We start from the raw sequence: 72,089 nt of genomic DNA on the forward strand, positions 1-72,089 counted from the left end.
GTCTGCCGCCGTATCGGCTCCCATGACACAATTCATCTTGAGATATATACTGATGACAACTTTTTTAGTGTAATATTCCTTCACAAAAGAAAGCTCAATTTGCAGTGGATCAGAAACCAGCCAGTCCCTTAACCAGGTATATGATATTTGCTACTCCTTTTATTTTGTAAATCGCATGCGTCCGGAATAACATTACTACACTGCATCATGAGTTAGGAAAAAATCAAGCTTATAAATGAGAACACAAAAACTCCGACTTCCTTATTTTTCTCCTAAGAGAACCAATTCATCTTGAGTATACCACAACCTAAAATTGGCACTATCCACTATCCTTACCGTTGCAAATACTTGTGAAAAAAGATACAGCAAAATTTTGAGTATACCACACCTAAAATTGGCACTATCCAGTATCCTTACCATTGGAAATACAGAGGGTTGCCGCCGATGATGAAGTGGTGGCTATGGATCTTGTCAGAGAAGTGCTTCCTCCTCCTCCCCTCGCCGTACACCTAACCATGAGTTCTTCGCGTCCTCTGTCCTTCCTACCACCAACTGCTCTGTAGTGCAAAGCCTACAAATTACAGATTAAGCTGCAATTAGAAGCAAACCGATAGAAGTATGTCCAAACTGAAAAATAATGAAATTTACTCTATTGTAAGAAAAGTAAATCAAAACCACAGTCAATTTCACCGGTTGTGCATTTATTTGGACCATTGGTAAGACAATCAAGAGTGCACTGAATAATGCCTGTGATCTAATAAAACAATTCCAGCAACTCAATGCATTCAGCCACAAACATGGTATACAAAAATTGTTATTTTACGTACTAATTACATATAAGTAATAACCATTGAGAAAATGGAATCAAGAACCCAAAGTAAATCTTAACCAGATGTCTTCCATCTAGAAATTGCAGCTGGCCACCCACTTGTACCTCTTAATCAATGAGTATCTAGGAGGGGAATGGGGGAGGACAAATGAGAGGAAGATGACCTGCGCCGGGAAGCTCCTGTGCCGCTGTTGCCTCATTCCGCGTGGCTCCACTGTCGGGCCTTTCCTACCCACTTTCCGTCGATTGTCCGCACCGCGGCCACCGCTGCGTTGTGGACGAGATGATCAGAAAAGGAAGCAAACAAAGAGGCGGCCATAGTTGGATCCCTGGAGACGGACACACATGGACAGCGATGGTGGAGGAGAATGGGGGAGTAAATCAGCGGCGGCAACGGTGACCTTCAGGCGATGACGTGTAGAGGAGGGGAGCACGGGACAACCCATGACGACGGAGCGGGCGCACGGCGGCGACCAACCCGGCTGGATCTGCAGGGCCTTCACCGCCAACGGGGGAGCAGCGGTGTGCGGCGGCAGGGCCTATGAGAGGAGGAGGAGTGGAGAGAGGACAGAGGATTGGGTTGGTAGAGCCGAGGAGGAAGGATCAGGGGCGGCGGCGGCGGCTGGAGAACGAGGGAAAAGAGGAGGAGGAGGCGGCGGCAGCGGCAAAGAGGGAAGGCCTCGTGGCCTCGTGCAGTCTGGTGAAGACCCGGGATCAATCCCGTGTGTGTGAGCGACTTGACCAATCCCGCCGCGTTCGTTTGTCGTTTCCTATCCGACGTGGCTAGCGCGAGCGCTCGCCTTTGATGCATAGCTGAATGGTTTTAATATTCCTATTGCATGGGCCAGCCCAGGCATGGATTTCTCTGTGTGAAAAAGCTTTTTATCATTTATAGGTGGCATTTTTATTTAAAAAAACTTATAGATGGTATTGATGGATAATATTTTGCAATTTTGGGGCAATTTTGCTAATGTATAATAAAGGGGTTATTGTTTCTGAGGGTACGTCAACAAAATTATCCTGAAGTTGCCATAAATTACCCACTATGTCACTCGTAAGTCAAAAAAACATTATTTTTACAAGTCACTAAACCGGACAGGGTTCATTAGCAAGCGGTCCACGAATGTCCTACTAGCATGCAAGCAGCCCAATGGCTAGGGCGCGACCCTTCCACGAATGATCCCAGGTTAGTGCAGTTTTTTGTTTAATTTCTTTATCGAGCATATTCAAATACTTTTTAGAATATTCATATTTTTATCCTAAATCAATATCTAACATATTATATATGAATTTTTCTTAGAAAGATGTGTAGACTTCAAATATGCTATCGTCTTGCTTGTTAATTATTTTTAAAATTTGATTTTGGATGCAATCTTAATTAATACCTTTTTTATATGGGGTATCTTGAAAAGGACTTTTATATATCTTCCTACACTAGTGCATCTTGCGCATATCAGTTCGTCCATTTGTCAATGCTTGCAATCAATTGAATCGAGCATACCTGGAAAGCTTCTTGCTGCTCCAATAGCCATCAATTTTTCTATGTCTTGCACATTTGATTCTCTTAGATACTCTGCTTGTGTTTGACACCCAATTTACGTGGACCACCCCTTCACGTGAGTTCATGATATACTTCAGAACGACAAATCTAGTGATTTGGCCTGGGGCAGCGATTTTGACTTGACCAAGATTGCCAACCGAGACAGCGAGGAGGGCGATGTTTCCTAAGACAAAGGTTTGGCTAGGTATGAAGGTCATGCCGGCGTTAACCCGCTTGCTGCTCGTGATCCCCATCAAATCGCCATGACTTCTTAGCGGGACCTGTACGGACCACCAATTGTGGATTCAAATATAACAGATCTCGGATAGTGGGTCCCGGACTATGGGTCTTGATACGATGGTAACATGGCCACGGGTTTTTACCCAGGTTCGGGATCTCCTTAGAGATAAAACCCTATGTCAGACTATTGTTTATTGCTTTCAAGTGAAATACAAACTACCACTATTTAAAAAATCGATCGATATCTCTACTCCTAATTGCTCAGTCCATACGTCGTTCGTTCGTTCGTTCCCTTCCACCCATCGACCGATCGAAGGAAGTCGCCCCCACCTCGCACGCCTCCTCTCTTTTTTTCCTATTTCCATTTCGGCCTTTCGGCCCAAGACGTTCCTCTCCTCTCGCACCCCCTCGTGTGTAGGGTTTCACCAGGGAGATGTTGTGCCGCCGTCGCTCCATTCGTCATCTCCCGCTCGATTGCTCCTCCCCTCGACTAGGGTTTCTTGAGCGCAGCCTGTTGGGGAACGTAGTAATTTCAAAAATTTCCTACGCACACGCAAGATCATGGTGATGCATAGCAACGAGAGGGGAGAGTGTTGTCCACGTACCCTCGTAGACCGAAAGCGGAAGCGTTATATCAATGTGGTTGATGTAGTCGTACGTCTTCACGATCCGACCGATCCAAGCACCGAAACTACGGCACCTCCGAGTTCTAGCACACGTTCAGCTCGATGACGATCCCCGGACTCCGATCCAGCAAAGTGTCGGGGAAGAGTTCCGTCAGCACGACGGCGTGGTGACGATCTTGATGTTCTACCGTCGCAGGGCTTCGCCTAAGCACCGCTACAATATTATCGAGGATTATGGTGGCAGGGGGCACCGCACACGGCTAAGAGAACGATCACGAAGATCAACTTGTGTGTCTATGGGGTGCCCCCTGCCCCGTATATAAAGGAGTGGAGGAGGGGAGGGCCGGCCCTTTCTATGGCGCGCCCTAGGGGAGTCCTACTCCCACCGGGAGTAGGATTCCCCCTTTCCTAGTCCAACTAGGAGTCCTTCCAAGTATTAGGAGTAGGAGACAAGGAAGGGGAAGAGGGAAGAGAAGGAAGGAGGGGGCGCAGCCCCTCCCCCTAGTCCAATTCGGACTAGGCCTTGGGGGGCGCGCGGCCTGCCTCTCCCTCTCCCCTAAAGCCCAATAAGGCCCATATACTTCTTCTCCCGTATTCCCGTAACTCCCCGGTACTCCGAAAAATACCCGAACCACTCGGAACCTTTCCGATGTCCGAATATAGTCGTCCAATATATCGATCTTTACATCTCGACCATTTCGAGACTCCTCGTCATGTCCCCGATCTCATCCGGGACTCCGAACTCCAATAGCGGAACCTGGATGCTCATATTGGCTCCCACATATTCTACGAAGATCTTTATCGGTCAGACCGCATAACAACATACGTTGTTCCCTTTGTCATCGGTATGTTACTTGCCCGAGATTCGATCGTCGGTATCTCAATACCTAGTTCAATCTCGTTACCGGCAAGTCTCTTTACTCGTTCCGTAATACATCATCTCACAACTAACTCATTAGTTGCAATGCTTGCAAGGCTTATGTGATGTGCATTACCGAGAGGGCCCAGAGATACCTCTCCGACAATCGGAAGTGACAAATCCTAATCTCAAAATACGCCAACCCAACAGTTCCGTAATACATCATCTCACAACTAACTCATTAGTTGCAATGCTTGCAAGGCTTATGTGATGTGCATTACCGAGAGGGCCCAGAGATACCTCTCCGACAATCGGAGTGACAAATCCTAATCTCAAAATACGCCAACCCAACATGTACCTTTGGAGACACCTGTAGAGCACCTTTATAATCACCCAGTTACGTTGTGACGTTTGGTAGCACACAAAGTGTTCCTCCGGCAAACGGGAGTTGCATAATCTCATAGTCAGAGGAACATGTATAAGTCATGAAGAAAGAAATAGCAACATACTAAACGATCAAGTGCTAAGCTAACGGAATGAGTCATGTCAATCAGATCATTCACCTAATGATGTGATCCCGTTAATCAAATAACAACTCTTTGTCCATGGTTAGGAAACATAACCATCTTTGATTAACGAGCTAGTCAAGTAGAGGCATACTAGTGACACTCTGTTTGTCTATGTATTCACACATGTATTATGTTTCCGGTTAATACAATTATAACATGAATAATAAACATTTATCATGAAATAAGGAAATAAATAATAACTTTATTATTGCCTCTAGGGCATATTTCCTTCACAGCCGCCACACTAGCTCGATCTGTTCTTCGTCCGTGCTCCGACGCCGCCCGAGCCCCGTCACCTCCAGTTCGCACCTGATCCTCTCCATCCCTCGTTGCGTCCCAATCCACCCCTCACACTCGTACCATCCCCTCCTCTAGGACCGACGATTGTACCACAATGCATCGACTCTGCTTCTCCTGGTGATGACCTGAGGGGATGTGTTTCCAGGCGTTGGATAGCGATCGTGGCCAAGTTGCGGCAGTGCCTCAGGGTTGCTGGTGACGGGTGGGACTGCCTAAGCATGATCGATGGCTGCTCCAGAGTGCATCAACTTGGCATCTCAAGCGGCGGCGAAAAGCGAGCTACGGCGGAGCCTCGACGTTGCGTGGCGAGGAAGTGGTGCAAGGTGCGGGTCTGCAGCTCCTGGGGCATGCTTCTCCCACCACGTCGTTGCGGATTGCGCCCTGTTCCTTAGCCACGTCGCAGCCTGCTCTGATTGTGCAGCGCCGACCTCGGCCATGTCCGCCGACCGCCGTGGGCATTGTTCGCTGCCTACATGTTGTCCTGGGTCGGTTTGCCAGTTGCCACACAACCTATAATTAACTAAAGTGGTGTGTTGTTTACTCATTTTTGGATGGCAAGACGTAAGGAGTTCGGAGGGGGTCTGTCCAGACCGTAGCTCCAGCGGAAAGTGAGTACCTTCTTTAATTGCTTCCTCGTCTATGTGGTTTTCCTGTTTGTATTGTGATGCTATTCGTAAATTGAAACAATTCTACTTTCACTTGTTATTCTGCAATGTTAGTTTAAAATTTCATGTTAACAGACTTCTTATGTTTCACATTTACAGAAGCAATTTTATTGATTTTATACATGTACGTGTAACTCTTGTAAGAATGGGATTTACTATTCCCAGATATGATAAAATACCACAGGTCGGAAATTTGCAGAGGCAACTCCAGGAAGAGATGAACATGCTTCTGGTGTTGACAAGTTTGTGCTTATGGTGGAAATATGATTGGTTTTGTTTTGTTAGCAGGGATAATATATTAAGCTGTTTGAACTGTACCTGTCCGCAAGAAGAAAACTATTAGAACTGACAGGGTATAAATTCTATTAGGTTCTATGTCTATTTCCCGAATACCTATATCGCTCAGGCTACATCTACATCGATGTCAGTGGCAGGTATGATTGGTGCAATTTCAGCCCCGTTGAAAGTAATTGGTGCATAGTTTTTAGGTTCTCTTTTTTACACCAGACATATTTCTTTTCTATTTCCAGCTTTGAGTACCTCAATTGATAGTGTTTTTTTGAGCGGCTCAATTGATAGTGTTAATTAACTTAGCTAGGACAAGGTTGGTGCATTTCCATTATTTTCAGGTTGAAGCCTTTGTTGTTCACATTTTAGAATCGTAGTTAAAAATAAATAAGATACATATTATTGTATTATGATATTCTGTAGGTTTAATTAGGAATTAGTCCATTGATATCAGCCCTCAAATTAATTAACAAGATTGTAGATTTTATCATATAATGTAATTAATGATAGTGACCAATGAAACGCTTCTAACCCGAGTTCAGTTGCTTGCAGGAGAATGAGTAATCATAGGCTTCTACTTACTCGATCTGTTGTACACATGTAGAACTAGACAGTCGGGGGAGATGCTTGCTCGTACTTTAGACCGAAGGCCATTAACACTCATAATTTTCTGTCCAGATGAAGGCATGTAGTTTTTACATATACAGATACTGAGTTGTTGCTAGGTGAAGCTGGAGCTATTAATATAACCCTTGTTTATATTTAACTACTTAATATATACACTTTTCATAGGAATTTAAATTGAGAACGGTCATGGAATCATTATCTACCCCTGGAGTATCCTAGGCCTAAATAAATGATAATTTGGGAAACAAAAATGACAAATTCATTGCGCCAATGTGCATGATTGAAAGCCCAAATTTAAATAGTTTTGGTCTTTCTTGTTTCTAAGCTATGTCTAAACTTCCACTTACATTTTGTAGCATGGAAGATATATGTTTTTTTTGACATGATAAACTATTTTCCAACATTAGTGAAGGTGGGTTGTACGGGATGTTTGTTGTGAAATGTTCTACTTGTTAATTACAGAATGTATTTTGTAAATTTTGGTTGACTATGTCAGTGTCAGAGTCCAATTGACTGGGTGTGCATAACGAACCATGAGCTTTAGTTGGTTGTAACATTAGTTGACGTGGCATTGTTTTAAACTTATGTGCAGGTTATGTCTTTATACTGCATACTGCTCTCTATCACCCTTTTTTATTTGTTGTATGGCACGACTGTCAACTTGCCTACATTTTATTTTGGTATATATACACAGTTCATCAATGCTTTCGTGTTTAACTATAGTTCTCTATGTTTATGTCAACTCCATACAAGTGCATCGTCTAGCATATATGTTACTCCTTTTTTATCCTTGGACCGAACCTACATACATTACCTGATTGTGGTAATAGTACCTATTAAGACTTGCTTTCATAGTGTACAATGATATTTGTTCTGTTGAAAACAATATATTTTGCTACAAAAGGAATGTCAAATTAATTATCCTGATGTGATTGCAGGAAGTAGGGATAAATGGCTCAATTATGCAATTAACTACTGCAACTCGTTTTGTCATGTGACTACAGTTGATTGATTTCCATCAAATTGTTTCTATCTGTTAATATGGGGACAATATTAGGTTAGATGTCCAATGATAGTCCAAACATGAGGCATTGTCATCGCTAGAAAATTAAAGTGTGTATTTAAGTGGGATGGAGAGAGAGATTGTGAGCCGGATGCGGCATGGACAGAGGTGGCGAGTATGGATTGGAGAGGTAGAGAATGAATATATTGAATGAATAAGAGTGATACATAGTATTTTTTACCCTGAAGAGTGATACATGATTGTTGTTGAAAGCCCCATTGCAATGCACGGGCAACGACGGGACACTGTGAGTGTTGGTGACGGGGTGGTACGGCAACTTCAAAAGTGAAGAAGAACAAACCATGAGGGGGCGGACATCATGGTTGTGTCGACATCCAAGGTCGACATCCAAGAGGATGTCAGATTTTGTGGTTACTGCCAGAATGGAGTTCCAATCAACTAATGCTTATGTCAACACCATAAGCTTGTATATAATTGTACAAACTCTCCTATGTTGTATGTCATTATTTTCATTGCTATGGCTATTTGGGTCCTTCTGATCCCCGAACGGGACCTACGTAGATGAGATGATGTCTTGAAGTAAGTTATCATATGCACAACCATTTTTGTTCTCTTCAAAACAATGTATCATACTAAAAAAATATGGATGGTTAAATATAGCATTCTGATGTGATCGAACGAAATGTGCGTGCGTGCGTGCGTGCGATGCTGCCACTTGTAGGCAACACACTCGAGATCAAGAGAGGGGGGGATCGAGGGAGGGAGAGAGGGCAGAGAGATCTTGAAGGTACATATTGGTAGGACAAACACGTTCTGAAATATAAATGGGATTTGGTGGCAAGTCACCATTATAGATGTTCCCAATCTAATGTGTTGTAGAAATGTTATTCCATAAATATGTCTTTAGCTCTTGATATTTTAGTATGTTTGTAAATTTATACATTCACATATCAGTCCGAGAAACATTTTTAGTTGGGGAAGGAAGAAAAGGAGAGCATTTTATATAGAGGTAAAAAAGAAGTCACCAACGCAGCCAGTTGCAATGCATGGGCGTTCTACTAGGAGCAGGGGATGTTCCATGCAATGTCAGATCAACTCTTAGGCCAGAAACCAACTGTGTGCACTTGAGGTAATGCAATCCGTCAGATATGTGTATTCATGTTTGTCAGTTAGGTTACACTAGGAGCAGGGGATGTTCTTCCGTGCTGGATCAATATGCGGATCCTGCCTATGAAGTCAATTTCAGTATATTCAGGACATAGCCGGTAGCTTAGCAATTTCCACATCTGAGTTTTTTTTTAAATAAAGTTATGCACAACATGTATAGCCTACATTATCCATACACAGATATACTTACATTTCATTATACAACATGTACATGTATGCCATTTTGCAAGAATAATTCCATCTTGTGTATATGAACAACAATTTGAGAAAGGCGCCAGTGGCTGCTACGTCCGACGGCTCAAGATTGCAGGCAGAGTGCTTTGTGCATTCTCTTTTGATTTGTCATCTACCAAGCAAACAACCATCATGTTTGTTACTCGGACAACCGGTGGCCATGGGGGGCCAAAGGCAAAGGTCGTGTTCCACGGTGTCCAATTCGCACAACAAGTGCGGTTGATTTTTAATTTGATATAGATGCAAATTTCATTTTTATTTTCGTTCCATAAAAAGGTAGGTTGATTTCTGGCACTAAGATAGGAAAGCGGTTGCTTCCCTTGTCCCTTGTTGTTGGCCTGCCACCGCGATGTCTATCATTGGCTCACTTAGAACACGGCGAAATAGATTTTGTGATAAGAGTGTGGGTTGAGAGTGAGGGGATGAGGATTGTGGTTGGTCTGTTGACTTACGACTGTTTGAGAGGAATATTTTTGATACTCTTCAAAATATGGTAAATTACATTTTATTAGAGAAGGCTGTGTAGCAACTTGCAAGAGTGAGCGTTTCATTTTTTACCAAGTCGTACAAATTTTTGGCTTCAATAGAAGCGTAAATTTATTGGTTGGTTGCTTCAAGAGTTAATAGCGGAGATGGTGACGTATCAGTTGCATGCCCAATAACGGATATCATACTTTATACTCTTATTTCGTGGTAATGCATGACGTTCAACTATATGTTACAACTGCCTTCTTGGCTCGAGGGGCGTCATGGGCAGCCCACGCCTTCGCCCCCCTTGATGGCGGTGGCGCATCAACATGAATACAGGGAGAGGGGATCGGGACAGAGAGCAATGTGGCTCCAGTGGAAGTACGGTGTAAAGGATGGATGGTGCTATGACGAACGTGAGAAAAGGAGAGGGCTCTAGAAACAAATGTTCCACTAGGGCGGGTAAACCAATGGGAAGGGGAGGGTATGATATGGAAAAAAGGAGTATGCATCATGGGGTGGGGTTTTTGTGTTGGAGATAACATGACGGATAGTCTGGACACTCACTTTTCTCCCCCACATATTGGCTGGATTTGGGGGAGCCCAAGCTGTCCAAACGGTTGGATTTCGGGGAGCTAATTGGGCATCCGTTTGATGTCTGAAGAGGGAATCTCAAACATACACATTATAGCTCGTAGCAACGCACGGGCATTCTACTAGTTTAAGGTAATTGGGCGGTTAATCCCGAATTCTTAGGTCACAGATGTGATAACACCTTATCCATCACGTTAACTGGTCCAGCAGATTAACTAGTTGTCGGGTCGATTAATTGGATAGAGGGAGAGAATTTTGTGGTTTAAAATTTTGGCCCATTCCCTCCTTTACTGTGTTAGGTTTACCTGGGCCCTCCCTTCTCACTCTCCCCTCCTCTCCCGTAGTAACCCTCATTTGTGGATGCTAGGAGCAATCGTCACCGCTCCCGTCTTCGAGTAGCTGTCGGCACCATCCGCCAAAGGTGCATGCACTCCTTAAGGATTCAAGCACTGCTACTTGTGAGCTGCGTTGGTATTTCCCTAAAGAGAGAGGATGATGCAGTATAGTAAAAATAAGTATTTCCCTCAATTATGAAACCAAGGTTATCAATCAACTAGAAAAATCAAGCAACGAGTCGTTAACAGCACCTGCACACAAACAACAAATACTTGCAACCCAACACGAACAAGGGGTTGTCAATCCCTTTACGGTTATAAGCAAGATTAAATTCTATAGTTTTTGATATATAGATCACACAAAAATACAAAACAAAAGAAATAAAAGAAAATTGCATCAAAGTATTTTTTATTTTAATATATGATAAAAGATAGACCCATGGGCCTGATAACCCACAAGTATAGGGGATCGTAACAATTTTCGAGGTAGAGTATTCAATCCAAATTTATAGATTCGACACAAGGGAGCCAAAGAATATTTGCAAGTATTAGCAGCTGAGTTGTCAATTCAACCACACCTGGAGATTAATTATCTGTAGCGACGTGATCAATAGCAAAGTATATGATAGTTTTGTAGCAATAGTAACGGTAACAATAGTAGTGACAGCAGCAATAGTAACGGTAACAATAATAGCAATAGTTTTGTAGCAAGTGCAACACTAACGATAGCAGTAGTAACTTAGTAAGAACAATATAAGATAAACTCGTAGGCATTGGATCGGTAATTTGTTGAATGATATTCATCATGTAACAGTCATAACCCAGGCCGATACGGCACTAGCTCCAGTTCATAAATATAATGTAAGGCATGTATGCCGTAAAAATTCATACGTGCTTATGGAAATAACTTGCATGACATCTTTTGTCCTACCCTCCCATGACAGTGGGGTTCAATTAAAAAACTAATGGATATTAAGGCCTCCTTTTAATAGAGAACCGGAACAAAACATTAACACACGGTGAATACATGAACTCCTCAAACTACGGTCATCACGGAAGTGGTCCTGACTATTGTCACTCCGGGGTTGTTGGATCGTAACACATAGTAGGTGACTATAATTTGCAAGATCGGATCTTGATATTAACCGAACCTCATGGCGAGATCCGATCCGTTGTTGCGGCCCGATTTTTCACGACACTCCACCACCAGCAGTAGCAACCTCTCGCCCGCGCACGTGATGTACACGAAGTAGAGGGTTTGAACCTGCGGCCCAGCACGAGAAAACCAATCTCGACGAAGGTACTCACGCGCAAAACAATTTTCACGAAGAGAAATCGCAAAACAGAGGTTTTCTAAAGATCCCTCTAAAACTTGATACAGGTTTCTACGCTGAAAAACACATCGTGTCTATTTCATATAAAAATAACCTGTCTTTACAATGACCATACGCTGGCTATTTATACTAGTATAGCCGACCCTACCATGGTTTGACCAACACGCTAGGCACACCTCTAATTCAAAGGAAAAACAAACTTGTTCTACCAAAAGATAACAACCGACTTGATTTAATCTAAGGAAACAAAAATAACGATGACTTGTTTGGTTGGTGGTGAGGCTTCTCGTGTAGTCTGTAGGTGGACCCCACCCGGTTGTTTCAAAGAAAGCAAATCTTGAATCTTCATGTACGTCACGAAGTACAATTCCTGATCGGGTGACCGTACATGATGGAACCTGTATTTGGTCAGGACTCTTTCCTGTATTGTAGCTACGTAATGGACTAATTTCTCATGCATGTACGTGACCTTGCTTATCTCTGGCGCATCAATGTTGCATGCAGATTCTTTTGTTTGCTCAATCCTAGCTCTACACATTATTGGTTGCATGCATACATAACTTGGTAACATCTGGCTAGCTCGTTCCTTGACATGCATAATCTTGCTCTCAACAGTACAATGCAAATTAGCAATCTGGCTCATAGTGTAGATGATAGGCAGGTACCTTGGTATATATGGTGCATACACATCCTTAGGATAAGGCGGAATAACAGTAACGCCAGTAGTGACAGAACACACGGTCGTATCAGATCTAGAACATGAATATAATGGTGATAATATAAATGGTTCAGATCTGAAATCATGGCACCCGGGTCCAAAGTGACAAGCATTAAGCATGGTAAAGTTATAACAACATCAACCTCAGAACATAGTAGATATTAGGGATCAAGCCCTAACAAAACTAACTAGATTACATGATGAATCTATCAACTCCTCACCGACCAACGAGCTTACGAAGGAATTACTCACTCCCGGTGGGGAGCATCATGGAATTGGCGATGGAGAAGGGTTGGTGATGATGAAGGACGAAGATTCCCCTCTCCGGAGCCCCAAACGGGCTCTAGATCTGGCCTCCCAACGAAGAACAAGAGGTGACTGATACGTCCATTTTGCATCATGTTTCTTTACTGTTATTTATGATGTTTTTATGCATAATAATGCTTTTTGAAGTAATTCTAATGCATTTTCTCTCATAATTTACAAGGTACACACAAAAGAGGGGGAACTCCGGTAGCTGGAAATCTGGATCTGAAAAAGCTACGTCAAGCTACCTATTCTACACTACTCCAAACAAGCCGAAACTTCACGGAGAAATTTTATGAAATATATGATGAATATTGGAGCAAATAAGTACCAGAGAGGGCCCACCAGGTGGGCACAACCCATCTGGGTGCGCCAGGGAGCCCAGTCGCGCCCTAGTGGGTTGTGCTCACTGAGGCCCACCTCCGGTGCCCGTCTTCTGGTATATAAGTCATTTTGACATAGAAAAAATAAGGAGAGGACTTTTGGTATGGAGCACCGTCGTTTCAAGGCGGAACTTGGGCATGAGCACTTTTGCCCTCCGGCAGAGCTATTCCGCCGGGGGAACTTCCCTCCCGGAGGGGGAAATCATCGTCCTCATCATCATCCAACAACTCTCTCATCTTGGGGAGGGCAATCTTCATCAACATATTTAACAACACCATCTCATCTCAAACCCTAGTTCATCCCTTGTGTTCAATCTTGTTACCGGAACTATAGATTGGTGTTTGTGGATGACTAGTAGTGTTGATCAGATCTTCTAGTTAATTACTATATGGTTTATTTGGTGGAAGATTATATGTTCATATCCAATATGCTACTTAATACCCCTCTGATCACTAGTGCAGAACCGGGCAATAGCACCGGTTCGTAAGGCCCTTTAGTGCTGGTTAGGTAACCGGCACTAAAGTTTGGGCACTAAAGCCCCCCCCCTTTAGTACCGGTTCAGCACGAACCGGTGCTAAAGGGCAACCACGTGGCACGAGCCAGCTCCGGGGGCCGGGAGCCCTTTAGTACCGGTTGGTAACACCAACCGGTACTAAAATGTTTGGGGGGTTTTTGGTTTTATGATTTCTTTTTCATTTAATTTTGTGTTTTCCATTTTAATTCTTTTTCGTTTGCTGGTATTTTACGATACTACACATTGTACACGTTATGCATATATATATATAAATAGAATTTCTAGTAGAACCAATCATATATATATATCGTCAATGTCTCACAAACCACCATATTAATTCACACATACACACATGTATAGCTATATACAATTTCTCCTACATATGCATGTTGCCTTTGGAGCCAGTGGCATTAGCCTGATTGGTGCCTTCGGAGCACGATGACAATTGGAAGTGGTTCATGACCTGGTCGATGGGGGCGGTAGCGGGTAATAGTATTCTCCCTTCGGATTTATGACCTGGTCGAGCAAAAATCCCGCTATTTCCTCTTGAAGTGCTTCTACGCGCTCCGTTTCTAGGAGCTTGTCCCGCACCTCTTTGAACTGTTAAGAAGGAGATCAATATGCATGTGTATTAGTTGTGTGACTAGATATCGATAATGGTGTAAAAATTGTGAATAGTGTTCTGACAAGCGTACCCATTCCTGTCTTTGAGATCTGCTCCTTTCGGACGCCATCATGCGAATGTTCTCGCAAACGCAGAATGCACACAGATCAGTCCCCTGCGCCTGCTTCAGGGCCTTTATTACGAGAATGGAATTTAATTTGATCAGATAATAATTAATCAAGTATGATAATTAAAGAGATGGCAGCTAGCTAGCTAGCTAGTACTACTTAATTACTTACCTTGGGTCGAAACCATTTCAGCTGTCGTTTCCATTCGCCTTCCGTGATGCTGATGAACCTTGCCCAAGCCCTGCCTGCCGACAAAGAAAATGAATAAAGGGGTTATTAAATAGTTCATATCATGAAATGACGAACTAAATAGGCCGATATATATAGTTAATAATGATTGAAATTACCTGTTGACTATCCCAAACAAGATGTTATAGTCACTATTTGCTTTGAGTAGCGAGTCCAGTATTTCAACTGTTCCGGCATCAACTTTAATGATACACAAGATCCAGTGAAATCTGCATGCACACACGTTTGCATGTCTTAATTAAGCGGGCATATGTAAGCAAAAACATGTAGCTAGTTAGTAGGCAAAAACAGAGAATTTGTAGTACAAGAAAGTGTGACTCACTGGAAGTTGTAAGGAAGTAGTATATCTTCATTGTATTTGAGGCGCTTCAAGAACTCTAGCATGCTGTCCTCTACCTGCTTTTCATGATGCTTGTTTATTTTCCATGTGTATTCATTAACGGTGTTTGGGTCAATGAACCCAATGCCATAGCGTCCACCTTTTCTCATTTCATACATCTTCATCCTGCATAATACCACAGAAAAGAATATAGTGAGGATAATTACAGGTAATGATTGATCAAAAGGATCACTACAGCTAGCTTGAGACTTAAATTACAGAAAGAAATCACTTACAGACAATAGCAACTGACGATAGATTTGTCGAGTGCGTCTCGATTGTATAACTGAAACAGTTCAGAATAATCAACGGTCACAGGTTTCTCATGGTAGTAATGATCCTTCTTGACTTGCACCATGAGGGACTCTCGATCGGATCTCTTGGTAATGTTCATGTACCATTCATGTAATTCATACATTCTTGTTGGGAGCTTCTTGACCTCTTCTGGCTTGACCAAAGGTTGACCCCGGGCATATTTCCATTTTATTTCCTCCTCTTTAAGCACAGGCATGTCCTCGATCTCGAGGAGTTGTCCAACAGTGATTTTGAGAGTTTCAGCCTGCATTATATGCTCTTGGGTTATTACCACATCGCCCACCTCGGGAACGTAAACTGTTTGGCCACAATAATATTGGGCGCGCGTACTGTCACGTGTTGTTGGCGGCACAATAAGCGGGGGGATCGATTGCGCCGCCTGTTCTCCCAGCTGGGCAACGGTTTTCCCGCATTTTTTGACAGCTGCTTGTTGTTTGCTCGAGCTCGAGCTCGCCTCCTTCTGTAGACGTTGTCGATGTAACTTCCTGATGTGGCGCTCATAGTCTGTGTCAACAGGCTTAGGAGCTGGTGGTTGAGCCATACGAATGAAGTGGTCAACTACTTCCACAGGCACTTTCTCCCTTGGCGGCGGTGGCGGTTTCGGTCCAAAATGGGCGTCGACTTCTGCCCGCACTATGGCATTGGTTTGCTCCTCGGTCCTGTCGTAAGCCCTCACAGGAAGAGGAGTAGTGAGGTTTGGACCATATTTATATCGCTTGCCTCCGCCTGTACTTCCTGTACTATGACCTCGACTGGTACCGCTACGCACCATAGCTGTGGGGTGTCTCTTCTACGATTGTTGAGGCGGCGGAGACGGCTGACGGGGCTGAGTTGGACGAGGAGGAGTGGCCTGAAGCTGTGCCGGACTTGGAGGAGGAGTGGCCTGAGGTTGTGCCGGACTTGGAGGAGGAGTGGACGTCTGACGCTGTGTCGGACTTGGAGGAGGAGTGGCCTGACACTTTGCCGGACTTGGAGGAGGAGGAGTGGCCTCACGCGTTGGTGGACTTGGAGCAGGAGTCTGCTGACTCGGTGGCGGACTTCGACGAGGAGTCGGGTGACGCGGTGTTGGTGGCCTTCGAAAGATGCAATCCTTTCTCTAGGATGACATCATGTATGGCCTCTCCCAATGTGTGCTCGTCGTCAACTCCAGGAATGTCAAGCTGTAGCTTCGAATATGGGTCCACCACCTCATCAACCAAGACACGAGCATAGCCCGCTGGAATCCGGTTGCAATGGAAGGTTGTCTCGGGGGAATTTGAAAAAGCAACGGCGTCCGCCACCTTCATGGATATGTTCTTCATTTTGAAGTGTAGCTCGCAGTTAGTGTTCTCCGTGATGTCATCCATGGGGTATCTATCCAGCACTACGTCGCCCGGGGCGGAACCCACGCTGCTTCTCGGCATGGATGGGGCGGTGATATCCAATGCTGGATCATCCGCTAGCTGCTGCAGCTGCTGAGACCCCCTTTGCTGGCTAAGTGAGTCGATCTGCTCCTGCTGCCGCTGGAATTTAACTGCCAATTCCGCTTGACTTGCTTCTAGGCCTTGAAGGCGTTCATAGTCCCGCTTCCTCTGCTCCTCCTCCATCTTCCTCTTCTTCTCCTCCGCAATCTTCTTTCTTGCACGGGTTCTGTAGTCGGCGTTCCAGTCTGAAAACCCCTCATACCACGGAATAGCGCCCTTGCCTCGTGTTCTTCCCGGGTGTTCAGGATTTCCCAGGGCACGCGTAAGCTCGTCGTTCTCTCTGTTGGGCTGGAACACCCCCGATCGAGCCTCTTCTATTGCAACAAGTATCGCATCGTCGGCTCCGTTCAGACATGCCTTCGCCGAAACATTGCCTGTCTTCGGGTCCAACTCCCCCCCATGCGCATAGAACCAAGTCCTGCACCTGGGGGGCCAGCTCTTAGTAACCGGAGTGACACTTGCATCCTCCATCTCTTTCTCAGACTTATCCCAACTTAGGCATTGCCACCGCGTAGCCACCTGGCCCTAGCTTATAGAACTTATCCTTTTTTCGGCATTCTTCTTGTTTATTCTCGACCGTTCCTTAGCTAATTCTGAATCCTTGAATTTCACGAAATCGTCCCAATGAGCACTTTGATTCTCTAGTATCCCCTCGAATACTAGAGTCTTCCTTCCTCCCTTGACGTACTTCTCCCACGTCATTCTCTTGTGGTTCTTGAATGCAACCACCATCTTCCTAAAAGCAGCGTCCTTGACTTTCCGCACATCTGCTTCTGTGAGATTATCTGGTAGGGTGAAATGTTCCATGAGAGTATCCCAAAGCAGTTTTTTTTATTCTCGTCGACAAAAGTAACATCTGGACGTGGATTTGCTGGCTTTCTCCATTCTTGAAGGGAGATCGGGAGTTGGTCCTTCACAAGAACTCCGCACTGACGAACGAACTTGTCCGCAATCTTCTTAGGCGCTAATGGTTCGCCATTAGGTTTGAATGCCTCGATATTGTACTTTACGCCCTCCTTCAACTTTTTGTTCGAGCCTCGTTTCGTCCTTTTGCCTGAAGATTTGCTCGATCCGGATGGCTGAAAGAAGAAAGATCGATTCGTTAATATATCTTCAACTCATTTAAAACATGCGATGATCACCAGATTCCTGCTTATATAAATATATATACCTCGCCGGTGTTTGTTGTTTCAGGATCAACATGTTCTTCGTCGTAGTTCATGACTTCATCAGTTCGGTCGTCGCGATCGAATATCATATCACCCTCTCCGGTGTTGTTTAGAAATTCGGAGCCGTCAAAATCTTCTTCATTCTGATCATCATCTGGCCCGCGTATGATATCGAACATGGTCTGTTCTCTCTCTCTGTCGGTATTGTCCGCCATAGCTTTTATTTAACTATGCCAAAAGAAATATAAAACAATTTAGTATAATCTCGAATAATAGATATAATCTCGAATAGATCGTCTCGAATAATAGATATAATCTCGAATACATCGTCTCGAATAATAGATTTAATCTCGAATACATCGTCTCGAATAATATATAATATTGAATAGTACATCACTGGCTCATAGTATCCCCTCCTCTAACACAACCATGTAGCGATGGACGTGCTCGTCCTCCTCCCTGACACGACGACGTACCACCTCCGGCGGGGTCGGCTCCCTCCGCACCGAAACTGGCCCACGCGAACGCCACCAAACGAGATCAGGATCAACGACGGGACCCGGGGCCGGGTTCCTCATCAAGCAGTCTACTACAACAGCTGAATGCTTAATTAACAATTCACTTTGTTTTACATCAGTTCAAGCCATTAAGGATTTTTATCGCAATTCGGGGACAATCGAAGAGAACATTACATTGCTAGGCTATGATGAGAAGCCTATGGATTTCGACAACAGTGAAATGAAGTTCTTCAAGTGCTCGTACAAAGTTGGGCCCATCAAATTCAACAGGTTTATCAAGAGGGGTGTTACAAGTTCGAAGGATTGGGCTTCAGACTACCATTTTGTCAGAGCTTTGGCACATCCTGCTGCTATCCAAGTTGAAAATTACGTCAATTCAGAGTGTGTGATCATCTCTGAAGTGGATGGGTCCTTCAGCAAATGGTTGAACAAAAGGAAACCCATTGAACTGTTCGCTGATGGCACCATGCTGCCCATCCTCAGAAATATGACCATGTACGTTTTGCTTTACACTCTGCAACATATGCCCTCTGTTTTTTCACACAGTTTTTAACTTTCTTCTTGTTGTCCTATGTAGCCAACTTGCAAGTCTGGTGAAAAGTATTCTTGCTAAGGAAGTATCCCCGAGGTATCGTTGCAAAGGAAGAATTCTCAATGAAAGAGCTATACGTCAAGCTGCTTCCTGATAAGACACCAAAGCTACAGGTGCTGATACTTAAGGGTAAGTGTCTTCTTACAACAGAAAACCCCTATACGCATGGATGTTTGGCACCTGAGCTCTCATGAAACAGTTTACTCATGTGCACCTTGTTATGAAAAGTCGTGGATTTATGTTTGAAACAACTCTAAGATGTACACCTGAATATTTTGTGCTACGCAAAATAATTAAATCGGTGCAACCTGAACGATGGATAGTATGCTTGCTATTCAAAACATGCGCATTTTGCTCTTTTTGTTAGGACACATATGGTCATTTTGATACTAGGCTCTGTAACAAAGCTTTTCTGACATTGGCCTTTTGTAGGATGCATATAGTCATGTTTTAGCACCAAATTGTGTACAGGTACATTTTGTAGTATTGCCACAGCCCATGTTTTTTTACAGTTCCTGCACAGTTCTTATAGCGGAAAAGGTGTGGGGGAATTATTGGAGTAGATCCAAATAGGTGCAGATGTGCATTTTCCATGTGCAAGTACTATATGCACTTGCATTGGGTTTGTACAGCTAAATGCTGTCCTGTGCAGAGGAAGACAAGGATGAACATATAATAAAACTGTATACATTTGCACAAAAATTGGTAATGTGCATATAATACCCAAATATTTTGATGAGTGAATTTTTGTTACGATGCAAAAGAAAAGAAAACTCATGTGGGTGCAGGGTTTGTTCAAGTGCCCTTTTATAAAGTTATATTATACAATGATACTACAAGTACTAGCAAATTTCATTTTTGCTTTATTTTCTTGGTTTATCATAGTTGAAGACGTCAGCATTCCGGCTCATGCGGTGCGGGCTTGGGCAAGTGTAAGGAAGATTGTTACAGAGTGCTTTGAATGCCACGGTGTCACTCCAAGCAAGGGCAGTGAAGACTTCATATCATGTATTGGGATTCTGACAGAAAACACCCAAGCTCTTTTGGAGGGCCACCCGGATCAGTGGGACAATCCGAAGAAAGGCGAGTTTCTCATGGAATCCTATGCGTACTCCCAGCAAGTGTCCGGTAGGATCAACAGGTCGGGATTGACGTGGCCTCTGGAAGCAGGCGGACAAACTCCGTGGCTGCTGTCGCAGTTAATTCGTCGGAGTCAAGAGAAGAAGGTGACTTACGACAAGGACTTTCCGAATGACTATGTGAAACTATGCAGGCACAGCTACAAGCACTTCAACAAACTGCCAAACTATATTAAGGTGCGCAATTCAAATTGTATTCATGTGTCCGCGCCTCTGTATTCATTTAAACTGAAGTATTTACAATGTTAACTATACTATCCAAATGGTGAACAAAGTCCTCTTTAAGTTGAAGTAGGAGCTTGAGTGACAAGATTAAATATTAATAATTCAGTTGATTGTTGTTTTGTTGCAGCAAAGGCTTGGAGGGAATACGGATGGACTCATCCGTCAGATCGAAAAGTGGTCACCTGGTATCTGGCATATCCTCTATGTGGCACTTCACGAGCCCTATAAGTAGAAGTTGCCTTACTCACGAGGTCTTGAAACTGTTATTGTGTGAAAAAAGTCCATTTTACTACCCTGAATAAAGTGGGTGGTTCACTTTACCCCTTGATCTATTTTTCCGCTTCTTTTACCCGCAAACAAACCCAAACCGGACAAAACACCCCCCGGCTGGTTTTTCTCCACCCGCTGCTGATGTGGCACTAGTCAACGGCGGTTTTGACCTGGGTGGGGCCCCCTTGTCAGGTCTCTCTCTCTCACACACACACACACCAATCGAACGGCAGGCGGCGGTCGTCACCGGCGATTGTGAGCGGCGGGGAGCACATCCTCGCGACGGCGAGAGCCACGGCCACACCGAGCTCCCACAGCGCGAGCGCCTGCTAGGCCCCGCTGAGGCAGACGGCGCGGGAGGACGGCCCGAGGAGACCGTCGGCGAGGTGCCGCCCGAGCACCTCGGCGTGGAAATCCACCACCACGCGCCACTCGCGGCTGCGCCACGCCTCCGGCGACCCCGCGACCTGGGCGTGGGTCCTCCTCCCGACGAACGCGGTGATAGGGAGCTCGGCTCCGCACCCCCTCCCTGGTCGTGCCCCTCCGTCGCCCTCGCGTGTGCGTCACCATGCCCGCCTGCTGCCGCTCGTGCGTGCCCGTTGCTGCCGCTACTGTCACTGACCGCTGCCGTCTCTGCTCTAGCCGCTGTTGTTGACTCCTTCATGGATTTGTTCTTCATTTTGAAGTGTAGCTCGCAGTTAGTGTTCTCCGTGATGTCATCCATGGGGTATCTATCCAGCACTGCGTCGCCCGGGGCGGAACCCACGCTGCTTCTCGGCATGGATGGGGCGGTGCTATCCAATGCTGGATCATCCGCTAGCTGCTGCAGCTGCTGAGACCCCCTTTGCTGGCTAAGTGAGTCGATCTGCTCCTGCTGCCGCTGGAATTTAACTGCCAATTCCGCTTGACTTGCTTCTAGGCCTTGAAGGCGTTCATAGTCCCGCTTCCTCTGCTCCTCCTCCATCTTCCTCTTCTTCTCCTCCGCAATCTTCTTTCTTGCACGAGTTCTGTAGTCGGCGTTCCAGTCTGAAAACCCCTCATACCACGGAATAGCGCCCTTGCCTCGTGTTCTTCCCGGGTGTTCAGGATTTCCCAGGGCACGCGTAAGCTCGTCGTTCTCTCTGTTGGGCTGGAACACCCCCGATCGAGCCTCTTCTATTGCAACAAGTATCGCATCGTCGGCTCCGTTCAGACATGCCTTCGCCGAAACATTGCCTGTCTTCGGGTCCAACTCCCCCCCATGCGCATAGAACCAAGTCCTGCACCTGGGGGGCCAGCTCTTAGTAACCGGAGTGACACTTGCATCCTCCATCTCTTTCTCAGACTTATCCCACTTAGGCATTGCCACCGCGTAGCCACCTGGCCCCAGCTTATGGAACTTATCCTTTTTTTCGGCATTCTTCTTGTTTATTCTCGACCGTTCCTTAGCTAATTCTGAATCCTTGAATTTCACGAAATCTTCCCAATGAGCACTTTGATTCTCTAGTATCCCCTCGAATACTGGAGTCTTCCTTCCTCCCTTGACGTACTTCTCCCACGTCGTTCTCTTGTGGTTCTTGAATGCAACCGCCATCTTCCTAAAAGCAGCGTCCTTGACTTTCTGCACATCTGCTTCTGTGAAATGATCTGGTAGGGTGAAATGTTCCATGAGAGTATCCCAAAAGCAGTTTTTTTGATTCTCGTCGACAAAAGTAACATTTGGACGTGGCTTTGCTGGCTTTCTCCATTCTTGAAGGGAGATTGGGAGTTGGTCCTTCACAAGAACTCCGCACTGACGAACGAACTTGTCCGCAATCTTCTTAGGCGCTAATGGTTCGCCATTAGGTTTGAATGCCTCGATATTGTACTTTACGCCCTCCTTCAAATTTTTGTTCGGGCCTCGTTTCGTCCTTTTGCCTGAAGATTTGCTCGATTCGGATGGCTGAAAGAAGAAAGATCGATTCATTAATATATCTTCAACTCATTTAAAACATGCGATGATCACCAGATTCCTGCTTATATAAATATATATACCTCGCCGGTGTTTGTTGTTTCAGGATCAACATGTTCTTCGTCGTAGTTCATGACTTCATCAGTTCGGTCGTCGCGATCGAATATCATATCACCCTCTCCGGTGTTGTTTAGAAATTCGGAGCCGTCAAAATCTTCTTCATTCTGATCATCATCTGGCCCGCGTATGATATCGAACATGGTCTGTTCTCTCTCTCTGTCGGTATTGTCCGCCATAGCTTTTATTTAACTATGCCAAAAGAAATATAAAACAATTTAGTATAATCTCGAATAATAGATATAATCTCGAATAGATCGTCTCGAATAATAGATATAATCTCGAATACATCGTCTCGAATAATAGATTTAATCTCGAATACATCGTCTTGAATAATATATAATATTGAATAGTACATCACTGGCTCATAGCTGAAGTGCGGCGCGGGCGGTGGACACCCAAAGAGAAGGAACCCTCACAGGATCATAGCTGAAGTGAGATCCCTGAAGAAACTGCCAGGTATTGGAGAACCTGCCGCCCTCTAACACAACCATGTAGCGATGGACGTGCTCGTCCTCCTCCCTGACACGACGACGTACCACCTCCGGCGGGGCCGGCTCCCTCCGCACCGAAACTGGCCCACGCGAACGCCACCAAACGAGATCAGGATCGACGACGGGACCCGGGGCCGGGTTCCTCATCAAGCGGCGCGCCCCTCCAGGCAGCACCTCCCAGTGCCAGCCCGGCGGAGCCCAGTCCCGGACATGGGTCAGCTGGACATCGTCGCAGACGTGTTGACGGCGAGGATGCGGGCCGGGCATCGTCGACAACAAATACTAGCTATATGCCCGCAAAAAGTAACATTTTTTTAATGATTGGATTTTGATAACTAAAATTTCTAACATTTCTATAACATTTCTAACAATGCTATATATAACTAACATTTCTATAACATTTGTAATATTTCTATAACTAAAAAAAGAAAATTTTCTAACTTTTTTATAACTATTTCTATAACTAAAAAACAGAAAAATTTCTAACAATTCTAACTTTTTTATAACTATTTCTATAACTAAAAAACAGAAAAAAATTTAACAATTCTAACATTTCTAACTATTCTAACAATTCTAACAATTCTAACATTTCTAACTATTTCTAAAAAACAGAAAAATGTCTAACAATTTCTAAAAAACAGAAAAATCTATAACTAAAAATGTATGTGTGTGTGTGTGCGTGCTCACCGGCCGGTGAGGCGAGTGGCGACGGGGGGCGCGCGGCGACGGGGACGGCGACGGGCGCGGTGACGACGGGGCGGCGACGACGGGGACGGGGACGTACGGGCCGGGGCGGCGACGACGACGGGGACGGTGACGACGCGGCCGGGACGGGGCGGCAGTGACGACGGGGATGGGACGACAGGGCAGCGACGACGGGGACGGGGCGGCGACGGGGGCGGCGACGGGCCGGGGCGGCGACGAGGGATATGGAGACGGCGGGGGCGGCGGGCGACGGTGCAGAGGAGAAGAAGCAGAGGGAGAGATGAGAAACTGACGAAATTTTGAAGTGTTTTTTCTTATATAGAACCCACCTTTAGTACCGGTTGGAGCCACCAACCGGTACTAAAGGTCTTTTTTGGCTAGCCCAAGCGGCGGGAAGCGACCCCCTTTAGTACCGGTTGGTGGCTCCAACCGGTACTAAAGGCCCCCCCTTTAGTATCGGTTGGTGCCACGACCCGGTACTAAAGGGTGTGCGCTGCCAGGCGAGGGGCACAAAAGTTTAGTCCCACCTCGCTAGTCGAGGGGCACCTGCTTATAAGTCCCGCCGTCGCTGCTGTCTCGAGCTCCTCTCTTAAGCAGGCCTTCTGGGCCTACCTCTTCTGCGATGCCCTGTTGGGCCTACTGGGCTAGCGGGCCTGCATCCTGGCCCAACTTGAATTTGGGTTTCTAGTCATATGCAGGCCGCTGTGGCCCAGTAGGTGGGCTTTTTTTTCTTATTTTTTGCTTTATTTATTTTCGTGAATAACTTAACTTTGAAAATAGATTTTTCAGTGATTCTTTTTTCTTATGTTTAATATTAGTGTGTTTTATCATTATATTCAATTTGATAATGCTTAGGTTATTTTAAAAATGAAATGCCTTTGTAACGGATGAGTTTTCGTCCGAAACCCTGATACTTCGAAACAGATTGTCCATTTTGTACACGAAGTACATCCAGTTTTTGCGGTAACCCTCTCTACTTTTTTGCACATACTATGTGGGTGAAATTATGATACCATGCCAACTTTCAACCTTTTCTGAGTTTATTTGAAATGCTTTTCAATTTCAGGGTCATTTAGCTGAAAAAATCAGTAAATGCATGAAAGAATTTGCTTGCACATAAAATTTCTTCGCGTTTCAAATGCCAAAACACATAACTAGCTACCCTAACTATTACAGAGATTCCCTCCTGGGTGTGAAACACAGAAGAAAGTGATGATAGTTAAGCCGATCACATCGCAGATCTTTGGGTGTGAAACTTTTTCTTCGCGTGTGTCCCTTTGCGTCGTAGCCATGGAAAATCTTCATCATTTAACGGGATGCTCGGGTCAATATTCACTGTGAATGGAGCAATTTCATCAAACTTTTCATAATCTTCTGACTTGTCTGTCTTGTCATCCACTCCCACGATGTTTCTCTTCCCAGAAAGAACTATGTGCCGCTTTGGCTCATCGTACGATGCATTTGCTTCCTTATCTTTTCTTTTTCTTGGCTTGGTAGACATGTCCTTCACATAGAAAACCTGTGCCACATCATTGGCTAGGACGAATGGTTCGTCTGCATACGCAAGATTGTTGAGATCCACTGTTGTCATTCCGTACTGCGGGTCTTCCGTTACCCCGCCTCGTGTCATATTGACCCATTTGCACCGAAACAAAGGGACCTTCAAACCACGTCGATAGTCAAGTTCCCATATGTCCTGTATATAACCATAATATGTTTCCTTTCCCGTCTTGGTTTCTGCATCAAAGCGGACACCACTGTTTTGGTTGGTGCTCTTCTTATCTTGGACGATCGTGTAAAATGTATTACCATTTATCTCATACCCTTTGAAAGTCATTATATTCGAAGATGGTAACTGGGACAGCAAGTACAGGTCATCTGCAATAGAGGTGTCATGCATGGTACGTGCTTGCAACCAGCTGGCGAAACTCCTGGTTTGTTCACGTGTAATCCAATCATCAGACCGCTCCGGGTGTTTGGAGCGTAGCAAATTCTTGTGTTCATCCATATACGGAGCCACCAAGGCGGAATTCTGTAGAACTGTGTAGTGTGCTTCAGTGAGAGAATGTCCGTCCATACATATTATTTGTTCCCCTCCTAGCGTGCCTTTTCCATCCAGTCTGCCCTTATGCCGCGATTCAGGAACACCAATCGGCTTAAGGTCAGGAATAAAGTCAATACAAAACTCAATGACCTCCTCATTTTGACGGCCCTTGGAGATGCTTCCTTCTGGCCTAGCACGGTTATGAACATATTTCTTTAAGACTCCCATGAACCTCTCAAAGGGGAACATATTGTGTAGAAATACAGGACCCAAAACGTTAATCTCTTCACATAGGTGAACTAGGACGTGTGTCATGATGTTGAAGAAGGATGGTGGGAACACCAACTCGAAACTGACAAGACATTGCACCAAATCATTCTGTAACCTTGGTATGATTTCTGGATCGATTACCTTCTGAGAGATTGCATTGAGAAATGCACATAGCTTCACAATGGCTAATCGAACGTTTTCCGGTAGAAGCCCCCTCAATGCAACCGGAAGCAGTTGCGTCATAATCACGTGGCACTCATGAGACTTTAGGTTCTGGAACTTTTTCTCTGCCATGTTTATTATTCCCTTTATATTCGACGAGAAGCCAGACGGTACCTTAATACTGAGCAGGCATTCAAAGAAGATTTCCTTCTCTTCTTTGGTAAGAGCGTAGCTTGCATGACCCTGATGTATGCCGTATTTTCCGTGCATACGTTGCTAGTCCTCCCGTGCCTCAGGTGTATCTTTTGTCTTTCCATACACGCCCAAGAAGCCAAGCAGGGTCACACAAAGATTCTTTGTCACGTGCATCACGTCGATTGCGGAGCGGACCTCGAGGTCTTTCCAATAGGGCAGGTCCCAAAATATAGATTTCTTCTTCCACATGGGTGCGCGTCCGTCAGCGTCATTCGGAACTGGTTGTCCACCAGGACCCTTTCCAAAGACCACCTTCAAATCCTTGACCATATCATGTACATCAGCACCAGTACGGTGGCGAGGCTTCGTCCGGTGATCCGCCTCACCTTTGAAATGCTTGCCTTTCTTTCTTACGGGATGCCTGCTCGAAAGAAATCGACGATGTCCCAGGTACACATTCTTATTAGCCAAATATATACTGTCGGTATCGTCCAAACAGTGCGTGCATGCGCGGTATCCCTTGTTTGTCTGTCCTGAAAGGTTACTGAGAGGAGGCCAATCATTGATGGTCACGAACAGCAACGCCTTTAGGTCAAATTCTTCCCCCATGTGCTCATCCCACGCACGTACACCTGTTCCATTCCACAGTTGTAAGAGTTCTTCAACTAATGGCCTTAGGTACACATCAATGTCGTTGCCGGGTTGCTTAGGGCCTTGGATGAGCACTGGCATCATAATGAACTTCCGCTTCATGCACAACCAAGGAGGAAGGTTATACAAACATAGAGTCACAGGCCAGGTGCTATGGTTGCTGCTTTGCTCCCCAAAAGGATTAATGCCATCTGCGCTTAGACCAAACCATACGCTCCTTGCGTCATCTGCAAACTCCTTCCCGTACTTTCTTTCGATCTTTCTCCACTGCGACCCGTCAGCGGGTACTCTCAACTTTCGTCTTTCTTACGGTCTTCTCTATGCCATCGCATCGCCTTGGCATGCTCTTTGTTTTGGAACAAACGTTTCAACCGTGGTATTATAGGAGCATACCACATCACCTTGGCAGGAATCTTCTTCCTGGGGCGCCGGCCCTCGACATCACCAGGGTCATCGCGGCTGATCTTATAGCGCAATGCACCACATACCGGGCAAGCGTTCAAATCCTCGTACTCACCGCGGTAGAGGATGCAATCATTAGGGCATGCATGTATCTTCTGCACCTCTAACCCTAGAGGGCAGACAACCTTCTTTTCTTCGTACGTACTCTCGGGCAATTCGTTGTCCTTTGGAAGCATATCCTTTATCATTACCAGCAACTTTCCAAATCCCTTGTCAGATACACCATTCTCTGCCTTCCATTGCAGCAATTACAGTGTGGTGCCCAGCTTTTTCTTGTCACCTACGCAATTCGGGTACAACAATTTTTTGTGATCCTCTAACATGCGCTGCAACTTCTTCTTCTCCAAATCACTTGCGCAGTTTCTCTTTGCATCGGCAATGGCCCGACCTAGATCATCAACGGGCTCATCTGATGCCTCTTCTTCAGCTTCTTCCCGCATTGCCAGCTCAGCTTCTTCCCGCATTACCGGCTCAGCTTCTTCCCCCATTGTTGTATCATCGTATTCAGGGAACCCATGGCCAGGATAGCTGTCGTCGTCCTCTTCTTCTGTTGGGGAACGCAGTAATTTCAAAAAAATTCCTACGCACACGCAAGATCATGGTGATGCATAGCAACGAGAGGGGAGAGTGTTGTCTACGTACCCTCGTAGACCGCAACGGAAGCGTTGACGCAATGTAGAGGAAGTAGTCGTGCGTCTTCCCGATCTGACCGATCCAAGCACCGTTACTCCGGTACCTCCGAGTTCTTAGCACACGTACAGCTCGATGACGCTCCCCGGGCTCCGATCCAGCAAAGCTTCAGGGATGAGTTCCATCAGCACAATGGCGTGGTGACGATGATGATGTTCTACCGACGCAGGGCTTCGCCTAAGCACTACAACGATATGATCGAGGTGGAATATGGTGGCAGGGGCACCGCACATGGCTAAGGAACGATCACGTGGATCAACTTGTGTGTCTAGGGGTGCCCCCTGCCCCCGTATACAAAGGATCAAAGGGGGGGTGCGGCCGGCCCTATGGAGGCGCGCAGGAGGAGTCCTACTCCTACCGGGAGTAGGACTCCCCTCCCGTTCCTTGTCCAACTAGGAGAGGTGGAGGGAGAATAGGAAAGGGGGGGCGCCGCCCCTCCCTCCTTGTCCAATTCGGACTAGGGGGAGAGGGGGCGCGCGGCCTGCCCTGGCAGCCCCTTCCTCTTCTCCACATTAGGCCCATGAGGCCCATTAACCCCCCGGGGGGTTCCGGTAACCCCCCGGTGCTCCTTTTTTATCCGAAACTTCCCCGGAACCCTTTCGGTGTCCGAATATAGTCGTCCAATATATCAATCTTTATGTCTCGACCATTTCGAGACTCCTCGTCATGTCCGTGATCACATCCGGGACTCCGAACAAACTTCGGTACATCAAAATGCATAAACTCATAATAACTGTCATCGTAACGTTAAGCGTGCGGACCCTACGGTTCGAGAACAATGCATACATGACCGAGACAAATCTCTGGTCAATAACCAATAGCGGGACCTGGATGCCCATATTGGCTCCTACATATTCTATGAAGATCTTTATCGGTCAGACCGCATAACAACATACGTTGTTCCCTTTGTCATCGGTATGTTACTTGCCCGAGATTCGATCATCGGTATCCAATACCTAGTTCAATCTCGTTACCGGCAAGTCTCTTTACTTGTTTGGTAATACATCATCTTGCAACTAACTCATTAGTTGCAATGCTTGCAAGGCTTATGTGATGTGCATTACCGAGAGGGCCCAGAGATACCTCTTCGACAATCGGAGTGACAAATCCTAATCTCGAAATACGCCAACCCAACATCTACCTTTGGAGACACCTGTAGAGCTCCTTTATAATCACCCATTTACGTTGTGACGTTTGGTAGCACACAAAGTGTTCCTCCAGCAAACGGGAGTTGCATAATCTCATAGTCATAGGAACATGTATAAGTCATGAAGAAAGCAATAGCAACATACTAAACGACCGGGTGCTAAGCTAATGGAATGGGTCATGTCAATCAGATCATTCACCTAATGATGTGATCCTGTTAATCAAATAACAACTCTTTGTTCATGGTTAGGAAACATAACCATCTTTGATTAACGAGCTAGTCAAGTAGAGGCATACTAGTGACACTAAGTTTGTCTATGTATTCACACATGTATTATGTTTCCGGTTAATACAATTCTAGCATGAATAATAAACATTTATCATGATATAAGGAAATAAATAATAACTTTATTATTGCCTCTAGGGCATATTTCCTTCAGTCTCCCACTTGCACTAGAGTCAACAATCTAGATTACATAGTAATGATTCTAACACCCATGGAGTTTTGGTGCTGATCATGTTTTGCTCGTGGAAGAGGCTTAGTCAACGGGTCTGCTACATTCAGATCCATATGTATCTTGCAAATCTCTATGTCTCCCACCTGGACTAGATCCTAGATGGAATTGAAGCGTCTCTTGATGTGCTTGGTTCTCTTGTGAAATCTGGATTCCTTTGCCAAGGCAATTGCACCAGTATTGTCACAAAAGATTTTCATTGGACCCGATGCACTAGGTATGACACCTAGATCGGATATGAACTCCTTCATCCAGACTCCTTCATTTGCTGCTTCCGAAGCAGCTATGTACTCAGCTTCACATGTAGATCCCGCTGCGACGCTTTGTTTAGAACTGCACCAACTGACAGCTCCACCGTTTAATGTAAACACGTATCCGGTTTGCGATTTAGAATCGTCCGGATCAGTGTCAAAGCTTGCATCAACGTAACCGTTTACGATGAGCTCTTTGTCACCTCCATATACGAGAAACATATCCTTGGTCCTTTTCAGGTATTTCAGGATGTTCTTGACCGCTGTCCAGTGATCCACTCCTGGATTACTTTGGTACCTCCCTGCTAAACTTATAGCAAGGCACACATCAGGTCTGGTACACAGCATTGCATACATGATAGAGCCTATGGCTGAAGCATAGGGAACATCTTTCATTTTCTCTATCTTCTGCAGTGGTCGGGCATTGAGTTTGACTCAACTTCACACCTTGTAACACAGGCAAGAACCCTTTCTTCGCTTGATCCATTTTGAACTTTTTCAAAATCTTGTCAAGGTATGTGCTTTGTGAAAGTCCAATTAAGCGTCTTGATCTATCTCTATAGATCTTTATGCCTAATATGTAAGCAGCTTCATCGAGGTCTTTCATTGAAAAACTCTTATTCAAGTATCCCTTTATGCTATCTAGAAATTCTATATCATTTCCAATCAGTAATATGTCATCCACATATAATATCAGAAATGCTACAGAGCTCCCACTCACTTTCTTGTAAATACAGGCTTCTCCGAAAGTCTGTATAAAACCAAATGCTTTGATCACACTATCAAAACGTTTATTCCAACTCCGAGAGGCTTGCACCAGTCCATAAATGGATCGCTGGAGCTTGCACACTTTGTTAGCTCCCTTTGGATCGACAAAACCTTCTGGTTGCATCATATACAACTCTTCTTCCAGAAATCCATTCAGGAATGCAGTTTTGACATCCATCTGCCAAATTTCATAATCATAAAATGCGGCAATTGCTAACATGATTCGGACAGACTTAAGCATCACTACGGGTGAGAAGGTCTCATCGTAGTCAATCCCTTGAACTTGCCGAAAACCTTCTGCAACAAGTCGAGATTTGTAGACAGTAATATTACCGTCAGCGTCAGTCTTCTTCTTGAAGATCCATTTATTCTCAATTGCTTGCCGATCATCGGGCAAGTCAACCAAAGTCCATACTTTGTTCTCATACATGGATCCCATCTCAGATTTCATGGCTTCAAGCCATTTTGCGGAATCTGGGATCACCATCGCTTCTTCATAGTTCATAGGTTCATCATGATCTAGTAGCATGACTTCCAGAACAGGATTACCGTACCACTCTGGCACGGATCTCACTCTGGTTGATCTACGAGGTTCAGTAGTATCTTGATCTGAAGTTTCATGATCATCATCATTAGCTTCCTCACCAACTGGTGTAGGTGTCACTGAAACAATTTTCTGTGATGTACTACTTTCCAATAAGGGAGCAGGTACAGTTACCTCGTCAAGTTCTACTTTCCTCCCACTCACTTCTTTCGAGAGAAACTCCTTCTCCAGAAAGTTTCTGAATTTAGCAACAAAAGTCTTGCCTTCGGATCTGTGATAGAAGGTGTATCCAATAGTTTCCTTTGGATATCCTATGAAGACACATTTCTCCGATTTGGGTTCGACCTTATCAGGTTGAAGCTTTTTCACATAAGCATCGCAGCCCCAAACTTTCAGAAACGACAACTTTGGTTTCTTGCCAAACCACAGTTCATAAGGCGTCGTCTCAACGGATTTTGATGGTGCCCTATTTAACGTGAATGCAGCCGTCTCTAGAGCGTATCCCCAAAACGATAGCGGTAAATCAGTAAGAGACATCATAGATCGCACCATATCTAGTAAAGTACGATTACGACGTTCGAACACACCATTACGCTGTGGTGTTCCGGGTGGCGTGAGTTGCGAAACTATTCCACAATTTTTCAAATGTACACCAAACTCGTAGCTCAAATATTCTCCTCCACGATCAGATCGTAGAAACTTTATTTTCTTGTTACGATGATTTTCAACTTCACTCTGAAATTCTTTGAACTTTTCAAATGTTTCAGACTTATGTTTCATTAAGTAGATATATCCATATCTGCTTAAGTCATCTGTGAAGGTGACAAAATAACGATATCCGCCACAAGCCTCAACATTCATCGGACCACATACATCTGTATGTATGATTTCCAATAAATCTGTTGCTCTCTCCATAGTACCGGAGAACGGTGTTTTAGTCATCTTGCCCATGAGGCACGGTTCGCAAGTACCAAGTGATTCATAATCAAGTGGTTCCAAAAGTCCATCAGTATGGAGTTTCTTCATGCGCTTTACACCGATATGACCTAAACGGCAGTGCCACAAATAAGTTGCACTATCATTATCAACTCTGCATCTTTTGGCTTCTACATTATGAATATGTGTATCACTACTATCGAGATTTAACAAGAATAGACCACTCTTCAAAGGTGCATGACCATAAAAGATATTACTCATATAAATAGAACAACCATTATTCTCTGATTTAAATGAATAACCGTCTCGCATCAAACAAGATCCAGATATAATGTTCATGCTCAACGCTGGCACCAAATAACAATTATTTAGGTCTAATACTAATCCCGAAGGTAGATGTAGAGGTAGCGTGCCGACCGCGATCACATCGACTTTGGAACCGTTTCCCACGCGCATCGTCACCTCGTCCTTAGCCAATCTTCGCTTAATCCGTAGTCCCTGTTTCGAGTTGCAAATATTAGCAACAGAACCAATATCAAATACCCAGGTGCTACTGCGAGCATTAGTAAGGTACACATCAATAACATGTATATCACATATACCTTTGTTCACCTTGCCATCCTTCTTATCCGCCAAATATTTGGGGTAGTTCCGCTTCCAGTGACCAGTCTGCTTGCAGTAGAAGCACTCAGTTTCAGGCTTAGGTCCAGACTTGGGTTTCTTCTCTTGAGCAGCAACTTGTTTGCCGTTCTTCTTGAAGTTCCCCTTCTTCTTCCCTTTGCCCTTTTTCTTGAAACTAGTGGTCTTATTGACCATCAACACTTGATGCTCCTTCTTGATTTCTACCTCCGCAGCTTTCAGCATTGCGAAGAGCTTGGGAATAGTCTTATTCATCCCTTGCATATTATAGTTCATCACGAAGCTCTTGTAGCTTGGTGGCAGTGATTGGAGAATTCTGTCAATGACGCAATCATCTGGAAGATTAACTCCCAATTGAATCAAGTGATTATTATACCCAGACATTTTGAGTATATGCTCACTGACAGAACTGTTCTCCTCCATCTTGCAGCTATAGAACTTATTGGAGACTTCATATCTCTCAATCTGGGCATTTTCTTGAAATATTAACTTCAACTCCTGAAACATCTCATATGCTCCATGACGTTCAAAACGTCATTGAAGTCCCGATTCTAAGCCGTAAAGCATGGCACACTGAACTATCGAGTAGTCATCAGCTTTGCTCTGCTAGACGTTCATAACATCTGGTGTTGCTCTAGCAGCAGGCCTGGCACCCAGCGGTGCTTCCAGGACGTAATTCTTCTGTGCAGCAATGAGGATAATCCTCAAGTTACGGACCCAGTCCGTGTAATTGCTACCATCATCTTTCAACTTTGCTTTCTCAAGGAACGCATTAAAATTCAACGGAACAACAACACGAGCCATCTATCTACAATCAAACATAAACAAGCAAGATACTATCAGGTACTAAGTTCATGATAAATTTAAGTTCAATTAATCAAATTATTTAAGAACTCCCACTTAGATAGACATCCCTCTAATCCTCTAAGTGATCACGTGATCCAAATCAACTAAACCATGTCCGATCATCACGTGAGATGGAGTAGTTTCATTGGTGAACATCACTATGTTGATCATATCTACTATATGATTCACGCTCGACCTTTCGGTCTCCGTGTTCCGAGGCCATATCTGTATATGCTTGGCTCGTCAAGTATAACCTGAGTATTCCGCGTGTGCAACTGTTTTGCACCCGTTGTATTTGAACGTAGAGCCTATCACACACGATCATCACATGGTGTCTCAGCACGAAGAACTTTCGCAACGGTGCATACTCAGGGAGAACACTTCTTGATAATTAGTGAGAGATCATCTTATAATGCTACCGTCAATCAAAGCAAGATAAGATGCATAAAAGATAAACATCACATGCAATCAATATAAGTGATATGATATGGCCATCATCATCTTGTGCCTGTGATCTCCATCTCCGAAGCACCGTCATGATCACCATCATCACCGGTGCGACACCTTGATCTCCATCGTAGCATCGTTGTCGTCTCGCCAATCTTATGCTTCCACGACTATCGCTACCGCTTAGTGATAAAGTAAAGCATTACATCGCGATTGCATTGCATACAATAAAGAGACAACCATATGGCTCTTGCCAGTTGCCGATAACTCGGTTACAAAACATGATCATCTCATACAATAAAATTTAGCATCATGTCTTGACCATATCACATCACAACATGCCCTGCAAAAACAAGTTAGACATCCTCTACTTTGTTGTTGCAAGTTTTACGTGGCTGCTACGGGCTTAAGCAAGAACCAATCTCACCTACGCATCAAAACCACAACGATAGTTTGTCAAGTTGATGCCGTTTTAACCTTCGTAAGGACCGGGCGTAGCCACACTCAGTTCAACTAAAGTTGGAGAAACAGTCACCCGCAAGCCACCTCTGTGCAAAGCACATCGGGAGAACCGGTCTCGCGTAAGCGTACGCGTAATGTTGGTCCGGGCCGCTTCGTCCAACAATACCGCCGAACCAAAGTATGACATGTTGGTAGGCAGTATGACTTATATCGCCCACAACTCACTTGTGTTCTACTCGTGCAAATAACATCAAACCATAAAACCTAGGCTCGGATGCCACTGTTGGGGAATGCAGTAATTTTAAAAAATTTCCTACGCACACGCAAGATCATGGTGATGCATAGCAACGAGAGGGGAGAGTGTTGTCTACGTACCCTCGTAGACCACAACGGAAGCGTTAACGCAACGTAGAGGAAGTACTCGTACATCTTCCCGATCCGACCGATCCAAGCACCGTTACTCCGGTACCTCCGAGTTCTTAGCACACGTACAGCTCGATGACGCTCCCCGGGCTCCGATCCAGCAAAGCTTCGGGGATGAGTTCCGTCAGCACAACGGCGTGGTGACGATGATGATGTTCTACCGACGCAGGGCTTCGCCTAAGCAGTACAACGATATGATCGAGGTGGAATATGGTGGCAGGGGGCACCGCACACGGCTAAGGAACGATCACGTGGATCAACTTGTGTGTCTAGGGATGCCCCCTGCCCCCGTATATAAAGGATCAAAGGGGGGTGCGGTCGGCCCTATGGAGGCGCGCAGGAGGAGTCCTACTCCTACCGGGAGTAGGACTCCCCTCCCGTTCCTTGTCCAACTAGGAGAGGTGGAGGGAGAATAGGAAAGGGGGGGTGCCGCCCCTCCCTCCTTGTCCAATTCGGACTATGGGGAGAGGGGGCGCGCGGCCTGCCCTGGCAGCCCCTTCCTCTTCTCCACATTAGGCCCATGAGGCCCATTAACCCCCCGGGGGGTTCCGGTAACCCCCCGGTGCTCCGGTTTTATCCGAAACTTCCCCGGAACCCTTCCGGTGTCTGAATATAGTCGTCCAATATATCAATCTTTATGTCTCGACCATTTCGAGACTCCTCGTCATGCCCGTGATCACATACGGGACTCCGAACAAACTTCGGTACATCAAAATGCATAAACTCATAATAACTGTCATCGTAACGTTAAGCGTGCGGACCCTACGGTTCGAGAACAATGCAGACATGACTGAGACAAATCTCTGGTCAATAACCAATAGCGGGACCTGGATGCCCATATTGGCTCCTACATATTCTACGAAGATCTTTATCGGTCAGACCGCATAACAACATACGTTGTTCCCTTTGTCATCGGTATGTTACTTGCCCGAGATTCGATCATCGGTATCCAATACCTAGTTCAATCTTGTTACCGGCAAGTCTCTTTACTCGTTCTGTAATACATCATCTTGCAACTAACTCATTAGTTGCAATGCTTGCAAGGCTTATGTGATGTGCATTACCGAGAGGGCCCAGAGATACCTCTCTGACAATTGGAGTGACAAATCCTAATCTCGAAATACGCCAACCCAACATCTACCTTTGGAGACACCTGTAGAGCTCCTTTATAATCACCCATTTACGTTGTGACGTTTGGTAGCACACAAAGTGTTCCTCCGGCAAACGGGAGTTGCATAATCTCATAGTCATAGGAACATGTATAAGTCATGAAGAAAGCAATAGCAACATACTAAACGATCGGGTGCTAAGCTAATGGAATGGGTCATGTCAATCAGATCATTCACCTAATGATGTGATCCCGTTAATCAAATAACAACTCTTTGTTCATGGTTAGGAAACATAACCATCTTTGATTAACGAGCTAGTCAAGTAGAGGCATACTAGTGACACTAAGTTTGTCTATGTATTCACACATGTATTATGTTTCCGGTTAATACAATTCTAGCATGAATAATAAACATTTATCATGATATAAGGAAATAAATAATAGCTTTATTATTGCCTCTAGGGCATATTTCCTTCATCTTCTTCATTGTCTTCCATCATAACCCCTCTTTCTCCGTGCTTGGTCCAAACATTATAGTGGGGCATGAAACCGGACTTAAACAGGTGGACGTGAATGGTTCTTGACGTAGAGTAATTGTGACCATTCTTACAGCGAGCACATGGACAAGGCATAAAACCATCCGCCCGCTTGTTTGCCTCAGCAGCAAGCAGAAAAGTATGCACGCCCTTAACGAACTGGGGAGAGCATCGATCATCGTACATCCATTGCCGGCTCATCTTCATTACACAACACCGAATAGACCAAATTAATACAAGTTCATACATAAAGTTCATACAACACTTAAATGCAACAAACAAATAACTCTCTAGCTAAATCATTTAAATGCAACAACAAATACGATCAAGATCGCAACTAAGGTAACAATGGATCCAACAGCATAATGATACCAAGCCTCACTATCGATGGCATATTTTCTAATCTTTCTAATCTTCAAGCGCATTTTCTCCATCTTGATCTTATGATCATCGACGACATCAGCAACATGCAACTCCAATTCCATCTTCTCCCCCTCAATTCTTTTCAATTTTTCTTTCAAGTACTCGTTTTCTCTTTCAACTAAATTTAACCTCTCGACAATAGGGTCGGTTGGAATTTCCGGTTCACATACCTCCTACAAAATATTTTTATGTCAACTTGATGGGCATAATTTGTCATAAACACGAAATGCAACTAGTTTTAAAAGAGAATATATATACCACATCCGAATCATAACAAGGACGAGGGCCGACGGGGACGGATATCAAAACCATGGCACTATATGTATAACAAACAACGTACGGGTAAGATAATTATACGAGTAACTATATATCCAAATCACACAAACATCAATTTTTATATAAAATTTCATGAACAAGAGGCTCACCACAAGGTGGTGCCGGCGACGGGACGGTGCGGGCGATCGACGGTGGTTACGACAGAGATTTAGAAGGCACTAAGTAAACAACACCTACATATGCAAACTAAGTGTTATTTTTGACCTCAAATTGCATATAAATCAAATACTAGCACACATATATATATATCCTCCCAAATTACTAAACTCACAAATTAATCACTATATAAAGCATTGCAAGAGCTAATCTAGCAATGAGAGATGAAAGGACAAAGTTGCTAACCTTTGTGATCATTTGAATGGATGGGGGCCTTCAAATCTTGACAAATTTTGGGCAAAATGTGTGATGAGCTCGAGAGGAAGAGGGGAAGAACAGAGAGAGGAGAGGGGAAAGGGGAAGAACAGAGCGAGCTCGGGTGGACGAAGGGTTTATGTAGGACGACCTTTAGTACCGGTTCGTGCCAAGAACCGGTACTAAAGGGGCTGGAGGGGCCCCAGTCTGACAACATCCTGCCACCACTCTCATTAGTACCGGTTCGTGGCACGAACCGGTGCTAAAGGTTCGCCACGAACCGGTACTAATGAAAGCGGCCCGGCTAGCCGTTGGAACCGGCACTAATGTATACATTAGTGCCGGCTCAAATACAAACCGGCACTAATGTGCTTCACGTTTGAACCTTTTTCTACTAGTGGATCTTGAGCATGATTATCATTTGTGAGTAGTTACTTTTGTTCTTGAGGTCACAGGAGAAATCATGTTGCAAGTAATCATGCGAATTTGATATGTGTTCGATATTTTGATAGTATGTATGTTGTGATTCCCTTAATGGTGTCATGTGAACGTCGACTACATGACACTCCACCATAGTTGGGCCTAAGGGAATGCATTGTGGAGTAGCAATTAGATGATGGGTTGCGAGAGTGACAGAAGCTTAAACCCCAGTTTATGCAGTATTCCGTAAGGGACAGATTGAATCCAAAAGTTTAATACTATGGTTAGAATTTAATCTTAATACTTTTTCTCGTAGTTGCAGATGCTTGCGGGAGGGTTAATCATAAGTAGGAGGTTTGTTCAAGTAAGAACAACACCTAAGCACCGGTCCACCCACATATCAAATTATCAAAGTACCAAACACGAATTAAACCAACATGATGAAAGTAACTAGATGAAAATGCCGTGTACCCTCAAGAACGCTTTGCTTATCATGAAAGACCGTTTTGGCCTGTCCTTTGCCTCAAAAGGATTGGGCTATCTTGCTGCACTTTTGTTACTACTATCGTTACTTGCCCGTTACAAATTATCTTGCTATCAAACTACTCAGTTACTTACAATTTCAGCACTTGCAGACATTACCTTACTGAAAACTACTTGTCATTTCCTTCTGCTCCTCGTTGAGTTCGACACTCTTACTTATCGAAAAGAGCTACAATTGATCTCCAATACTTGTGGGTCATCAGTGACGGCGGCTCCGTCTCGTGGATCGTGACAATTCTTTCTCCCTGATTTTTTCCTGGAAAAATATGATTTTATAGCGTCGGTTTCAGGGTCTGCGGGGCCACCAGGTGGGGACAACCCACCTGGGCGCGCCTGGGGGGGGGGGCGCCCTGGTGGGTTGTGCCCACCCAGGTGCCCCCCTAAGGTGACTCTTGGCCCCAGAAATTCTCTTTATCGATATAAAAAATCCTCGCAAAGTTTCGTTCCATTCCGAGACTTTTATTTCTGCATAAAAACAACATCATGGTAGTTCTGATGAAAACATCGTCAGTCCGGAGTTAGTTTCATTCAAATCATGCAAATTAGAGTCCAAAACAAGTGGAAAAGCGTTAGGAAAAGTAGATACGTTGGAGACGTATCAGGGCCATAGTTTTCACTAGAGACTTCTCTCTTGAAAATAGCATACGGTGGGTAAATAAATTATTGTTGGGCAATTGGTAGAAAAAAGCAAATAATTATGACGATATCCAAGGCAGAGATCATATATAGACATCATCACGTCCGAGACAAGTAGACTGAAACGATTCTGCATCTACTACTATTACTCCACACATCGACCACTATCCAGCATGCATCTAGTGTATTAATTTCATGGAAAAACGGAGTAACACCTTAAGCAAGATGACATGTTGTAGACAAGATAAACTCACGTATGAATAAACACCATCTTTTGACCATTAATATCAATGATACATGCGTGTCATGCCACCTTCTGTCACTGAGATTGAGCACCGCAAGATCGGACCCATTATAAATCACCTCTTCTCATGGCAAGATAAATCAATCTAGTTGGCCAAAACAAACTAATAAGTCGAAGAAGAAATACGAGGCTATAGTAATCATAAAAGAGTTCAGAGAAAACTCAAATAATATTCATGGATAGATCTGATCATAAAGTCACAATTCATCGGATCCCAACAAACAAACCACAAAAAGTCATTATATCAAATAGACATCCAAGAACAGTGAGGAGAACATTGTATTGAAGATCAAATAGAGAGAAGAAACCATCTAGCTACTAACTATGGACCCATAGGTCCATGGTAAACTACTCATGCATCATCGGAGGGGCAACAAGGATGATATAGAGCCCCTCCGTGATCGAATCCCCCTCTGGCAGAGTGCTGAAAAAGGCCTCCGGATGGGATCTCGTGGTTCTGGAACTTGCGGCGGCAGAAAAAGTATTTCATGGACTCCTCTATTGATTTCATGATTTTAGAGAAATTATAGAGGTGGAGTTAGGTCAAACGGTGCCTCATGGGCCCACGCTTCATCATCTGGTCTTCTCTCGAAGCTTCTAGTGTCTCTTTTGTCCAGAAAAAAAGATCTTCAAAAAGTTCCGTGACATTTGGATTTCGTTTGGTACCGATATTTTGTGAAACAAATAACAAGCAAAAAACAGTAACCGACACTAGGTACTAAGTTAATAGGTTAATCCCAAAAAAAATATATAATTGCCTGAAAGTGTATATAAAAATCCAAGATTGATAATATAATAGCATGTAATAATAAAAAATTATAGATATGGCGTATCAGGCACCGAGCCTCTTCCTGCTGCTCGAGCTCGCCGCCCCTCCCCCTCCCCGAGGCCATCACCTGTAGATCAGCATATAACCGTTTGTGTTATATGCTAATATGTTTTGTGCTATGCTACATGCTACTGATGTTTATTGCCTCTCCTTTATTGATGTTGTTGTTGCATTATTGCATATGTAGCTAAGATATATAGATATGACCCTAATTAACCTATTGATAAATGGGTTGTCGGTAAATTTTGTTAACATGCATATTCACCGATTAATCCCTACTCCTCACCGGACCGAGCAGCTACAAGTTACCGATATCCGAAACATTGCAAAGTACAGATGATCTACGTCAGGATCAATGTGTATCCTCTGCGTGCCCTGCTCCTCGGCTTATATGGGTATTCGGGAGGGGGGCTATAGTTTCATCTTAGTCTGGTACGAACAGGAAGGATGCGTTTAATACGATCTCAACATCTTGGAGTGTACGACAAGTCTTCGAAGGCCTTCCTTTTGTATGCCATGGGCCGCTCAAACGTGTTCCATTGATGAACCGACATGGGGGCCCCTCGACCCGTCCCACCAGGCGAGAGGCGATGTGATAAGGGCCCCCTAGTCCGGGACATCATCGACGACTAGTTGAGTTTCGACTCGGTTGGTCGGGACATAATCTTTCTCATAAATCAAGGTATAATCAAAAGTATACCATTCTATTCATATTGAAAAATGTTTCCAATGATAATTTTTGTTTGAGGGAACGTTTTCATGGCTGCTTTATAAATTGCAAACAATGGTTACAAGAAAGAAACTAAACCATTAAACTATCGTTTTGTTAAACCTCAGCTGCTTGAATTTTTTGTTGGCACCAACCACTTTTTCCTCCCCCCCCGAGCGCGATATGCGGAGGCCGGACCTCGTCGGAGAAGAAGCAACCTGTCCGAAAAAGTAGAAGCCCCACTCTCTCTCTTAGAGATGTGGAGGTGCAGGTTCGCCTGGAAGTAGCAAGCTCGCTATCTATCTTAGGGGTGCGTGGGTGCAAGGGGATCGCCGGAATTGTTCACCGATGCGACACTTAGAGGGATGGCCAACAACGACAGTGGGGGAGGTTGAGGGAAGGGCGGGGAGGCAAGGCGGTGCGCGGTAGTGCGCGCCAGCCGCAGGTGGTGGAGTCCGGCGGTTGGGGCAGGACATGCTGGGGGCGAGTGTGAGAAGGAAGAAGGAAGGTAGGAAGAAGATGAATAGTGCGGATCTGTTTTGGGCTCTTGGATGAAAATCTTGCGGTCTAGATGAAAAGTTGAGATGGTGGGAGTATAACGAATCGATGATTATGATGCAGAAAGAATACCGAAATAAGGCGAGCAATAATCAGTGTCGCGCGCGCGAATACCAAAATCGGCGGAACCTCCCTCCCCTCCCCATTCCCCACCTCCTCGGCCCGCGGCGGCCATGGAGGCCGACGACCCGGCGCCGCGCGGCGGGGCCCCGCCCCGCATCCGGCGGCTGGAGGAGTCGGTGGTGAACCGCATCGCCGCAGGGGAGGTGATCCAGCGGCCGTCGTCGGCGGTGAAGGAGCTCGTCGAGAACAGCATCGACGCCGGCGCCTCCACCGTCTCCGTCACCGTCAAGGACGGCGGCCTCAAGCTCATCCAGGTCTCCGACGACGGCCACGGCATCCGGGTACGCTCGCTTCCTAAACCCTAAACCCCGGACCCAATCCCCCCACCCCCTGAACCCTTGCTGCTTCCGCGGGCGCCTGCTAGTGCCAAAATCCTTCAAATGCGAGTTGTTAACCGTGATTTCTGTTGATTACGAGCTGTTAATCCTTAGTGCGTACAGGGCCATGTAGGCGGATGATTGGCAATTTTGGTATTGGCGATTTTCTGCACTGGATCTGTGTCTGTTTGTTCTGACTCGGGCAGTAAAAAACTGCATAGGGGCTGCTATGCCATGGGCAAATGAGGGCACACCTATACTAACAGGCCATTTGAGATTTTTAGTGCTAATTGTCTTAGGCAGCATGTAGTTGTCTATGATACTACGAACTGGGCTTGTCTTGTGCTATAAAGGGGGAGGGCCTAGGCGTCTGCAGGGTACTACTATATGATTACAGTATTGATTGTTGGGTATTTGAAGAGTTGGTCATATTCAGAATATTTATTGAGCATCCCATACCATTTTGTCAGCTAACTTGGTAAACTTTCACAGTGTGAGGACTTGCCAATATTGTGTGAGAGGCATACTACCTCAAAGTTGTCTGCATATGAGGACCTACAAACAATAAAGTCCATGGGGTTCAGAGGGGAGGCTTTGGCCAGTATGACTTATGTTGGCCATGTTACGGTGACAACAATAACAGAAGGCCAACTGCATGGCTACAGGTCAGTCCATGAGCAACTTTAAATCCTTCTGCTTGACTCTAGAGTCGTTTGTTAATGATTGTTATTATCATGTTTTCTTGTCAGAGTTTCTTATAGGGATGGAGTAATGGAGAATGACCCGAAGCCCTGCGCTGCGGTTAAAGGAACTCAAGTCATGGTGAGTTTGCAACTTTGCATAGTACTATTGCTCTATTGGATATTTATTGCGATTTTTACAAGAAAAAAAAAATCTTAATATGCAGGTTGAAAATTTATTCTACAATATGGTAGCTCGTAGGAAAACACTGCAGAACTCCAATGACGACTATCCAAAGATAGTGGACTTCATCAGTCGATTTGCAGTCCATCACATCAATGTGAACCTCTCTTGTAGAAAGGTAAATATAGCTGTCTATTGTTTTCTCATGAGTTTTAAGAAGGTGACATTTGCCTCCTCCTCTGTCACAGCATGGAGCCAATAGAGCAGATGTTCACAGTGGGACCACATCTTCAAGGCTAGATGCTATTAGGAATGTCTATGGGGCTTCGGTTGTTCGTGATCTGATGGAAATACAGGTTTCAGATGAGAATGCTGTAGATGAAATATTCAAGATGGATGGTTTCATCTCAAATGCAAATTATGTGGCAAAAAAGACTACTATGATTCTTTTCATAAATGGTATACAAATTACAAGGCACTAGTAATTTTTTAGAGCCTTTTCCTCCGTAAGTAAATTCAGTTGATTACATATGCACTAAAAATGTATTGCGATGCCCATGTAAATACTCATGTTAAGGTGCCATGTAACTCTGATCAGAGTAATCTGGCCACATCTTGTTCACATATTTTCGATGAACAAGGGGATATCTTTAAAAGAATAATTTTGTAAGACCAACAAAGTTTTAAATGATGCATCCACTGTGATTGAACTGTCATGTATTTTCTGTCAGTGAATTAGTAATGTATTGTTTCTCTATTATCATGGCTGTTCCTTGTTTGCTTTATCCTATAACTGTCCATATCTCCTCTTCAGATAGACTTGTAGACTGCACTTCTTTGAAAAGAGCTACTGAATTCGTGTACTCTGCAATACTGCCTCAAGCATCCAAACCCTTCATATACATGTCCATCAATCTTCCACCAGAACACGTGGATGTCAATATACATCCAACCAAAAAGGAGGTATTTTTTGGCAAAATCTGAGCCTGGTGTCCAACATCTCTGCAATTTTTCAATTAGAGAACAAATGATTTCAGTGATTCCTTCTGTCTTGCAGGTTAGCCTCTTAAATCAAGAGCGCATTATTGAAAAAATTAAAGATGCCATCGAGGAAAAACTGATGAACTGTAATAACACAAGGATATTCCAAACTCAGGTTATTCATATGTTCATGCTTACATAAACTCACAGATACTTGGTCTGTTATTGTTGTGTCTCATGACTCATCACAGTTGATATGGTGCGACAGTTGCTGGAGATCAGTTTTTAAGTGTTCATATGGTTGCTTACCTCTATCTTTAGAGACAGTGTATCTGTTCAAAAGCTACTACCAGTTGCATAGTGCATCAATTTTCAAATATACATAAACACTTGCAGAAAGTCATGCTGAAATTCGTATGTTGTCATTTTCTCAAAAACTTGCTCTCCTGGGAAATTGACTTATCAAAAACTTGCCCCTTCAGAGTAGATTGTTATATTATTTGGCTCTTTGAATGCAAATTAAAAGAAATTTAATTTGCAGATGAACTTTAGCTATCTCAGTTATAAAAACTATGTGCATGTGTATTTTATATTTTGATGTAAACTTTTGTGCACATTAGTGATGCTTGTTCCATGTGAATTGCAGGCACTAAACTCTTCAGCACTTACTCAAGCTAACACACGAAAGGACAAGGGTACCGAAGTCAGCACGCCTACTGGTATGTAGCATATACCATATGCATATTTCAAGCTAAAATGTTTCATAAGTACACTATACTGCTACATCACATTACTTAACTCTGTATTATTGAGCTATCTAGTAAAGGGCGTGTGAAACCACCACCATCCAGCGAATAATCTTTAGTATAATTATATTATACTGTAGGAGAAAAATCTCAAAAGATTCCTGTGAGCCAAATGGTCAGAACAGATCCACGCGATCCATCTGGAAGGTTGCACACCTATTGGCAAGGTCAAACTTCAAATCTTGAAAAGAAATCTGACCTTGTTGCCGTAAGGTATGATCTTCATTAGCAAGTTGACACCGGTCACCACTTTCTGTATTTTTTATGCTGTCTTATTTGGTCATCTGTTTGTGCTCCCTGAATTTTTTCTGCATGCGCATCAAATTGTGCACCAAGTACCTGTTGTTTGCCTTTCCTCATGTGAGGATTTAATGATTCATGCTGTTTACATGCTACAAGTCTATAACTCTGGTTAAGTTGCGAGTGCTGGACCTTTTTCTACATTGGTTGCCAATTCATAAATTCTATTTGAAGAAGGGAGTACAGTGATTCGCTATTTTTTTTACTGTGGCTGATTTTTTTCTTCTGTTTGTATATGGTTTCCAAGAAATATTGTAAGATCAAGAAGAAATCCAAAAGATGCTAGTGATTTGTCCAGTCGCCATGAGCTTGTTACAGAAATAGATTCTAACTTACATCCTGGTGAGCTCATCTTAACCTGTGATGTCTGAATCTGTCTCCATTTTTGTAGACTGATGATTTATGTATTTCTGCTAGGCCTTTTCGATATTGTTAAGAATTGCACATATGTTGGAGTTGCCGATGAAGTTTTCGCTTTGATACAACACAATACCCTCTTATACCTTGTCAATGTGGTAAATGTTAGGTAAACTCTATACATTACATTGATGACTAGTCTTACTCTTCCATGCCTTATATCTCTTATTTAAGCTAGATTTTTTCTTCTAATATCTGACATAGCTCTTTGAAGGTAACCGATACCCCAGTTACCTGTACATATTTGCAAATGCATGTGCACACAAACAATATTGCTTGCGCACACCACCATCAAACTGCTATCCATTCATATCACATCCAGTTGAATGCCTAATAAGCACCTCTTCCAAATATTGCATTGTTTTCTTTTCTGTACTATGTGATATTGATGATTCAGCTTGTGATGCAGCAAAGAACTCATGTACCAACAAGCCTTGTGCCGTTTTGGGAACTTCAATGCTATACAGCTCAGTGAACCTGCTCCGCTTCTGGAGTTGCTGACAATGGCACTGAAAGATGACGAGTCAATGAGTGATGTAAATGAGAAGGAGAAACTAGAAATTGCAGAAGTAAGTTATTTTCTTAATTCCTCGAGTCATAGTTGATCTTGTAGGTGATAGAACAGATGTAAGTTTTTTATTTGTCCACCTGCATATTGTTTCTGTTTCTTGATTCTTGTAATACGGCTCAATCGTTTGATTCATGTAGCATCGCTCTGTTGATGAAGATAGTGCTTGTTTGCAGGTGAACACTGAGATACTAAAAGAAAATGCTGAGATGATTAATGAGTACTTCTCTATTCACATTGATCAAGGTGGCAACCTGACCAGACTTCCTGTTGTACTTGATCAGTACACCCCTGATATGGATCGCCTTCCAGAGTTCATGTTGACTCTAGGAAATGATGTAGGTTTCCTTTTATTATGCTGTTGCGTTCATTACATATGGTATTTTAAATTTGGTCATGATATTTGATTATCCATTCCCTGCTGAGGCGATGGCAAGTAGGTTTTCAGGCTGATATCGTGTTCAAAATTTAATTTCGGTGTTTCATGTAGATATGGCAGCTAGCTGGCCGCGAGTAACTTCTGTTTCTTATTCATATTTTAAGTTGTTTCGGAATTCCATTTCCGGGAGTTGTTGCTTTATGATATATTTTGTTTCAGATTTTACTTTAGTTATGCAAACTGGCAGTCCTGATTTTTAGTGATTACCATCTTATAATAGATTGCCTGGGACGTTGAGAAAGAGTGCTTCAGAACGGCAGCAGCTGCTATTGGAAACTTCTATGCGCTTCATCCTCCCATCCTTCCAAATCCATCTGGCAAAGGCATTCGATTATACAAGAAAAATAAAGATTCCATGGAAAGTGCTGGGCAGGCTGATAACGATTTAACAAGTACAGGTGAGCTTGTTGGGTATCTGTATTCTATAGTTGTATACCCATTAAAGTGCATGAAGAACATATATGCTTAGTGTTACACCCTAGTAGGTAACAGAATCCGCAGTTTCTCCCACTTCGCTTCCCATTAACCGCCAAGATGACATGACACTGAAATAGACATACTAAAGAATATATCCATTATATATGATGCTGCAGCTAGATATTCATTCAGAGTTAATTGCCATTGGGGCTAAACATATATTGCATTACAGAGGAAGATGACATCGACCAAGAGCTGCTTGCGGAAGCAGAGGCGGCATGGGCTCAACGCGAGTGGACCATCCAGCACGTCTTGTTCCCGTCCATGCGACTTTTCCTCAAGCCCCCTAAGTCGATGGCAACAGACGGAACATTCGTCCAGGTTCCCTCCCCACCCCGCTTCAGTTGTCCTTTATGTTTGGTGCTTCAGTCATCTGCTTATGCTCGCACCATAGCCTGTCACTGCACTCCTGTCTATTTACACTGCTCAATGTATTTTTTTCCCCAAACAATCACCAAGCCACATTACACGCGACATTGTTCCGAGTAGGCATACCAACATAGGCAGTCCAACTTTCGACAGCGAGTAATAAAAAAGAATGGCCTGGCTTCAAGTGCAACCACTAGAAGTGTGTGAAATACCTTTTTTTTTTATAGATGACGCGGCATCAACACACTGATATTGAGCTGTAATTTTGAACCTATGCAGATTGCTTCTCTAGACAAGCTTTACAAGATCTTCGAGAGATGCTAGCCGACACAAAGGCAGCCGGTCGCACGATATGTAGAGAAGGAAGGGAGAGTGCGACCGACGCCTTTGCTTGTTCCTTCTGGGACGGACTTGCGTACATAACGGTGCCACTGTTTTTTTGTTGTTGTTGTTGGTAGCGCTGTAAATATTTGAAGAATGAGCAAAATTTGTTGACTCCAGCTCTGGAATTGAGTACCAAATATGTTGGCTTTGCTACGCAGTGCTGATGTTTCCCTTAAGTAACCGTGCTGGTAAATATGCCATGCCCTCTTACAATGATCGCGCAACCGAAGCCGTCGCCGCGGGCTTTTTTCCTCGAAAGATTCTACAAAAATCAAAGAGTACGCAGGCCGGTGCGGTTTCCGGTGAAGCCCTGTTTTGAGCATGGCAACCATTTTTCTAAAATTAAAACAAATTTGAACCGACGTTTTCAAAATTTCCATAAATTTTGCCCGGAGTACTAAAATTCTGCAAGAAAAAGCCTCCCTTTTATTTTTTGAAAAAAACCCTCCCTTGTGTAATAAGAGGGAAAAAACTGGGCTGCCATGTGTCCCTGCGGGTGGGCCCGGAGGGAAACCCCACGCCCCGTGCCGTCCCCCCTCTCTGCCTTTACCCCATCCCCATCCATATACCGGGGGCTGTCGAAACTTTCGTCGTGGGCCGGATTCAGCTCGTAGCAGCCGGTCCAGCTGCCCAGGGGCCGATCCGCCCGTAGAGGTCGGCGACAGCAAACCCGTTTCTCCCCCGTTGTGCTCTGTGTTGGACTGTTGGTCGTCCTGTCCACTGCGCCCACTGCCGTCCGGCGAAGTCGAGCGGAGGCGCGGTGCAGGGATCGCCGGGAACCGAGGCGGGGGGCGGCCGAGGAGAGCCTGCCGCCGGACTCGCCGAGGAAACGCCCCCCTCCATGCGGGGGGACTCCCTGAGGTATGGATCGAGCTTGATTTAACACTATCAGTTGCCTAGATTGGGATGAGTCAATTTTCCCCTTCGTCCCTGTTGTCAGCAGCCTCCTCTACTGTCGACCCGCTCGCAGCCACCGGCAACCGCCGTCCTCGGTCACCCTCGGCCGGCGTCGCTGCCGCGCCTCCACCGCCACGGCCGTCCCTTTAACCCCCCCTTCATCCCCCTCCCCACCCACGGCCACGGCTTTCCCGTTGTCGCTTCTGTGCTCTGTGCAGAATCGACTGACGCTGAATTCATTCTCATGCAATTTATTACATTTAGCAGCTGTGTTTACTTAGTCAGCATGGCCATCAACAAATAGACCAGCTATCAGTCACTTCCGATAATAGGAGAAAATTAAGGAAGACAATAGACAGAATCGGAAGTACAGCAGCTTTCTGAAGCAGAAACTTAACACAGTAAGAAGATAATGTAGAGCAAGGGGGTAACACTTGAGCTGAAAGAGATGAAGTGGCCTGCTCTGCTCATGGCATACGATGACACAAAAGTATCAGTATATAGCACATTCTAATCAGAAAGTTTAAACATAAACCATTTCTGCAAGGAAGAACAGATTGTTGAAAGAAACTTCCTGCACACACACGTACCTCCATTGTATCTCCTGTGTTCGCAAGTAATGCATTCGGAACTATTTGCACTTTGTACCAGAAGCCATTTTCCTGCACTTGGAGCCCACTGACGTTATCATCGATAAACACAACTGTGATCACAGATTCACAGTGGCATCAGTGTGGGGCTTCAGGCCTAAGACTTGGTCCGGCTTGGGACAGTAAGGGTGATGGCATTCTCTTCAATCGATGACGATTGAAAACTGGGCCTGATCCTCATGTAAATCAAGCATCTCGGGCAGGTGCTTGAGGACAAGGCTGGCAATCTCCCTTCACCTGACTGTGTACTCACACAGAGCATTTCTGAAGAAAACTGAGTGATCAGAATTATTCAATGGCTACTCATTAGTAAACTTTTTAAATCATGTGTATTGATCCTGGATTCCTGTTAAAGGCCTTAAAGGTACCTGAAAGGAGGATGTGTGGTAGATTGTCCGGGACTCCGGTTCGGCTAGAGGTACAGCCGGTCACCACCAGTCCAGGGTCTGCTTCTCTGATACGACTATGTCGTTCCCGTACTTCTGCTTTTCTTCCAGTGAGAGCTTGCGACAGTTTCATCATCTCACCGAGAAAATTTGGCTCTATTCCATGTCCACCAGAATAGATAAAGATCAATCACAACTCTATCCGACTGATCAAAAATAACATAAAGAATTGATCAGGACAAACTTAATAGGAAGAGGCCCCAGTTCTCCAAGGCGTACTGCATCTTTACAGCCTCATCATCAGGGCTGTTACCAGGGGCAGTCAGACTGCTGAGTTCAATGATTGGGATCAGCTCAGGCATCTCGGAACAGGCCACGTAAAGGCGGTCTTGCTCAGGAACCACATACTGGCTTGGTGGCTCCTGTACGCCAGTCACCAACTACCAATTGGCAATTAGTGAAAATTACAAACTTGTGAATCAGAGTAATGCATGCCAACACATGCCAAGTTATCTCTGTCCCCCCTGCTTGTCTTCTTATATAGTTTGTTTTGGCTTATTAGGTTTCTTCTTGAGAAAAAAGGAGTAGCCATCATCACTCTGATCTTTTTGGTGTTTGTTGTAGTGGTTGGTGACTCTCCTTACTTATTGATGACAATGTGTAGTGAGATGGGACTGAGACGAAGGCAACTACATCTTGCGTAGGGCAACATCTTCCTTGAAGAGAGCCAACAACCAAGGAGACAGAGCACCAGGATCAGCAGAGAAATATCCAAGAACTCCAATGGCTGATGAGTCATGGAGGCTGCCGAATTCAGTGCAGCAACTGGCTGCCAACATGCAAGAACCACCGAGCCAGTACTTGCTCAGAGAGCAAGAACTGCTTGGTGGCAACCTTGCTGGTGCCGAGATGCCGGAGCCCGTCCCAACAATCGATCTTGGCCTGCTGTCTGCATCCAACGATCCTGAGGAAGCCGCCAAGCTGCTGTCGGCGCTGAAGACCTGGGGATTCTTCCAGGTGAGTTTCTTTATTACTCCGTTCTCGAATTTCTTGTTCCTAAGATTTACTCTCTTTTTTTGCATTTTTCGTTCATGGTGCATTTGCTATATTTCTGTAACACGCATCAGCCTATGTGACCAGATTTCTAACCATGGAATGGAGGCCTCTATGATGGATTCTGTGATGAGCGCATCAAGGGAATTTTTTCACCTGCCGCTCGAAGAGAAGAAGAAATGCAGCAACCTGATAGATGGCAAGCATTTCCAGGTAGAAGGGTATGGAAATGACCAGGTGAGGACTCAAGATCAGAGATTGGACTGGTCTGATCGACTGCACCTTAGAGTTGAGCCAGAGGGTGGGAGAAACCTTGCCCATTGGCCTACACATCCCAAATCTTTCAGGTAATCTATCAGGGATACAATATTTTCTGGTACTTTTGTTTAAACGGATCTTTCGTTGTTCTCTGTTTTGTAGAAAAGACTTCCTTTGCTTATTTATGTCTTGAGTGATGTAGACTGACATGGAGTCATGAGCTACAGAAATAAAATCGACATTAGTAATTAACTGGACTATTTGCGTGTTATTGGCAGGGATAATCTACATGAGTATGCATTGAAGTGCAAGAGAATCAAAAGCGACATCCTTCGGGCAATGGCCAAGATTTTGAAGCTTGATGAAGACTGCCTTGGTAATCAATTTAACAGCAACGCCCCCACTTTTGCTAGATTCAACCACTTCCCTCCATGTCCAAGACCTGATCTTGTCCTGGGCATCAAGCCTCACGCCGATTTCCCTGCTCTCACGGTTCTCCTCATGGACAAAGATGTCGCGGGGCTGCAATATCTTAGAGATGGAACCTGGTACAATGTTCCAGCTGCGTGTGACCACACCTTGCTGATCAACATTGGTCTTACAATGGAGGTGACCATCTCTGAACCTCCAGTAATTTTCTCCCATATGAAGTTCCTGTTTCTTGATGACTTTGCCTGACCATTTCTCGTGGCTCGTGCAGATAATGACCAACGGGATCTTCAGGGGGCCAATGCATAGAGTTGTGACTAATGCCGATAAAGAGAGGATATCAGTGGCCATGTTCTATGGTGTGGATCCCGAGCAAGAGATCGGGCCGATAGCTCATCTGTTAAGTGTGGAGCAACCGGCACAATACAGGAAAATGAAGGCCAAGGACTTGTTAGTGTTGCACCATGAACATTACGCTGGAGGCCGAGGACCAAGAATTGCCGATGCACTGAAGATCTAAGTAAGATGACTGTAGCTCCATGCTACAGTACCCATGGAAAGTAAATAATTGATGGCTGTTTGGTTTGTAGTAACATGCTCTCTGAGCACTTTCATATTCTCTTATCTGCTCAAGTGTCTCCGCCGTTCCTTCTTATATACTCCGTAGCTTTTATCAGTGGTGAAGCCATGCATGAGCTGTGCAGTCAAATGACTACACAGCTTTTTGGCAAGAACATCATACAATGAGTATATATCATGTAGAGAAAATCACAAGTACATACATATGACTACACAAGTTTGAATTGACTACACATGAATGAATTCCTGGCACCGCCACTGGCTTTTATTTCAAAATGCATAAACCATATCCCCATTACATGGTAAAAAAAATGATTTTTAGGATGTAAAAATGTCAGCACTAGAGTCACTGTCATGTTGCGTGAAACTGACAAGACATGTTGGCATGGTGTACTCCATGGATGTCACCTTTTGCCAACTTCAGGAATTCGGTGTCACGATGTAAAATTTTCGTTAAGGGGTAATATATGAATATTAAGAGCATCTCCAGCCGCGCCCCCAACAGGCCCTTCTTAGGCGTTTTTGCCGCGCCGGTGCCGAAAAAACGGCCCAGTCGCGCCCCTAGAAGCCCGTTTTTCGCGGGCTCGGGCCGAAACTGGTGCCGGCGGACCCAGACCGAACCTGGCGCCCTGGGGGGCGCCTGGGGCGCCGGCACAAGCGAAAAGGGCGCGTGGGTCCGCCCTGTCGGCGAGTCGAGCGCCTCTTCCCGCCGTTTCTTCCCGCTTTTCCCCCACTTCCCTCCCATACTCTTTCTTCCTCCCCCCAATCTCCCTCCCGCTCGCCTCCCAGCTGGCCGCCATGCCACAAAAGAAGTACGTCGCTGATAACCCACAAGTATAGGGGATTGCAACAACTTTCGAGGGTAGAGTATTCAACCCAAATTTATTGATTCGACACAAGAGGAGCCAAAAAATATTCTCAAATATTAGCAGCTGAGTTGTCAATTCAACCACACCTGGAAACTTAGTATCTGCAGCAAAATGTTTAGTAGCAAAGTAATATGATAGTGGCGGTAGCGGCAACAAAAGTAAAGACAGCAAAAATAATGTTTTTGGTATTTTATAGTGATTGTAACAGTAGCAGCGGAAAGTAAATAAGCGAGAACCAGTATATGGAAAACTCGTAGGCACCGGATCAGTGATGTATAATTATGCCGGATGTGGTTCATCATGTAACAGTCATAACATAGGGTGACACAGAACTAGCTCCAGTTCATCAATGTAATGTAGGTATGTATTCCGTATATAGTCATACGTGCTTATGGAAAAGAACTTGAATGACATCTTTTGTCCTACCCTCCCGTGGTAGCGGGGTCCTATTGGAAACTAAGGGATATTAAGGCCTCCTTTTAATAGAGAACCGGAACAAAGCATTAGCACATAGTGCATACATGAACTCCTCAAACTATGGTCATCACCGGGAGTGGTCCCGATTATTGTCACTTCGGGGTTGCCGGATCATAACACATAGTAGGTGACTATAGACTTGCAAGATAGGATCAAGAACTCACATATATTCATGAAAACATAATAGGTTCAGATCTGAAATCATGGCACTCGGGCCCTAGTGACAAGCATTAAGCATAGCAAAGTCATAGCAACATCAATCTCAGAATATAATGGATACTAGGGATCAAACCTTAATAAAACTAACTCGATTACATGATAAATCTCATCCAACCCATCACCGTCCAGCAAGCCTACGATGCAATTACTCACGCACGGCGGTGAGCATCATGAAATTGGTGATGAAGGATGGTTGATGATAACGACGACGACGAATCCCCCTCTCCGGAGCCCCGAACGGACTCCAAATCAGCCCTCCCGAGAGGTTTTAGGGCTTGGCGGCGACTCCGTATTGTAAAACGCGATGATTTCTTCTCTCTCATTTTTTCTCTCCGAAAGCAAATCTATAGAGTTGGAGTTGGCATCGGAGGGCATCCAGGGGGCCCACGAGGTAGGGGGCGCGCCCTAGGGGGGCCCCCCACCCTCGTGGAAAGGGTGTGGGCCCCCTGGTCTTCATATTTGGCGAGGATTTTTTATTATTTTTTCTAAGACCTCTCGTGGAGTTTCAGGTCATTCCGAGAATATTTGTTTTCTGCACATAAAACAACATCATGGTAATTCTGCTGAAAACAGCGTCAGTGCGGGTTAGTTCCATTCAAATCATACAAGTTAGAGTCCAAAACAAGGGCAAAAGTGTTTGGAAAAGTAGATACGACGGAGACGTATCTGTTGGGGAACGTAGTAATTTCAAAATTTTTTCCTACGCACACGCAAGATCATGGTGATGCATAGCAACGAGAGGGGAGAGTGTTGTCTACGTACCCTCGTAGACCGAAGCGGAAGCGTTGACGCAACGTAGAGGAAGTAGTCGTACGTCTTCCCGATCCGACCGATCCAAGCACCGTTACTCCGGCACCTCCGAGTTCTTAGCACACGTACAACTCGATGACGCTCCCCGGGCTCCGATCCAGCAAAGCTTCGGGGATGAGTTCCGTCAGCACAACGACGTGGTGACGATGATGATGTTCTATCGACGCAGGGCTTCGCCTAAGCACTACAACGATATGACCGAGGTGGAATATGGTGGATGGGGGCACCGCACACGGCTAAGGAACGATCACGAAGATCAACTTGTGTGTTCTAGGGTGCCCCCTTGCCTCCGTATATAAAGGATCCAAGGGGGGGGGGTGCGGTCGGCCTAGAGGAGGCGCGCAGGAGGAGTCCTACTCCTACCGGGAGTAGGACTCCCCTCCCTTTCCTTGTCCAACTAGGAGAGAGGGAAGGAGAGAAGGAAAAAGGGGGGGGGGCGCCGCCCCTCCCTCCTTGTCCAATTTGGACTAGGGGGAGAGGGGGCGCGCGGCCTGCCCTGGCAGCCCCTTCCTTTTCTCCACTTTAGGCCCATGAGGCCCATTAACCCCCCGGGGGGTTCCGGTAACCCCCCGGTGCTCCGGTTTTATCCGAAACTTCCCCGGAACGCTTCCGGTGTCCGAATATAGTCGTCCAATATATCAATCTTTATGTCTCGACCATTTTGAGACTCCTCGTCATGTCCGTGATCACATCCGGGACTCCGAACTAACTTCGGTACATCAAAATGCATAAACTCCTTTTGAGAGAAACAGTTTTCTGTGATGCACTACTTTCCAATAAGGGAGCAGGTACAGTTACCTCGTCAAGTTCTACTTTCCTCCCACTCACTTCTTTCGAGAGAAACTCCTTCTCCAGAAAGTTTCCGAATTTAGCAACAAAAGTCTTGCCTTCGGATCTGTGATAGAAGGTGTATCCAATAGTTTCCTTTGGATATCCTATGAAGACACATTTCTCCGATTTGGGTTCGAGCTTATCAGGTTGAAGCTTTTTCACATAAGCATCGCAGCCCCAAACTTTCAGAAACGACAACTTTGGTTTCTTGCCAAACCACAGTTCATAAGGCGTCGTCTCAACGGATTTTGATGGTGCCCTATTTAACGTGAATGCGGCCGTCTCTAGAGCGTATCCCCAAAACGATAGCGGTAAATCAGTAAGAGACATCATAGATCGCACCATATCTAGTAAAGTACGATTACGACGTTCGGACACACCATTACGCTGTGGTGTTCCGGGTGGCGTGAGTTGCGAAACTATTCCACAATTTTTCAAATGTACACCAAACTCGTAACTCAAATATTCTCCTCCACGATCAGATCGTAGAAACTTTATTTTCTTGTTACGATGATTTTCAACTTCACTCTGAAATTCTTTGAACTTTTCAAACGTTTCAGACTTATGTTTCATTAAGTAGATATACCCATATCTGCTTAAGTCATCTGTGAAGGTGAGAAAATAACGATATCCGCCACGAGCCTCAATATTCATCGGACCACATACATCTGTATGTATGATTTCCAACAAATCTGTTGCTCTCTCCATAGTACCGGAGAACGGTGTTTTAGTCATCTTGCCCATGAGGCACGGTTCGCAAGTACCAAGTGATTCATAATCAAGTGGTTCCAAAAGTCCATCAGTATGGAGTTTCTTCATGCGCTTTACACCGATATGACCTAAACGGCAGTGCCACAAATAAGTTGCACTATCATTATCAACTCTGCATCTTTTGGCTTCAACATTATGAATATGTTGTATCACTACTATCGAGATTCAATAAGAATAGACCACTCTTCAAGGGTGCATGACCATAAAAGATATTACTCATATAAATAGAACAACCATTATTCTCTGATTTAAATGAATAACCGTCTCGCATTAAACAAGATCCAGATATAATGTTCATGCTCAACGCTGGCACCAAATAACAATTATTTAGGTCTAATACTAATCCCGAAGGTAGATGTAGAGGTAGCGTGCCGACCGCGATCACATCGACTTTGGAACCGTTTCCCACGCATCGTCACCTCGTCCTTAGCCAATCTTCGCTTAATCCGTAGTCCCTGTTTCGAGTTGCAAATATTAGCAACAGAACCAGTATCAAATACCCAGGTGCTACTGCGAGCATTAGTAAGGTACACATCAATAACATGTATATCACATATACCTTTGTTCACCTTGCCATCCTTCTTATCCGCCAAATACTTGGGGCAGTTCCGCTTCCAGTGACCAGTCTGCTTGCAGTAGAAGCACTCAGTTTCAGGCTTAGGTCCAGACTTGGGTTTCTTCTCTTGAGCAGCAACTTGTTTGCCGTTCTTCTTGAAGTTCCCCTTCTTCTTCCCTTTGCCCTTTTTCTTGAAACTAGTGGTCTTGTTGACCATCAACACTTGATGCTCCTTCTTGATTTCTACCTCCGCAGCTTTCAGCATTGCGAAGAGCTCGGGAATAGTCTATTCATCCCTTGCATATTATAGTTCATCACGAAGCTCTTGTAGCTTGGTGGCAGTGATTGGAGAATTCTGTCAATGACGCAATCATCTGGAAGATTAACTCCCAATTGAATCAAGTGATTATTATACCCAGACATTTTGAGTATATGCTCACTGACAGAACTGTTCTCCTCCATCTTGCAGCTATAGAACTTATTGGAGACTTCATATCTCTCAATCCGGGCATTTGCTTGAAATATTAACTTCAACTCCTGGAACATCTCATATGCTCCATGACGTTCAAAACGTCGTTGAAGTCCCGATTCTAAGCCGTAAAGCATGGCACACTGAACTATCGAGTAGTCATCAGCTTTGCTCTGCCAGACGTTCATAACATCTGGTGTTGCTCCAGCAGCAGGCCTGGCACCCAGCGGTGCTTCCAGGACGTAATTCTTCTGTGCAGCAATGAGGATAATCCTCAAGTTACGGACCCAGTCCGTGTAATTGCTACCATCATCTTTCAACTTTGCTTTCTCAAGGAACGCATTAAAATTCAACGGAACAACAGCACGAGCCATCTATCTACAATCAACATAAAACAAGCAAGATACTATCAGGTACTAAGTTCATGATAAATTTAAGGTTCAATTAATTTACTAAAGAACTCCCACTTAGATAGACATCCCTCTAATCCTCTAAGTGATCACGTGATCCAAATCAACTAAACCATGTCCGATCATCACGTGAGATGGAGTAGTTTCAACGGTGAACATCACTATGTTGATCATATCTACTATATGATTCACGCTCGACCTTTCGGTCTCCGTGTTACGAGGCCATATCTGTATATGCTTGGCTCGTCAAGTATAACCTGAGTATTCCGCGTGTGCAACTGTTTTGCACCCGTTGTATTTGAACGTAGAGCCTATCACACCCGATCATCACATGGTGTCTCAGCACGAAGAACTTTCGCAACGGTGCATACTCAGGGAGAACACTTCTTGATAATTTAGTGAGAGATCATCTTAAAATGCTACCGTCAAACAAAGCAAGATAAGATGCATAAAAGATAAACATCACATGCAATCAATATAAGTGATATGATATGGCCATCATCATCTTGTGCTTGTGATCTCCATCTCCGAAGCACCGTCATGATCACCATCGTCACCGGCGCGACACCTTGATCTCCATCGTAGCATCGTTGTCGTCTCGCCAAGCTTATTATGCTTCTACGACTATCACTACCGCTTAGTAATAAAGTAAAGCATTACATCGCGATTGCATTGCATACAATAAAGCGACAACCATATGGCTCCTGCCAGTTGCCGATAACTCGGTTACAAAACATGATCATCTCATACAATAAAATTTAGCATCATGTCTTGACCATATCACATCACAACATGCCCTGCAAAAACAAGTTAGACGTCCTCTACTTTGTTGTTGCAAGTTTTACGTGGCTGCTACGGGCTTAAGCAAGAACCAATCTTACCTACGCATCAAAACCACAACGATAGTTTGTCAAGTTGGTGCTGTTTTAACCTTCGCAAGGACCGGGCGTAGCCACACTCGGTTCAACTAAAGTTGGAGAAACTGTCACCCGCAAGCCACCTCTGTGCAAAGCACGTCGGGAGAACCGGTCTCGCGTAAGCGTACGCGTAATGTTCGGTCGGGCCGCTTCGTCCAACAATACCGCCGAACCAAAGTATGACATGCTGGTAAGCAGTATGACTTATATCGCCCACAACTCACTTGTGTTCTACTCGTGCATATAACATCAACATATAAAACCTAGGCTCGATGCCACTGTTGGGGAACGTAGTAATTTCAAAAAAATTCCTACGCACACGCAAGAATCATGGTGATGCATAGCAACGAGAGGGGAGAGTGTTGTCTACGTACCTCGTAGACCGCAACGAAAGCGTTGACGCAACGTAGAGGAAGTAGTCGTACGTCTTCCCGATCCGACCGATCCAAGCACCGTTACTCCGGCACCTCCGAGTTCTTAGCACACGTACAGCTCGATGACGCTCCCGGGCTCCGATCCAGCAAAGCTCGGGGATGAGTTCCGTCAGCACAATGGCGTGGTGACGATGATGATGTTCTACCGACGCAGGCTTCGCCTAAGCACTACAACGATATGATCGAGGTGGATATGGTGGCAGGGGGCACGCACACGGCTAAGGAACGATCACGTGGATCAACTTGTGTGTCTAGAGGTGCCCCCCTGCCCCCGTATATAAAGGATCCAAGGGGGGGTGCGGCCGGCCCTATGGAGGCGCGCAGGAGGAGTCCTACTCCCTACCGGGAGTAGGACTCCCCTCCCCTTCCTTGTCCAACTAGGAGAGGTGGAGGGAGAAAGGAAAGGGGGGGCGCCGCCCCTCCCTCCTTGTCCAATTCGGACTAGGGGGAGAGGGGGCGCGCGGCCTGCCCTGGCAGCCCCTTCCTCTTCTCCACATTAGGCCCATGAGGCCCATTAACCCCCCGGGGGGTTCCGGTAACCCCCCGGTGCTCCGGTTTTATCCGAACTTCTCCGGAACCCTTTCGGTGTCCGAATATAGTCGTCCAATATATCAATCTTTATGTCTCGACCATTTCGAGACTCCTCGTCATGTCCGTGATCACATCCGGGACTCCGAACTAACTTCGGTACATCAAAATGCATAAACTCATAATAACTGTCATCGTAACGTTTAGCGTGCGGACCCTACGGTTCGAGAACAATGTAGACATGACTGAGACAAATCTCTGGTCAATAACCAATAGGGGGACCTGGATGCCCATATTGGCTCCTACATATTCTACGAAGATCTTTATCGGTCAGACCGCATAACAACATACGTTGTTCCCTTTGGCATCGGTATGTTACTTGCCCGAGATTCGATCGTCGGTATCCAATACCTAGTTCAATCTTGTTACCGGCAAATCTCTTTACTCATTCCGTAATACATCATCTCGCAACTAACTCATTAGTTGTAATGCTTGCAAGGCTTATGTGATGTGCATTACCAAGAGGGCCTAGAGATACCTCTCCGACAATCGGAGTGACAAATCCTAATCTCGAAATACGCCAACCCAACATCTACCTTTGGAGACACCTGTAGAGCACCTTTATAATCACCCATTTACGTTGTGACGTTTGGTAGCACACAAAGTGTTCCTCCGGTAAACGGGAGTTGCATAATCTCATAGTCATAGGAACATGTATAAGTCATGAAGAAAGCAATAGCAACATACTAAACAATCGGGTGCTAAGCTAATGGAATGGGTCATGTCAATCAGATCATTCTCCTAATGATGTGATCCCGTTAATCAAATAACAACTCTTTGTTTATGGTTAGGAAACATAACCATCTTTGATTAACGAGCTAGTCAAGTAGAGGCATACTAGTGACACTCTTTTTGTCTATGTATTCACACATGTATTATGTTTTCGGTTAATACAATTATAGCATGAATAATAAACATTGATCATGATATAAGGAAATAAATAATAACTTTATTATTGCCTCTAGGGCATATTTCCTTCAGTATCAACTCCCCCAAGCTTAAACCTTGCTTGTCCTCAAGCAATTCAGTTGACAAACTAAAAGAAAGAAAAACTTTTACAAACTTTGTTTGCTCTTGTTGTTGTAACTATGTCAAGCCAGCATTCAAGTTTTCAGCATAGATCATAACTAACCACACTTGCAATAATTCTTAGGTCTCATAATTACTCATATCAATAGCATAATGAACTAGCAAGTCATAATAATAAATCTCGGACGACAACACTTTCTCAAAACAATCATAATATAATATAACAAGATGGTATCTCGCTAGCCCTTTCTGAGACCGCAAAACATAAATGCAGAGCACCTTTAAAGATCAAGGACTGACTAGACATTGTAATTCATGGTAAAAGAGATCCAATCATAGTCATACCCAACATAGATTAATAGTGATGAATGCAAATGACGGCTGTGCTCTCCAGCTAGTGCTTTTTAATAAGAGGGTGATGACTCAACATAAAAGTAAATGGATAGGCCCTTCGCAGAGGGAAGCAGGGATTCGTAGAGGTGCCAGAGCTCACTTTTGAAATAGAGATAAATTGTATTTTGAGCGGTATACTTTCATTGTCAACGTACCAACTAAGAGATGGCGATATCTTCCATGTTAAGCACATTATAGGCGGTTCCCAAACAGAATGGTAAAGTTTATACTCCCCCTCCACCAACAAGCATCAATCCATGGCTTGCTCGAAACAACGAGTGCCTCCAACATACATCAGGTCCTAGGGGGAGTTTTGTTTGCAATTAATTTTGATTTAGTTTGCATAAAGCATGGGACTGGGCATCCCGGTGACCAGCCATTTTCTCGTGAGTGAGGAGCGGAGTCCACTCTTGAGAATAACCCGCCTAACAGGGAAGATAAGGACAGCCTTTGTTGATACATGAGCTATTCGAGCATACAAAACAGAATGTTTATTTGAAGGTTTAGAGTTTGGCACATACAAATTTATTTGGAACGGCAGGTAGATACCGCATATAGGAAGGTATAGTGGACTCATCTGGAATAACTTTGGGGTTTAAGGGATTGGATGCACAAGCAGTATTCCCGCTTAGTACAAGTGAAGGCTAGCAAAAGACTGGGAAGCGACCAACTAGAGAGCGACAACAGCCATGTACATGCATTAAAATTAATAAACATTGGATGCAAGCATGAGTAGGATATAATCCACCATGAACATAAATATCGTGAAGGCTATGTTGATTTTGTTTCAACTACATGCGTGAACATGTGCCAAGTCAAGTCACTTAAATCATTCAAAGGAGGATACCACCCCATCATACCACATCATAATCATCTCAATAGCATGTTGGCATACAAGGTAAATCATTATAACTCATAGCTAATCAAGCATGACACAAGCAACTATGATCTCTAATTGTCATTGCAAACATGTTTATTCATAATAAGCTGAATCAAGAACGAGGGACTCATCATATTTAAAAAACAAAAGAAGTCGAGTTCATACCAGCTTTTCTCATCTCAGTCAGTCCATCATATATCATCATAATTGCCTTTCACTTGCACGACCGAATGGTGTGAATAATAATAAGAGTGTACGTGCATTGGACTGAGCTGGAATCTGCGAGCATTCAATAAACAGGAGAAGACAAGGCAATATGGGCTCTTGGTTAAATAAACAATAATGCATATAAGAGTCACTTCAACAATTTAATTATGGTCTTCTCCTACTGACCCTCAAATAAAAGAAAAGAAATAAAACTATTTACACGGGAAAGCTCCCAACAAGCAAAAGAAGAACGGGAAATATTTTTGGGTTTTCTTTTTAATTATTACTACTACAGCAGAAAAATAAACTACTACTAATTTTTTTTGGTTTTTCTTAAGGTTTAACAAACACACAAGAAGAAAGCAGGAAAAAGAAAATAAACTAGCATGGATATTACAATGAAAAAGTATGAGCACCGACATCTAGCAATGAGTGTGTGTGAGCATAAATGTAATGTCAGTGAGAAATATATACTCCCCCAAGCTTAGGCTTTTGGCCTAAGTTGGTCTATGGCCACGGCTGACCTGGCGGATATCCATAATAATAGTTTTTGGGGTCGTACTGTGATGAAGAGGAATAGTTGGGATCATACTGTGATGAAGAAGAAGACTCTGACTGCCACTAGCTGACAGTCATCCCTGGATCCCAAGAATAAACAGATTGTCGTGGAGGCTCATCTTGTGGTTCCTGTTCTGGTTCCTCGACTGGTGCAGGGTTTCGGTAGGCGTGAATAGCTGCCAATGGAACAAGGTACGTGCCTGCAGTCAAATCAAACAAAGAAGGAGCCGGCAAGGTAATAGTCTCAGGATGATGTTTATTAAAGAACAATTGATATCTAAGCACCCCTGCCCTATTTTTAACAATAAAATCATGTGCCACCATACTTTTATGATCTAGATAAACACGGGGTAGCACTTTTTCTTCCTTCTCAGCATGCCTAATAGGTATGTTAAAATGTGCTGCTAGGCGTGTAGCATAAATGCCTCCAAAGATGGGACCCTTAGTACGGTTCATATTTAACCGTCTAGCAATAATACCGCCCAAACTAAAAGTGTTATCACTATATAAACCTTGGAGCAGAATAATTAAATCAGGGATACTAAGGTTTCCAGAATTTCCGCATCCAATTAAACAACGACTAGCAAATAATGCAAAGTAACGCAAAACAGGAAAATGTATGCTAGTGATTCGTGCATCGGAAACCTTCCTGGTTTCTCCTACAGTGATATTATCAATAAACCCAGCCACATCATCATGATGTGGTTCTTCTGTCTTGCCCTCAAAAGGGACTAAACAAATCCGACAGAAATCATAAAGTGACATCTCCTTAGGCTCATCATATAAATGAAATTCCACCGTAGGTGGTGAGTTCCTAGGATGAAAATAAAAGTTTTGCACAAAGGTATTTGTGAGTAAGAGATACTGATCACATTGGTCATGGAGGAAAGCGGTGAGGCCTGCATTGTGGGCCAATTCATGAAAATCTTCATAGATATCGGCTGCTCTCAAGAAATCTACAGAAGGCCATTCACACGCCCGAATCTCCGCGGTGCGTGGCAAATTATACTTAGGCTTAGGTGCCTTTTCCTTTGAGCTTTGGCTTGATGAGCCCCTCAATAATCTCCTCATCATTTTTTTTGAAACAATCTGAAATTTTTAGTAACTCCAAAATAAAAGTAACCAAACTCAATAAAACTGATAGCAACTACTCCCACAAGTGCCTAGAGCCTATATCAAGCATTAGAACTACTTGGAACCATATAAATTTGACATGCAAGCTCAAGAACATGGTCACCTATGCAGCAAAAATTTGCAAAGAATAGAGCACTAGTACAAAAACTAATTGGACCAATGGAGGAGTCACATACCAAGGAACAATCTCCCCAAGCAGTTTTGCGAGAGGTGCTTTGAGCAAGGAGATCGAAAATCGCAGCAAAAGTGGCTGGAACTCGTGCTTGAGTTGGTTTTTCGGGTTTGTGTGAGATAGAGGAAGAAGATGGGTGCTGGGATAAGTGGAGGAGGACCACCGTGGGCCCACGAGGCAGGAGGCGCGCCTAACACCCTCGTGGCCAGGTGGCAGCTCCTCCCGCAGTAATTTTTACACAGTAAATTCTCAAATATTCCCGAAAAAATCATATTAAATTGGCATGGCATTCTGAGGACTTTTATTTTCGGGATATTTTTATATTGCACGGATAATCAGATAACAGACAAAAAATAGTATTTTTACTTTATTTAATATAAATAACAGAAAATATAGAGAGGGTACAGAAGTTTGTGCTTCTAGTTTCATCCATCTCATGCTCATCAAAAAGAATCCACTAACAAGGTTGATCAAGTCTTGTTAACAAACTCATTCCGATAATCATGAAACCGGAGAGATTTTGAATAACACTAAGTTACCTCAACGGGGATATGCACATCCCCAATAATAAGAATATCATATTTCTTCTTGACAGTAGGAAGAGGAAATTCAAAACCTCCAAATATAATCAATGGAATTTTTCCAATATAGTTGATACTATGAACTTGAGGTTGTTTCCTCGGAAAGTGTACCGTATGCTCATTACCATTAACATGAAAAGTGACATTGCCTTTGTTGCAATCAATAACAGCCCCTGCAGTATTAAGAAAAGGTCTTCCAAGAATAATAGACATACTATCATCCTCGGGAATATCAAGAATAACAAAGTCCGTTAAAATAGTAACGTTTGCAACCACAACGGGCACATCCTCACAAATACCGACAGGTATAGCAGTTGATTTATCAGCCATTTGCAAAGATATTTTGGTAGGTGTCAGCTTATTCAAGTCAAGTCTACTATATAAAGAGAGAGGCATAACAGTAACACCGGCTCCAAGATCACATAAAGCAGTTTTAATATAATTTCTTTTAATGGAGCAAGGTATAGTAGGTACTCCGGGGTCTCCAAGTTTCTTTGGTACTCCACCCTTAAAAGTGTAATTAGCAAGCATGGTGGAAATTTGAGCTTCCGGTATCTTTCTTTTATTAGTAATGATATCTTTCATATATTTAGCATAAGGATTTGTTTTGAGCACATCAGTTAATCTCATACGCAAAAAGATAGGCCTAATCATTTCAGCAAAGCGCTCAAAATCCTCATCATCCTTTTTCTTGGATGGTTTCGAAGGAAAAGGAATGGGTTTCTGAACCCATGGTTCCCTTTCTTTACCATGTTTCCTAGCAACAAGGTCTCCTTTATCATAACGTTGATTCTTTGATTGTGGGTTATCAAGATCAACAGCAGGTTCAATTTCTACATCATTATCATTACTAGGTTGATCATCATCATGAACATCATCATTACTATTTTTACTAGGTTCATGTTCATTACCAGATTGTGTTTCAGCATCAGACATAGATATATCATTTGGATTATCAGGTGGTTCAGCAATAGGTTCACTAGAAGTTTGCACAATTCTATCATTTTTCTTCTTCTTCTTTTTAAAAGAACTAGGAACATCAATATTATTTCTTTGAGAATCTTGCTCGATTCTCTTAGGGTGGCCTTCAGGATACAAAGGTTCCTGAGTCATTCTACCAGTTCTAGTAGCCACTCTAACAGCATAATCATTTTTCTTTCTATTCATTTCATCAAGCACTTCCTTTTGAGCCTTAAGTACTTGTTCTACTTGAGTGGTAACCATAGAAGCATGTTTGCTAATAAGTTTAAGTTCACCTTTAATATCAGCCATATAATCACCCAAGCATCTAATCATATAAGCATTTTCTTTTAATTGTCTACCAAAATAAGCATTGAAGTCATCTTGCTTATACATAAAGTTATCAAACTCATCCAAGCACTAACTAGCAATTTTAGTAGGAGGAACTTTAGCTTTATCATATCTATAGAGAGAATTTACCTTTACTACCTGTGTCGGGATATCGGGATCAGGAGGTTCTTCAGTGAATAAATAATTGAGATCATATGTTTCTTCAATAGGAGGTTTATTAAGACCATGTATTTCTTCAATAGGAGGTGAATTCTTAACGTCTTCAGCTTTAATACCTTTCTCTTTCATAGATTTCTTTGCCTCTTGCATATCTTCGGGACTGAGAAATAAAATACTTCTCTTCTTCGGAGTTGGTTTAGGAATAGGTTCAGTAATTGGAGCAGGAGATGGCTCAGGAGCTAGCTCAGGAGGTGCCCAATTATTTTCATTTGTCAACATATTATTCAATAAAATTCCAGCTTCATCTGGTGTTCTTTCCCTGAAAAGAGAACCAACACAACTATCCAGGTAATCTCTGGAAGCATCGGTTAGTCCATTATAAAAGATATCAAGTATTTCAGGTTTCTTAAGAGGATGATTAGGCAAAGCATTAAGTAACTTGAGAAGCCTCCCCCAAGCTTGCGGGAGACTCTCTTCTTCAATTTGCATGAAGTTGTATATTTCCCTCAAGGCAGCTTGTTTCTTATGAGCAGGGAAATATTTAGCACAAAAGTAATAAATCATATCATGGGGACTACGCACACAACCAGGATCAAGAGAATTAAACCATATCTTAGCATCACCCTTTAATGAGAACGGAAATATTTTGAGTATATAGAAGTAACACGATCTCTCATCATTAGTAAACAGGGAAGCTATATCATTTAATTTAGTAAGATGTGCCACAACAGTTTCAGATTCATAGCCATAAAACAGATCAGATTCAACCAAAGTAATTATATCAGGATCAACGGAGAATTCACAATCCTTATCAGGAACACATATAGGTGAAGTAGCAAAAGTAGGGTCAGGTCTCATTCTATCTCTAAGTGATTCTTTGTTCCATTTAATTAATAACCTCTTAAGCTCATATCTATCTCTGCAAGCAGAAATAGCAGCAGAAGATTCCATATCAAAAAGATAACCTTCAGGAATAACAGGCATATTTTCATCATCACTATCATCATTGTATTCAGATTCAATAATTTCTTTTTCTCTAGCCCTAGCAATTTGTTCATCAAGAAATTCACTAAGGGGCACAGTACTATCAGGCATAGAAGCAGTTTCATCATAAGTATCATGCATAGCAGAAGTGGCATCATCAATAACATGCGACATATCAGAACGAATAACAGAAGCAGGTGTAGGTGTCGTAAACTTACTCATAACAGAAGGTGAATCAAGTGCAGAGCTAGATGGCAGTTCCTTACCTCCCCTCGTAGTTGAGGGATAGATCTTGGTTTTTGGATCTTTCAAGTTCTTCATAGTGATAAGGAGATATAAATCCCAAGTGACTCAAAGAATAGAGCTATGATCCCCGGCAACGGCGCCAGAAATTAGTCTTGATAACCCACAAGTATAGGGGATTGCAATAGCTTTCGAGGGTAGAGTATTCAACCCAAATTTATTGATTTGACACAAGGGGAGCCAAAGAATATTCTCAAGTATTAGCAGCTGAGTTGTCAATTCAACCACACCTGGAAACTTAGTATCTGCAGCAAAGTGTTTAGTAGCAAAGTAATATGATAGTGGCGGTAGCGGCAACAAAAGTAAAGACAGCAAAACTAATGTTTTTGGTATTTTGTAGTGATTGTAACAGTAGCAGCGGAAAGTAAATAAGCGAGAACCAGTATATGGAAAACTCACAGGCACCGGATCAGTGATGGATAATGATGCCGGATGTGGTTCATCATGTAACAGTCATAACATAGGGTGACACAGAATTAGCTCTAGTTCATCAATGTAATGTAGGCATGTATTTCGTAAATAGTCATACGTGCTTATGGAAAAGAACTTGCATGACATCTTTTGTCCTACCCTCCCATGGCAGTGGGGTCCTATTGGAAACTAAGGGATATTAAGGCCTCCTTTTAATAGAGAACTGGAACAAAGCATTAGCACATAGTGAATACATGAACTTCTCAAACTATGGTCATCACCGGGAGTGGTCCCGATTATTGTCACTTCGGGGTTGCCGGATCATAACACATAGTAGGTGAATATAGACTTGCAAGATAGGATCAATAACTCACATATATTCATGAAAACATAATAGGTTCAGATCTGAAATCATGGCACTCGGGCCCTAGTGACAAGCATTAAGCATAGCAAAGTCATAGCAACATCAATCTCAGAACATAATGGACACTAGGGATCAAACCCTAATAAAACTAACTCGATTACATGATAAATCTCATCCAACCCATCACCGTCCAGCAAGCCTACGATGCATTTACTCACGCACGACGGTGAGCATCATGAAATTGGTGATGGAGGATGGTTGATGATGACGACGGCGACGAATCCCCCTCTTCGGAGCCCCGAACGGACTCCAGATCAGCCCTCCCGAGAGGTTTTAGGGCTTGGCGGCGGCTCCGTATCGTAAAACACGATGATTTCTTCTCTCTCATTTTTTCTCTCCGAAAGCAAATATATAGAGTTGGAGTTGGCGTCGGAGGGCATCCAGGGGGGCCCACGAGGTAGGGGGCGCGCCCCCCACCCTCGTGGAAAGGGTGTGGTCCCCCTGGTCTTCATATTTGGCGAGGATTTTTTTTATTTTTTCTAAGACCTCCCGTGGAGTTTCAGGTCATTCCGAGAATATTTGTTTTTTGTACATAAAACAACATCATGGTAATTCTGATGAAAACAACATCAGTCCGGGTTAGTTCCATTCAAATCATACAAGTTAGAGTCCAAAACAAGGGCAAAAGTGTTTGGAAAAGTAGATACGACGGAGACGTATCAGTCGCCCCCCGCGCGGCGGCAACCGCAACCGCCTCCGTCGCCCAGCCGAAGGAGAGGAAGCCAAGGGCGCCGCCAACCAAGCCACCGGGCATGTCAAGCGCCGAGTGGAGGGCAGAAGTTCAGTGACGGGAGGCTGTCACCGCCGACCGGCGGAACAGGGCCATCGCCAAGAAGGCCCGCGACAACGCGGCGCGCGCGGCTGCGGCTGCCTCATCGGCGGACCAAGCCGAGGCCGAGGCGACTCGCGCGGGGATGATGAATCCACCCGGAAGCCACGCCCAGTACGCGCCCTGGGGCCAGCACGGCGTCGGCTCTCCGCAGCCATGGGGATCACCCTCGCCGGGCTACGCCGACGGGGACGCACACGGTGGGTTCAACCCAAACGTCACCTTCCCCCATGGACACCCGGCCCAGCGCATGCCCTCTCCCACCTTCGCCGGCGTGCAGTACCCTCCATACAACTACTCGCCGCCTGCCTACGCTTCCTCCCCAACGCCCCCACTCCGCCGTGGCCCGCTGCCCTTCTCGCACCTCGGCAACACCGACGAGACCGAGGCCGACATGGACGACATCATCGCGGCAGGTTCGGCCGCGGCCACCGTGTCTCCCGGGTTCGTCACCCAGGACGAGACGGTGGATCTCAGCGGTGGCATGGACGGCGAGCTCGGCTACGTCTACGGCGAGGACGAGCAAGAGGAGAAGCAGGAGGAGGAGGAGGAGGAGCCGACGCCTGTTCCGGCGAAGGGGCACAAGAAGAAGCGGGCGGCCAGGTCAGGCGACCCGCACATCAAGTGGGCGTCCAAGGAGGAGGAATGCCCCGCCGAAGCATGGAAAGTCGTCTGCCTCGACCCGACCACCGGCACGAACCAGAGCATCGAGACGTACTAGGACCGCATCAAGGCCGAGTTCGACGAGCGCAAGCTCGTCGACCCCTACTTCAAAGGCGTCTACATGCAGCGCGGCTCCAAGGCAATGGCGAACCATTGGGGGCGTATCCAGGGAGCGTGCAACAAATGGCATGGGGTCATCGAAGAGGTCGCGGCTCGCCCGGAGAGCGGCACGAGCGTTGAGGATCAGGTATGCCACGCCGGTCTCCCGCCTCTCTTCGCCGTGTACGCCACCAACTGTTTGTTCCTCCGCACAGTTGCTGCACATGTTCGCCCTGTACCGGCAGAGCAACAGCGACGCCGAATTCAAGTACCTCCACGTCTACAGGAGCATTGACAAGTGCGAGAAGTAGGCGGAAGTCCGGCACACCCTCGACAAGGCCAAGGAGACCTACAAGCTGGACGCGCCGACTCCTGGCGCATCGGAAGGGCGGTCGAACGGCAATAAAGGTGCCAAGAAGGGGAAATACGCCGACGCGGCCACCGCTCGAGTGCAGGAGTCCATCAAGCACTGACTCGCCGACGCGCAGGCCCGGCCGTCCTTCGTGAAGAGAAGACCGATGCGCGGTGGTCGGCGTTGATGTCGAGCAGCACCGTCAAGCTCGACCTGCTCCGGACCAACGTCGCCGCGAAGAAGAGAAACACCGACCTGGCTTTCCTACTTGGCGGGGCGAACATGCTCCAGAACACCAATGAGGAGGTCAAGGCGTGGGTACTTGGCGGAGCGCGGCCTCATCCTGAACCAGCTTCTCTCGATAGCGCCGCCGCCGCCGACGCTGACGCTGCCGCCAAGCCCGCGTGATGACGCCTCAACGATGCCCAGCACCACCGAAGCCGCGCCGACACCGCCCAGTGCAGAAGCAGCTCCGACACTGCCAAGCCCGCGCACGCCAACTCCGCCGACGCCTGGGGCAGAGCCCGCTGAGTGATGTGTTGCGCACGCGGACTTCTGCCGCTCTATTTTTTGTACGCCGAACTATGACTTGCGATCGCCGGACTTGTGGCGTCTTTTGTGAGCGGGAACGACCAAGTTCGAATTTTCCGCGTCTTGGGGGCGGCGTCTGGGGGCGTGACTGGGAGCTAGGTCGCCCCCAGGGGCCGAACTAGCACCGGTTCGCCCCCAGACCGCTCTTTTTAGCGCCCTGGGGGGCCGAACGGCTGGAGATGCTCTAAGTGGATACCAAGTATATCAGGCATCTACAGGATACAATGTCAAGAACTAGTTGAGATATCCATGATGTACGCATCCACTTTATTCAAAAAGGAAGATAAAAGACATAACTCCGAAAGTCATGTATGAACACTAGTAGAAAAAGGACCTAATGTGAGACACATTAGTCCCGGTTCAATTTTGGCCCGGTACTAATGGCACCATTAGTGCCGGTTCGAACGGCTATGCATTAATGCCGGTTCGTGTTGAACCTTTAGTACCGGTTCGTGCCACGAACCGGTGCTAAAGGGGTGGTGGCAGGCTGGCGTCAGGCCGGGGCCCCATGATCACCTTTAGTACCGGTTAGTGGCACAAACCGGTACTAAAGGGCTAACCTTTAGTACCAGTTCGTGCCATGAACCGGGACTAAAGGTGTCTGACCTATAGTCCCAATTGGAGTCACAAACCGGGACTATAGGGCGATTTTCAAACTCTACCCCCCCGCCCCGAGTACCGCCATTTCAGTTTTGAAAAAATCAAAAGAAAATGATAAAAACTTCAGAAAATAAAATCCTTCGAGAGGTCTACACCTACTAGTTATGAAAATTTGAAAACTTAAATTTGGACATGTTTTGCAAAAAGTGTAGGGAAAATGTAAAATGGCTATAACTTTTGCATACGATGTCGGAAAAAACGTATAATATATCAAAAAATTCAGCACAAAAATCTCCGCATCCGATTTTGACAGCCTATGGCCTGTTTGCAATTTTTTAGAATCCTCAAATTCCAAAAGAAAAAAAGATATGCTCAAATTTCAGTTTTTTTAATTTTGGTCAAACTATGGTCAAACTACTTATTCAAGAAGTATTAATGTTACTACATAATTATTCAAGAATATTAGTGTTACTAAATAATTATTTCAATTTTTTGAATTTTAATCAAATCTGGTCAAACTGTGGTCTGATACGTCTCCGTCGTATCTACTTTTCCAAACACTTGCCCTTGTTTTGGACTCTAACTTGTATGATTTGAATGGAACTAATCCGGACTGACGCTGTTTTCAGCAGAATTGCC

The 72,089-nt window shown here is 44.6% G+C and overlaps 4 protein-coding genes across 15 annotated transcripts in view; 3 read left to right on the forward strand and 1 right to left on the reverse strand.

Annotated features, from left to right (window-relative positions):
* Nucleotides 1-1,536, reverse strand: part of LOC125521378 — a 3,880-nt gene extending 2,344 nt beyond the window's left edge. For 2 of the 12 annotated variants that reach the window (XR_007289227.1, XR_007289229.1), the window contains exons 1-2: nt 418-1,536; nt 1-200 (exon numbers count right to left, since the gene is read on the reverse strand). The exon at nt 1-200 is cut by the window's left edge and continues 95 nt beyond it. Coding sequence is in view for 1 of the 12 variants with exons in the window: in XM_048686437.1 (XP_048542394.1) it covers nt 33-49; nt 418-571; nt 994-1,096; nt 1,175-1,275 (375 nt within the window). In the remaining 11 variants the exon portion in view is untranslated. The remainder of the gene's footprint in view (nt 201-417) is intronic. The other 10 variants (XR_007289226.1, XM_048686437.1, XR_007289221.1 and 7 more) reach the window with 10 other exon arrangements.
* A 17,034-nt stretch (nt 1,537-18,570) lies between these two features.
* Nucleotides 18,571-19,161, forward strand: LOC125519102. Its single transcript, XM_048683984.1, has 2 exons — nt 18,571-18,941; nt 19,024-19,161. Exons 1-2 carry the CDS (start codon nt 18,646-18,648, stop codon nt 19,130-19,132), a joined length of 405 nt encoding a protein of 134 aa, XP_048539941.1. The 5' UTR covers nt 18,571-18,645; the 3' UTR covers nt 19,133-19,161.
* A 23,043-nt stretch (nt 19,162-42,204) lies between these two features.
* On the forward strand, nt 42,205-48,343 carry LOC125521567 (DNA mismatch repair protein MLH1-like). Its single transcript, XM_048686632.1, has 16 exons — nt 42,205-42,526; nt 43,055-43,227; nt 43,312-43,384; nt 43,470-43,604; nt 43,675-43,885; nt 44,241-44,389; nt 44,484-44,582; nt 45,054-45,126; nt 45,294-45,426; nt 45,761-45,855; nt 45,931-46,039; nt 46,340-46,499; nt 46,675-46,836; nt 47,158-47,335; nt 47,587-47,735; nt 48,063-48,343. The coding sequence occupies exons 1-16, from the start codon at nt 42,296-42,298 to the stop codon at nt 48,105-48,107; spliced, it is 2,175 nt and encodes a 724-aa protein (XP_048542589.1). The 5' UTR covers nt 42,205-42,295; the 3' UTR covers nt 48,108-48,343.
* A 409-nt stretch (nt 48,344-48,752) lies between these two features.
* On the forward strand, nt 48,753-52,495 carry LOC125521430 (codeine O-demethylase-like). Its single transcript, XM_048686486.1, has 5 exons — nt 48,753-49,028; nt 50,805-51,117; nt 51,241-51,500; nt 51,690-52,020; nt 52,112-52,495. The coding sequence occupies exons 1-5, from the start codon at nt 49,009-49,011 to the stop codon at nt 52,358-52,360; spliced, it is 1,173 nt and encodes a 390-aa protein (XP_048542443.1). The 5' UTR covers nt 48,753-49,008; the 3' UTR covers nt 52,361-52,495.
* The last annotated feature ends 19,594 nt before the right edge of the window (nt 52,496-72,089 follow it).

Source organism: Triticum urartu, chromosome 7 (genome assembly GCF_003073215.2).
Source record: "Triticum urartu cultivar G1812 chromosome 7, Tu2.1, whole genome shotgun sequence".
Taxonomy (NCBI): domain Eukaryota; kingdom Viridiplantae; phylum Streptophyta; class Magnoliopsida; order Poales; family Poaceae; genus Triticum; species Triticum urartu.

Coding starts and splice junctions, on each gene's coding strand:
- LOC125519102 (XM_048683984.1), top strand. CDS start 18,646: ATGGATTTCGACAACAGTGAAATGAAGTTCTTCAAGTGCTCGTACAAA. Junction 18,942..19,023: donor ATCCTCAGAAATATGACCAT/GTACGTTTTGCT, acceptor TGTCCTATGTAG/CCAACTTGCAAGTCTGGTGA.
- LOC125521430 (XM_048686486.1), top strand. CDS start 49,009: ATGCGGGGGGACTCCCTGAG. Junction 51,118..51,240: donor AGACCTGGGGATTCTTCCAG/GTGAGTTTCTTT, acceptor CTATGTGACCAG/ATTTCTAACCATGGAATGGA. Junction 51,501..51,689: donor ACACATCCCAAATCTTTCAG/GTAATCTATCAG, acceptor TGTTATTGGCAG/GGATAATCTACATGAGTATG.
- LOC125521567 (XM_048686632.1), top strand. CDS start 42,296: ATGGAGGCCGACGACCCGGCGCCGCGCGGCGGGGCCCCGCCCCGCATC. Junction 42,527..43,054: donor ACGACGGCCACGGCATCCGG/GTACGCTCGCTT, acceptor AAACTTTCACAG/TGTGAGGACTTGCCAATATT. Junction 46,837..47,157: donor TGTTGACTCTAGGAAATGAT/GTAGGTTTCCTT, acceptor ATCTTATAATAG/ATTGCCTGGGACGTTGAGAA.